General features: G+C 33.9%; 1 protein-coding gene and 2 long non-coding RNA genes across 4 annotated transcripts; 1 reads left to right on the plus strand and 2 right to left on the minus strand.

The window, feature by feature from the left end:
* Positions 1-22266: 22266 nt before the first annotated feature.
* On the minus strand, positions 22267-41038 carry LOC132722101 (uncharacterized). Of its 2 annotated transcripts, none has more exons than XM_060706527.1 (3): positions 40881-41038; positions 28004-28234; positions 22267-22594 (listed from the first exon to the last, which is right to left on the minus strand). In XM_060706527.1, exons 1-3 carry the CDS (start codon positions 40895-40897, stop codon positions 22405-22407), a joined length of 438 nt encoding a protein of 145 aa, XP_060562510.1. In that variant the 5' UTR covers positions 40898-41038; the 3' UTR covers positions 22267-22404. The 2 variants fall into 2 exon arrangements, with proteins under 2 accessions (XP_060562510.1, XP_060562511.1); XM_060706528.1 differs by lacking the exon at positions 40881-41038 and adding an exon at positions 40610-40761.
* LOC132722102 (uncharacterized) lies at positions 34626-40346 on the minus strand. Its single transcript, XR_009624577.1, has 3 exons — positions 40052-40346; positions 39618-39790; positions 34626-39433 (listed from the first exon to the last, which is right to left on the minus strand). It is a non-coding gene; the product is annotated as an uncharacterized LOC132722102 (long non-coding RNA).
* A 17594-nt stretch (positions 41039-58632) lies between the features above and the next one.
* LOC132722099 (uncharacterized) lies at positions 58633-63306 on the plus strand. The gene is made up of 3 exons (XR_009624576.1): positions 58633-59894; positions 60633-60701; positions 60889-63306. It is a non-coding gene; the product is annotated as an uncharacterized LOC132722099 (long non-coding RNA).
* The last annotated feature ends 8783 nt before the right edge of the window (positions 63307-72089 follow it).

Consider the following 72089-nt stretch of genomic DNA (forward strand, 5'->3'; position numbering starts at 1 on the left):
ACAGGTACAATCTAATATTTTTTCTAGGAGAAGTTAGTACTAAAATTTATATTCTATTGATCTTTAGAGGTAATTGAAGTTACTTTCAGGTTTAAGCAGTAGAAATCAGTCCAAACTATCGATAGTGTTACCGGTAGATTTTCCGTGCGTAAAAATGACAGTTAAAATTAGGCGTAACGGTTTCACCGTAGGGAACGTGTTACAGTATCGCGTTTTTCGGTTACAGTATAGAATTTTCAAGATGGAGAATTATTTATGGGAAGAGATGTAGGCGATTTTTATTCAGGTCCATACTACTAGTAGTTTAGTTTCTAAAAGATGTTTTTGTGCTTTGCTTGTAAGGAACAGAATCCGGTATCTAGTCATATATTTCTTCAGACCCTGCACCGCAGATTTATCTCTATATTGTCTCATAAATGTGGATATATGAAGGTTTAAAAATTTGAATCGAGAGACCAACGCATTTTTTCCCATTCCGACATTATTTAAGCATGCCTAGAAAAAGTAAATCTACAAAACGTTAGTCCTTTGTGTTTAGAAACATTTATATAAATAAATGACCAGTTGAACCTATTTTCCTGTTGGTAAAATGCGTTTGAAACAATAAACAATGTTACAGTATAGAGCGAGGTTAATTTTGAAAGGCTACAGCATAGACCTAGCGACTTTGATCCAATTTTGTTACAGTTTATACTTAGATTTCGGTTACAGTTTAGATACTTGCCAAATTTCAAACAAAGTTCGTGTTTCCATTATTTTTATGAAATAACTCTTGAAAGGTTGTATTACTGTTTTCTTCAGCAGAAAAGTTATAGTTTGCTATATTTGTTACTTTAAGTTTCAGATTGAGACTTTTTGCAGAATAAGCAATGTCCTTAGTAAGGACTGTTTTCACGACAACAACAGTAACTTTTATCGAATTGTATTGAGAGAAGAAAGATTATTGCTTGATTTCATTACACATTATAATAATGCCTATTAGTAATAAAAGAGAAAAAAGAATCCTTAACAGAAGTCCAACACGGAAAATATGAAAATATTGCAGAAACCTGTTCATGGACGGTAGTGGTAACTGCATGCTACCGTCCACTAGCTAGCACCGGCTTCAGCAGAATTCAAATTAAACATGAAATGGTACACTTGAGATTTTTTAACATCTGTGGATATGTTCATATGGCGGTTATCATGGAACCTTCAATGTGACACGTTATTTCCATTCAATGAAAAGCGGCATATTAACCCTAAGTAAAATTTCGTGCGCCCTAAACGAGAATACAATGAGTGAAACTAAATAAAATGAAACTTTGAGAGGGGATCGGTGGTTATGAAGCCTGCATACCATAGATAAGCTGTCAAAAGACACAATTAACAAGCAGGCAATAACCTAAGAATGATTAAACAGTATTTAAGTGAGCAATATTTTAACCTTAAATTTTTATTTTAAGTTGGAATTTCCATCTACACTAATGTATTTTGTAAGTATTTAAAAGGGTTTGTTACGTTTGGCTTTCTTGGATTTAAGTTTCAACGACACTGAGGTCATGTGAAAACCTTCAACTTTAGTGTAAAGAAAGACCCCAGATACCCTTTGTGAAACATTTCAGACACGAGCGGGCACCTGACTAGAACCACCGACCTGCCATAAATTAGCTTGATAGATTCCTCACATACAAAGAATCCAAAGTCATGATTGGATTTCAACTACAGCAGTAAATGAAAGATAATTTGAAGTCGACGGCCTTATCCCGACTCTGCCACTTTTATGTACCTCCATCAGCCTCACTAGAGAAGATAATGTAATTGTCTGACCTTAATTTATACTCTATAACTTTCAATACTTTTTTTTTCAGAAACATGAAAACTGCTATACAGAATGTCTGAAAATAAGAAAAAACGAGTTTTAATTTTAATAATGACAAAATAATCGTAAATTCAACAAAGAAGCATTCGAAATGACGCCATGATCATGATTTGAATGCTTTTGGTTCGAGACAAGATGGGTCTTTAAACATTTGCCTTTTTTCAAAATCTATGTTTTGGGTTTTCGTATCCCCGATTGCAACCGAAACCATTTGAACAAACTAATTGGTAGAAAGTCATGTAAATTTCATCACATTTAGTCAAGTAGTTACTGCATGAGCGGATGAGATGAACACACATGTGTATGACAGACGGACGAATAACCATCGGGCCAATAAGCTCACAGCGATTTAAAAGTCTATGTAACATTCATATACATTTTACCTAGTATATATATAAATAATATCGAAGTCTAAACTGTAACCGAAATCTGAGTATAAACTGTAACAAAATCGGTTAAAAATCGCTAGGTCTATGCTGTAACCTTGCACAAATCACCTCGCTCTATACTGTAACATTGTTTATTTTTTCAAACGCATTTAATGAACAGGGAAAATAAGGTTCAACTGGTTCATTTACTTTTATAAACGTTTCCTAGCATAAAGGACTAACGTTTTGCAGATTTACTTTTTCTAGGCATGCATAAATAATGTCGAAATAGGAGAAAAAGGCATTGGTGTCTCGATTCAAATTTGCATATTTATTGAGACAATATAACGATAAATCTGCGGTGCAGAGTCTGAAGAAATATATGACTAGATACCGGATTCTGTTCCTTACAAGCAAAGCACAAAAACATCTTTAAGAAACTAAACTACTTGTAGTATGGACCGGAATAAAAGTCACCTACCTGTCCTCCCAACAAATAATCCTCCATCTTTAAAATTCTATACTGTAACCGAAAAACGCGATACTGTAACACGTTCCCTACAGTGGGTTTGACAGTAAGAAAAATAAAGTCTGTAAAATGGGTCAAACCGTTCACGCCAAATTAATTAGGCTAATTGGACACCGACATAAACTATAACAAGCCTGTAACGTCTAATATATTGGACTAGCAGGGACTAAGAGTGAGGTTTTGCGCGCCTAAAACTCAAAGGGACCCGGCACAGTGTTGGGATAGTGTAAAAAAAGTAATTCTAGAAGAAAAAAATACCAACACTGTGCCGGGTCCCTTTGGTTTACATGTTTTGTGATGTCTGCCTTGTTGGATTGTCGTTTACGGTAGGTATTTTCTCACACCCCTCCCATTTTTTTAACCCCCTCCCCTTTTTACCCTTACAGCCCTTGTCCTTTTGGTTCCCGTGTGGGCCCGTTTTGGTTTATATTATTTCACACATTACATGTCCCTCTCCTTTCGCCGCCCTTATGTCCACTCCAGGTTTTGGTTTGGTGCCTTCTGGGTGCCCTACTAGGGTGTGTCGGGGGCTGCGTCCTGCGAACGTTGCCTTTGCCTTGTTGATCTTCATTCTTGTCTTTTAATAGGAATTTATCTTTCAAAAATTACAGAGACTGGGGAGGGCAGATTGCTTCCAGGCCCAGACCATCCCGTGCCCCGCTTACCCGAACTGGTATCACAAACCTTTACCTTTTTTTGTTCGGCGGTGACATTCATCCAAGAAAAAGATAGAAACGGTTACACTGCGATATTTCAGCGCAAAAAAGAACGGTGCCATGGTTCTGCACGATGCGGTACAATGTACATATATATCAAAGTTTTCATGATTTTACAACATTATTTCGCATTATTTGTAAAATATGTTTATGTTATCAGCTCGTGTCAATGCTTTTTGTGATCATTTGACATCTAATTTTATGATTCTTCTTGCGACAATTTTTTTCGGAAAAGTCGCATCAAGAACACAAATGTGTCACATGTATTAAAGTGTTTCATTAGTTCCAAATAGTGTTGAAAATTGTTTTGTACACATAAATGAAACATTACAAATTTCCGTGATGTATGCCAACTCTCTGAATAAAATCCATTTTAATAAGAAAATTTCGCATTTCTGAACTTACCAGAATGATACGGTAAATTGTTATTGTGTGTTTATCAAAAGATAACAACGCAGACGGCGGTGAATTCGATTGCAACGCAGTGCGGTGGGCCCGCTACAATTTATTCAATTTTAAGGGTTTAAATTGACATATAACGCAATTTTCATTTGACTACAACCTTTTACTTACTTTGACCTCAGAAAAAAGTGTTTATTTGTGTTTAAAACAATAATATTATATATACAAATTCATTTCTGAGTTCCGCTTCAATTTTTCTTCCTTTGAAAACTCATTTGGCAGGTATTATCATAAAATAGAGAAAAACAGAATGCCTAAAGAAATTAAGCCCAACACGGCAAAATGATAGCCGAGGTCAATATTAATTTTTCAATACATATCACATCATATTCACCAGCTAAATAGTCCATATCTGTTTTATTATATAATTTATAAATATCTTTTATATGGCTTATCTTATCTGTCATTGCATAGGCCTACGACGGAAATAGAAAATTTTAAATTTCAGCTTGACTATATTTTCCATAATTTGGCCCTGTCTTTTAAATGAGCGTATTTGCACGCTAATTCCAACGTTCTTAAAAATTTAAAGACGGTTACTAAAATAGACTAATTTGACTCTTATTTACGAGTCACCCTACGTTTTTTTAAAAGAATAAAAACGAACTTGGCGTGACGTCGCGTCATAGTCTCGCGTCTTTCGGGGATTTCCAGAAAATCTATTTTTAGAAGAAAACCCGGTGAATATACTCTGAAAATCTATTTTTAGGAAGCAAAACAGTGAATATACTCTGATATTGACCTGTTATTTTTTACCAAAAGTTGCTTGTTAGCCAATCAGGGAAAGGCATTTCAAAGCTATTTATAGATTATATAATAAACAGTAATATTGTTTTAAACACCAAATAAACACGTTTCTCTGACGTCAAAGTAAGTTAGAGGTTGTACTCAATTAAAGATCCTGTATGTTTTGTGATTGATATTGTTACTGTGTGTATACCACACTTGCAAAAAATTATACAAATGTATATCTATATAATTATGCAAATAAAACAATTTTCAAACATCGAAGAATATGGTAAATGTGTACTGCAAATATTTGTGCACATTATATTTAATCAATAAATTACATGCATTCATTTCTTATTGGAAAATTTGACTTAGAATTTATAGTAAATAAATTTCTAATTACCTCCCTTAATTTACATGAAATGTTAAATTGGGTAATATCTTTATAAATAATGCTTATTGGAACTTACAATATTGACAAATCTTAATTTGAGCATCATATTTATGAAATAAAACCATGAAAAAATTGTGTTACAGGATATTTCAAAATGCTTTATGTCATTTATGTTATCTGGTCCACTGCACTGCGTTGCAATCGAATCCACTGCCGTCTGCGTTGTATTTTTTTGTCATTTATTTTATAAACAGGCAATAACAATTTCCAAACTTTCCTAATCATAGTTGTTTTGTGCAAGTATCATACATACGATGTGATACCGTTGTATTATGGGATCGTTTTGCACACATTTTTACGTGTTTTAACCAAAATTGTGCAAAAATGATGTCCTCTCGTCAAACTGTACAGAAGTGTTTGCATACATGGCAATGAATTACATTGTGTGCGTGTAATAAGTTGGAAGGCTCCAGTCTCACTAGGTGTTTCTCGTATAACATTAAATCATGATGTAAAATATAATAATATTCAGTCATAAACCAAACCACCGCTTCTGCGACGAATACTGCACCGCCGTTGCCATGGATCCGCCGCGTGATTATTGTATAACATTAAATATCATCATTGACTACGATTGTATAATTTATAATATAAAATACAAGTTAAATGTTAAGGCTGCACATCAAAGACGCCGCCAAATGATGAACAGTCAATCAGCATTGAAAATCGTTCTCTATTACAGTTGAATATCCGCAGCACAAATCAATTTTTTCTCCATGTTCTTGGTATGTTTTCGTTGTTTAATAATAAAGTTGCATATTTTTGTGAAAAAGAAGAACCTAATGCATAAATTGACAAAATAATGCCAGGTCTGAAATTCTTAAATGTTTGTCTGTTGCGACAAAGACTGAAACGTCTGGACAAATCAAAATAAATTGGATAACAAATAAAATTGAAATGATTAGTATACTTAAAACAAATTCAAGACAACATGTGCCGAGAATATACCCATTTAAATATTGGTACGAATTGCATAATGTTCGAATGATTTTGAAGTGATCTCCCCTTACAGGCCGTTTGTTGGTTGAGTGAGAACCGCCTCTCTGATAGTGGGCGTGGTTTAGGCTTTGTAACTTGTAATTTATTGATTCGACAAGTGATATTGATCAAAGTTGTCCTGGTTCCCTTCTACCCCGTCAACGAAGACTAAATGCCAGCATATGGAACATAATATCAAATTTAATATGACAATTTAAGGCGGAGCCGAACTTCAACAGAGGCGAAGAAATTGAAATAAGTGACACTGCCTCAGTTGTCACCTCTTTTAAGAACGATCGACTATAGACTGGCTCATTGGCACGTTATTTATTATGTAGATAAAATTAGATAATGATAAAAAAGAATATGATATTCAAACATGGCACTATCACTTCAGTTAAACGTTTATTCTAATCCCTTAAGCTCTGTGACATGTTGTACATCATAAAAGCTTTTTTTATTAGAACATTTAAAAACAGTGTGATTTTGTAAAAAAAAATACACAAAATCAAGTCTAAAATTTTCCCCATTGCTGTATGGACAAATGCATATCTACTAGACGCCTGAACCAAAAACGTTTTTTTTTAATGCGTTTATTTAAGGTCGCCGCCGGAAAGTCCGACCGTACACTCAAGTCGGGCCATCCTAGAGCGTCCCGCCGAGATTTTTTCGTCGATTTTTTTCCAGCTTTATTGGTGGAGGAAGACCCCAGGTGCTCCTTCGGGCATTATTTCAGGCACGAGCGGGCACCTGGGTAGAACAAAAGTTCTAACCGATCACTCTGAGTTTTCGCTCATATATGAAAAAGAATAATACCAATAGATCCGACTTTTATTTTATTTCGAAGAGAATGAACACATTGAGAATAATAAAATTATAACATCTTTCTATTTAAATAATACTTTATCGATATTTTTAAGAAAATATTTTTATGAACAGCCACTCACCTGTCTGATAGAGGCTCCAGCATTCAACATTCCAACTGCTACGGCACGATCCTGCATCGACATTCGTGCCATGTTTTATGTTTTTTCACTTATAAAGTAAACAAGGATTTATGCAATGTAAAATTTAATACTCACCATGCTCTGCACGAACATTTCGTGCCAAAATGTGTAAACCGCGCCCTGTCTCTCGCGTGTGTGCATGGAACCGTATTAAATTATTTTTCATTCCACAAATCGGTAGAAAATGACACAAAAATCACCTCTGCAAAATTTTATAAGGATCTATTGACCCGTTATAAAATAATCAAAATTTAAAAAGTGATCGGTTAGAACTTTTGTTAAGTGTATATCATTTCAAAGGTGATAGTAAATGTTATATAGGACTTGCAATTAACATACATTTTTTTTTACTGAAGATGCTTCGAACGACCTTTTTTGTATGTAATATATCACATGTATATGCTTGCTACGTTTAATTTTTTTAGAGACACTTTCGATTTTACAATATATTGTCATTAATCGCCCAGGGTGTTTGTGTACGGGGGAATAATATCTGGATGGGCAAGCCATATTCATGATATCCACTCCTGTTTTGATGCATACACATCTTCGCCATGGCATATTAGCCTGTATACATTACCTTACGACACGGTATCACCGTAGGGAACGTGTTACAGTATCGCGTTTTTCGGTTACAGTATAGAATTTTCAAGATGGAGGATTATTTATGGAAAGAGAGGTAGGCGATTTTTATTCAGGTCCATACTAGTAGTAGTTAAGTTTCTAAAATATGTTTTTGTACTTTTCTTGTAAGGAACAGAATCTGGTATCTAGTCATATATTTCTTCAGACCCTGCACCGCAGATTTATCTCTATATTGTTTCATAAATGTGCAGATTTGACGGTTTTAAAATTTGAATCGAGAGACCAACGCATTTTTCTCCCATTCAGACATTATTTAAGCATGCCTAGATAAAGTAAATCTACAAAACGTTAGTCCTTTGTGTTTAGAAACGTTTATAAAAGTAAATGACCAGTTGAATCTATTTTCATGTTGATAAAATGCGTTTGAAAAAATAATCAATGTTACAGTATAGAGCGATGTTAATTTTGAAGGGTTACAGCATAGACCTAGCGACTTTGATACAATTTTGTTACAGTTTATACCCAGATTTCGGTTACAGTTTAGATACTTGCCAAATTTCAAACAAAGTTCGTGTATCAATTGTTTTTATGAAATAACTTATACCTTTCAATTTAATACATTCTTGAAAGGTTGTATTACTTTTTTTCTTCAGCAGAAAAGTTATAGTTTGTTATTTTTCTTACTTTAAGTTTCAGATTGAGACTTTTTGCAGAATAAGTAATTATAATGTCCTAAGTAAGGACTGTGTTCACGACAACAACAGTAACTTTTATCGAATTGTATTGAGAGACGAAAGATTATTGCTTGATTTCATTACACATTATAATAATGCCTATTAGTAATAAAATAGAGAAAAAAGAATCCTTAACAGAAGTCCAACACGGAAAACATGAAAATGTTGCAGGCTCAGTTTGATTAAACTTGTTCATGGACGGTAGTGGTAACTGCAAGCTACCATCCACGCCTCCTAGCACCGGCTTCAGCAGAATTCACATTAAACATGAACTGGTACACTTTAGATTTTTTAACATCTGTGGATGTGTTCATATGGCGGTATCATGGAACCTTCAATAGGACACGTTATTGGCATTTTATGAAAAGCGGCATATTACCCCCAGGTTAAAAATTACGTGTGCCCTAAACGAGAATACAATGAGTGAAACTAAATAAAATGAAATTTTGAGAGGGGATCGGAGGTTATGAAGCCTGCATACCATAGATAAGCTGTCAAAAGACACCATTAACAAGCAGGCAATAACCTAAGAATGATTAAACAGTATTTAAGTGAGCAATACTGCAACCTTAAATTTTATTTTAAGTTGGTATTTGCATCTACCATAGTGTATTTTGTATAAGTATTTAAAAGGGCTTGTTACGTTTGGCTTTCTTGGATTTTAAGTTTCAACGACACTGAGGTCATGTGTCCTGCTTTAGTGTAAAGAAAGACCCCAGATACCCTTTGTGAAACACTTCAGACACGAGCGGGCACCTGACTAGAACCACAGACCTTCCGTAAATTAGCTTGATAGATTCCTCACATACAAAGAATCCAAAGTCATGATTGGATTTCAACTACAGCAGTAAACAAGTAGAGATTTTGATGCTAAAGCATCAAGTCGCCGGATAGAAATATGATTGTATTATCATAAATATAAGTTAATATCAGTTTAATGGTTCGAGTATAAAGAAAAGAGGAACAATAAGTTGAGTCATGTTTATTCATTAACACGTTTTTATTTACATGCCACAATTATATCTTTCTTGCTGAGAGTTTTATGCAAAAAAAATATCTTATGTTATAATAAAATATCATATTTGAATCAAACTTGCTTAGCAATTTTGTCAAGAAACTGTTATCATTATTAAATAAGCAAGTATTGTTTGGCAATATTTACCCGAGACTCAATAATTTTCGGGAGTTGTTTCGTTTGCTTACATAACTTATTATGATTAATGTTAACGATTTTATCGTAAGTATAATTACATGTATAATTATATCAATTAATACTGCTCGATGGCCTAGTGGTAAGTATGACAAAGTTGTAACCTACATGTAGTAGGCGCAAGTTCGAATCTCGGACAAATCCTGTGTGTAGTTTTCATAAATTGATTTTTATCATATCTTTTAACTTTTGAAACATAAGTTGATAAATCTTGTGTTTCATTTCTAGCACTTTTTTATTTCATAATTTTGATAAACGGTCAAGTTTTGCAAAATACAAAAAGTATTATAAAAGAAAACATAAAAAAATCACTTTATCGAACCTACAGTCTTCAATTTGAAACTAACTTTAAATCTAACACCTTGTCATCGAGGCTTGTAAAGCAAGTGATATGATTATGATTCTATTTGTAATTCTACTTTATACATATACCGTTGTACGTATGGTTTTCTTCAGCATCCGATAATTACCGACAAATTATTACCGATCATCGAATATTTGCAAAGTGACTATGAAAATATATATGCTTAATTATTGCATAAACAATGCAATTCTACTGTAAAAGTGGTGTCTGCATAAACAAATTATTCTTATGCACTATCGAAAAAATATATCATTTAGCTGAAATCAATATTCCTGTCGTTACATACGATAAAGTTAATGTTTAAATAATTGCCTTTCAGTGCGATAAACTATCAACACAAAGATAGTTTATTCGTTTTCTTCGATTCCGACCCCTACCGTCATACCGAGATTTTTCATACAAAATTAATTTGATTTGCACTTTACCATTCACATGTTACCTGTATATCTATCTTATCAGCCATTTAATTGTTACTATTAATAGATTCCATAACAATAACATACAACGTGTACTAGTAGTCACGTGATTCTGGGAGAAACTGTTTATAATAAATAAGATAAAAAATAGAAAAGGTCTCATAAGATACAAACAACCAGATAATTTAAAAGTGTCATTTCAAATATCATGCATGATTTATTTATCATAAAATAGCAACGCTTGACACTTTAAACAAGAGCTGTCGGTAGGACAGCAACGCTCGACTATTCTTAGTGCTTGATAGTAAAAAAAATGCCTGATACAGTTACCTCCTCCTGTTTACAGGTTGGGGTCATGATGTTGAACAAGTGTGCAAAGTTTCAAAGCCATATGTCAATGGACTTTGAAAATATTTGAACTATTACAAAAACTTTAACGTAAATTCTAAGTCGAAAAAGGGGCATAATTCTGTCAAAATGCTTGATAGAGTTACCTCCTCCTGTCTACAGGTTAAGGTCATGATGGTGAACAAGTGTGCAAAGTTTCAAAGCCATATGTCAATGGACTTTGAAAATATTTGAACTATTACAAAAACTTTAACGTAAATTCTAAGTCAAAAAAGGGGCATAATTCTTTCAAAATGCTTGATAGAGTTACGTCCTCCTGTCTGCAGGTTGGGGTCATGATGGTGAACAAGTGTGCAAAGTTTCAAAGCCATATGTCAATGGACTTTGAAAATATTTGAACTATTACAAAAACTTTAACGTAAATTCTAAGTCGAAAAAGGGGCATAATTCTGTCAAAATGCTTGATAGAGTTACCTCCTCCTGTCTACAGGTTGGGGTCATGATGGTGAACAAGTGTGCAAAGTTTCAAAGCCATATGTCAATGGACTTTGAAAATATTTGAACTATTACAAAAACTTTAACATAAGTGGTTACGCCGACGCCGACGCCGACGCTCGGGTGACTGCAATAGCTCTACTTATTCTTATCGAAAAGTCGAGCTAAAAAGTAAAAGCATCCCTAAATTCAATGACTGGTCCATAGGGATACGTCATTAATTCATTTTATAAATATTGTAATGTTGCTTTTTACGATGTCAGTATTTGAATATTTCATTTCATTTGGCAACATTATTGTATGTTTGAATTTTTGAGATTACTGAAAACAATTGTAGTCTTTAATTGCTCAGTAATTGTTATGCTTTTATTTACAGAAATTAATGCCTTCTCCTACCATAGGTATACATGTAATATTAAACTGTTACAAATATAGTCGCCGGTTTCTACCGGCGACTAATGAAAGATGATTTGAAGTCGACGGCCTTAATTATCCCGACTCTGCCACTATATTATGTACCTCCATCAGCCTCACTGGAGAAGATATTGTAATTGTCTGACCTTAATTTATAAATGTACTCTATAACTTTCAATATTATTTTCTTTTTCAGAAACATGAAAACTGCTATATAGGATGTCTGAAATAAAAAAAAACGACTTTTAATTTAATAATGACAAAATAATGGTAACTTCAACAAAGAATCATTCGAAATGACGCCATGATCATGATTTGATTTGAATGCTTTTGGTTCGAGATGAGAAGGGTCTTTAAACATTGCCTTTTTTTAAATCTATGTTTTGGGTTTTCGTATCCCCGATTGCAACCGAAACCCTTTGAACAACTTAATTGGTAGAAAGTCATATAAATTTCATCACATTTACTCAAGTTGTTACTGAGCGGATGAGATTGCACACACATGTGTACGACAGACGGTCGAATAGCCATAGGGCCAATAAGCTCACAGAGATTTAAAAGTCTATGTCACATTCATACATTTTACCTAGTATATATTGAAATTATCGAAGTCTAAACTGTAACCGAAATCTGGGTATAAACTGTAACAAAATCGGATAAAAATCGCTAGGTCTATGCTGTAACCCTGCACAAATCACAACGCTCTATACTGTAACATTGTTTATTTTTTCAAACGCATTTAACGAACAGGAAAATAGGTTCAACTGGTCATTTACTTTTATAATCGTTTCCTTACATAAAGGACTAACGTTTTGCAGATTTACTTTTTCTAGGCATGCATAAATAATGTCGAAATTGGAGAAAAATGCGTTGGTCTCTCCATTCAAATTTTCAAACTGTCAAATCTGCATATTTATGAGACAATATAGCGATAAATCTGCGTTGCAGAGTCTGAAGAAATATATGACTAGATACCGGATTCTGTTCCTTACAAGCAAAGCACAAAAACATATTTTAGAAACTAAACTACTAGTAGTATGGACCGGAATAAAAATCTCCTACCTGTCCTCTCAACAAATAATCCTCCATCTTTAAAATTCTATACTGTAACCGAAAAACGCGATACTGTAACACGTTCCCTACGGTGGGTATGGGTGTGCCGAACCAGTCACGAAAATCACGAAATATTCGTGTCAGTATTTCAGTCATGTGGAAAGTTGTTAACATGTGTACTTGAATTACTAGACAAAAACGGTATTTGCGTTACAAAGTTTTATATATTGTACAACAACATTGACCTGGCACTCTTGCATTTGACCCTGCTGTCGGTATATTCCGTAAACGTTACGATCTACCTGTATATCAATATGAATTGATAAAATTGTGTAAATTAAAAATCAATCTTAGCGCAGTTGGTAAAGGAGGTTTCACTTGACTTGAAGAATTTAGACGAATTCTGGTAGGTTTGAATCCTATTACTGCAACTTATTTTTTATATTTAAAATTGCCATTCTGTCAAAACTATTGCAAATCTTTTATTTGTGTGTACCAACAGTGTAGTATTTATAATAATTGCCTTTATAGCGCGTATGCGCTAAAGCATAAACGATTTCATAATGTCACAAAAAGAACCATTGAAAGATACTGTTATAAAAAAATATAATTGTGTATAAAAACACCACTTAAAAGGTTTTCTTAAACTATGTGTAGTAAAACTATTTCAAATTAATTCTTGCGAGTAAATTAAAAAAAAATCATAATGGGGTGTTGGTAAAGGATCGAACCATAGACCTTCAGATCGGTAGTCCGACATCTATACCAATACACCACACGTACCTCACTGACGAGTGAAGTTAGCAAATATATTGATATATTCGATAGATACTGGTCAGTGTTTATTCAAATGACCTTTACGAAAGTTAATGAAGTGCCAGGTCAATGTTGTTGGACAATACATATCTGTCTATAATGCCTTGTTTGCCTTCTATAGAAAAGGCAAACATGATTTTGATGATATTTAAGGTGATTCCGCTTTGTCAGCCATGTTTGTTTTCACAAAGTCTGTCCAAAGTGAAAGTAGGCCAAAATTCATATAACAAAAAAGCTCACATTGCTATATGATGAGCCATTTGCAAGTACATTTCCAGTTCTAAGTTTTAAAGACTATTTTAAACAAAAATAAAAATGATAACAATAAGAAAATTTACCTTGAATGGGCTAAATTTCTGAAGACCAAAAACATTCTGTTGCAAATTTTTATGCACATTTCATAAATGGCAAAATCCTTTTAAAAGTCTGTTTTAGTGCCTACAAAAGCTATTTTTTGCAGAAAATACAAGAAAACTTTAAAAACATTATTCTTAGTGTCGCAGCTCAAACGAAACAAAGGGGTCGTTGACTCTGCTGTGAGTTCTGGACCTGGTGTAGAGGGGTCTGTAAAAAGACAAGTATGCGCTACTCAAAATATTTATTCTTCCCTACAACAAAAACGTGGCCTGCGCCAACAATTTCTCAATTCAAGTGCAAAATAAGAAAATCACAAAAATCGATGAATGGCAAAATATATATGAATAATAATAGCATCATCTGCAAAAGTCTATTTACCTGTAAAAAGACAAGTATGCGCTACTCAAAATATTTATTCTTCCCTACAACAAAACCGTGGCCTGCGCCAACAATTTCTCAATTCAAGTGCGCATGCGTTGTGCAGATTAGCGGGGAAATTGAAATATTAGCGAGAAAAGTTAATCGAAGATATTGAAAAGGTTATAAAGTACTATTATGTATAGGTAACGGCTATTGGATATGAGATATGAGCTATGAGTATATGAATTAAAGAAATAACTACGGAAAACAATAAGGGACATGGACATTAACATATAAATATACAGAGACAGGCATGGTCACGAACAGACCAAAAATATACAGCCCTTGGCAAGACGGATAATGTATACTTGACCCTGTGACATTAGGAAAGTAGTTTATCTGACCTTGAAAAAACATGGCCACCATGACATATGCAAAAAAGTAGTACCATGAAAATAAACATCATTTAGCTATTTCTTGTGTAAAGTACATGACAAACAGACACACTTCACTGTTACAAATAAAAAAGGTTAGATTTTAAAGTTTGATTGTGTTTACATTTTAATTGTAGTTCATAAGGCTATAAATAATGATTGTTTTCTTGCACTACTTTTTTACAAAAAATAATGGAGGCCATAGGCTACAATATTTCTGACTGCCATAGGCTATAATATTTCTGACTGCCATAGGCTACAATATTTCTGACGGCCATAGGCTACAATATTTCTGACTGCCATAGGCTACCAAGGGGGAGAATCACGCCGTTCGTTACCATAACAAACAAGATGGCGGATGCAGCCAAAAAGTAGGGTTTTCCCTTTTTTCTCTGAAATTCGTGATGTTCTAATGTAAATGTACATATAACAACCTTCTATACAATTTTTGCCAGAATTGGCATGATTGCTTACTTGACAACATATAACAACTTTTTTAAGTCAGTGGTTTCAGTTAATATACATATATGTAAAAGAAACAGTGAATTTGAGAGAAAAAGCCGTACGTCACCACGATCAAACTGGTGGAAAATTCTCTCGCTTCGAATCTGGTGACGCGCATTTCAGATGAAGTACGGGACGAAACATCATGAAATAAAATCCTGTGTGCCAGGAAAATTGTGTAGAAGGTTGTAATATGTACTTTAACATCAGAACATCACGAATTTCAGAGAAAAAAGGGAAAACCCTACTTTTTGGCTCAACCGCCATCTTGTTTGTTTGGGTAACGAACGGCGTGATTCTCCCCCGTGGGCTACAATATTTCTGACTGCCATAGGCTATAATATTTCTGACGGCCATAGGCTACAATATTTCTGATGGCCATAGGCTACAATATTTCTGATGGCCATAGGCTGTAATATTTCTGATGACCGTAGTGTACAATATTTCTGACGGCCGTAGGGAACAATATTTCTGATGGCCATAGGCTAAAATATTTCTGACGGCCATAGGCTACAATATTTATGACGGCCATAGGATATAATATTTCTGATGGCCATAGGCTAAAATATTTCTGACTGCCATAGGCTACAATATTCTGACGGCCATAGGCTAAAATATTTCTGACGGCCATAGGCTATAATATTTCTGACGGCCATAGGCTACAATATTTCTGACGGCCATAGGCTACAATATTTCTGACGGCCATATATGGCTGTAATTTTTCTGATGGCTAAAGGCTGTAATATTTCTGACGGCAATAGGCTGTAATATTTCTGACGGCCATAGGCTGTAATATTTCTGACGGCCATAGGCTACAATATTTCTGACGGCCATAGGCTACAATATTTCTGACGGCCATAGGCTACAATATTTCTGACTGCCATAGGCTGTAATATTTCTGACGGCCATAGGCTACAATATTTCTGACGGCCATAGGCTACAATATTTCTGACGGCCATAGGCTACAATATTTCTGACGGCCATAGGCTACAATATTTCTGACTGCCATAGGCTGTAATATTTCTGACGGCCATAGGCTGTAATATTTCTGACGGCCATAGGCTACAATATTTCTGACGGCCATAGGCTACAATATTTTCTGACGGCCATAGGCTACAATATTTCTGACTGCCATAGGCTGTAATATTTCTGACGGCCATAGGCTACAATATTTCTGACGGCCATAGGCTACAATATTTCTGACGGCCATAGGCTATAATATTTCTGACGGCCATAGGCTACAATATTTCTGACGGCCATAGGCTATAATATTTCTGACGGCCATAGGATATAATATTTCTGACGGCCATAGGCTATAATATTTCTGACGGCCATAGGCTGTAATATTTCTGACGGCCATAGGCTACAATATTTCTGACGGCCATAGGCTACAATATTTCTGACGGCCATAGGCTATAATATTTCTGACGGCCATAGGCTGTAATATTTCTGACGGCCATAGGCTACAATATTTCTGACGGCCATAGGCTATAATATTTCTGACGGCCATAGGCTATAATATTTCTGACGGCCATAGGCTATAATATTTCTGACGGCCATAGGCTGTAATATTTCTGACGGCCATAGGCTATAATATTTCTGACGGCCATAGGCTACAATATTTCTGACGGCCATAGCTAGCTACAATATTTCTGACGGCCATAGGCTACAATATTTCTGACGGCCATATATGGCTGTAATTTTTCTGATGGCTAAAGGCTGTAATATTTCTGACTGCCATAGGCTGTAATATTTCTGACGGCCATAGGCTGTAATATTTCTGACGGCCATAGGCTACAATATTTCTGACGGCCATAGGCTATAATATTTCTGACGGCCATAGGCTACAATATTTCTGACGGCCATAGGCTACAATATTTCTGACGGCCATATATGGCTGTAATTTTTCTGATGGCTAAAGGCTGTAATATTTCTGACTGCCATAGGCTGTAATATTTCTGACGGCCATAGGCTGTAATATTTCTGACGGCCATAGGCTACAAATATTTCTGACGGCCATAGGCTATAATATTTCTGACGGCCATAGGCTACAATATTTCTGACGGCCATAGGCTACAATATTTCTGACGGCCATATATGGCTGTAATTTTTCTGATGGCTAAAGGCTGTAATATTTCTGACTGCCATAGGCTGTAATATTTCTGACGGCCATAGGCTGTAATATTTCTGACGGCCATAGGCTACAATATTTCTGACGGCCATAGGCTACAATACATATATGGCTGTATTTTTTTGATGGCTAAAGGCTGTAATATTTCTGACTGCCATAGGCTACAATATTTCTGACTGCCATAGGCTGTAATATTTCTGACGACCATAGGCTGTAATATTTCTGACTGCCATAGGCTACAATATTTCTGACTGCCATAGGCTACAATATTTCTGACTGCCATAGGCTGTAATATTTCTGACGACCATAGGCTGTAATATTTCTGACGACCATAGGCTGTAATATTTCTGATGACCATAGGCTGTAATATTTCTAATGACCGTAGGGTACAATATTTCTGACGGCCGTAGGGTATAATATTTCTCTCGGCCATAGGCTATAATATTTCTGACGAGCATAGGCTACAATATTTCTGACGGCCATAGGCTACAATATTTCTGACGGCAGTAGGGTACAATATTTCTGACGGTCGTAGGGTACAATATTTCTGACGGCCGTAGGGTACAATATTTCTGACGGCCATAGGCTACAATATTTCTGACGGCCAAAGGCTGTAATATTTCTGACGGCCATAGGATATAATATTTCTGACGGCCAAAGTCTGTAATATTTCTGACTGCCATATGCTGTAATATTTCCTGACTGCTGGGTTTTTGTCAAAATTACCCGACTAAACGTCAGTTTATTCGAAATGAATGAATATTTTTTTGTATTGCACATATAAATATGATCAAATTATATTATTACATGTATTTGTAAAAACTGTTCAATCAAAACATCATAGAACTACTGTCAACTGCATTGAAACTGAGGGGCGCGGGTTAAAGCCCCGGAAGAGGCAACTTTTTTTTCTTTCTTTTTTCTTTTCTTTGAACATTATTTGTGTCTCTCAGATCACTCTTGATAAGAAAAAAGTGTTTCAATTTAATTATAAAATTATTATTGGTATTTATTGGCTAAATTGTACCAAATTTATTATCAAATACGGTACCTTGTATTTTCAAAGTCTAATAAAATAAAAACTAGACGGTAAAAGTATTTTATATTTAACAAGCCCAACCAATATACCTTTAAGAAAATTTATGCAAACTTTGAAAACAGCCCCTGATTTGAGTAAATTTTAGGGATATTGTGAATAAGGCCCTCCAAGTAGAATCAAAGTGCTACAGCACTGAATGCGACGGACATGCAACCGGAGAGACATTAAGGCTTTTTTTAGAAAAAAATAAAACAACACAAAAGATATAACAGAGAAAATTTGTTCCATACAAGTTCGAGATTTGTAGAGCAATATAATTTATGTGTCCCAATCTGATATAATTCAGATTTTCTACTTTCAAGCAGAACAAGTCCAAATTTTTAAATACAGAATGACATTTATGCCTAAAAACTTTGGTCAAACTTGTAAATCAGTGTCCTTATCGATTTATTCCAATAAATGATATGTAAATAGAAACAAACTGTCAACGAAATATTTCTAAAATAAAACCATGCAAATAAACTTCAATCATAATACATAATACATGTGAGAATGTTAATTAATTAGAATTGCTTCGTGTTATATCATGGTGGGCATATAGACAATAAAATATAAGTCACTTGTATTTTTATTTCTCTTGGATATGTCTCATTAAAAAATATTTTTGGTTAAAATCATCAGCAATTAATGGTGTATTTTTTAGATTTTTTTTTTTCATTTACGTCACTTAAGCACTACAGTGTTTAGTTGTCACTTTCAATTTCACACTAAATTCCATTTTCATTTTTTTTGCTTCTTACAATTGTATAGAATTTCTTAAAGTATTGCATGTAAACAAAATAAGTATCCGCTGGTTTATTACATGTATAATGTGTACTCGTCCGAAAGTCAGCACAGATGATGCAGAATCTATTTTTAGAATAGTGTTATCTTCTGGTCGAAGGCTATTATAATCTCATTGCAGGTTAACTCATATCGTGACCTAGAAAACTATGTAAACAAAACACAAGAATCGGAAGTAGAACTGATATTATAACTTCCTTCAATAAAGATTACCATGAAAGACTACATGCATGGTGGTAAAGTGTTGAAAAACTCCCTTGTTACATGCATTATTTATAATACTAACCATTGTACTGTAGTCTAATTTATTAATAACTGCTGGATATTCAGCTAAACCCGCGGTATGAGTCACGAAAAGAGTTCTTCTTTTATTAATGCGCAAGTTAATCTAAAGTCACGAAAAAATTTTGATCTGTTAATAAAAATGTTTTTTTTTAATGGGGAAATATTTATTTCCTGCTTATAATTTCTATGAATTATTGAGCTTACTCCTTAATTATAGCATAATTAATTTGCTGTCCTACTTTTTCGACAGCGGTAAATCGTTTCAGCAGTTATTTGCATAATTGCGCAATAATACTACGGGGCTACAGCGTTTTTATCAATCAAATACGTTTATATTTTTACTTGGATAACTTAATTTGAAATTGAAAAGGCTAAATATGGAAGTTTTAAAGATATCCCGACCAAGTATGGGAGTTTCATAGGATCAAATTCATGTACTATTTCGTGGGCTGTTATTCGGTTGAGGACACATTGCGCGATTGTAGCCGACGAAATCCCATGTATAGATGACATAGCTCCGAACGCGCCTGAGGGCGCGTCCGTCGCAAAAATGATCAAACAACTACTTAAAATGGGTGGGGTAGGGTAAACATTTATATACCTATTTCAAAAATTTTGAGTAGAAACAATAATTTTGCTGGGTCATTTGTTAGCTGAATGCTATTATTTGTTTCTTAAAAAAATTCTATAGAAAAACATTAGTTCATAATGATTATATGATAGAATAATTAGAGTTTCCCATTTCTGAAAAATAGCCTGTCTAATAGCCAAGTTTTACTTTAGAAAAATCTCCATAGCTCGTAAACCATACGGTAAACTTTGTTTAAATTTTGCGTTCTTGTGTCTTTTAAGGTATATTACTGACCTATGTTGTCAATTTTATAGTTCCTTATAGTGCCCATTATGGGGCTAATACCTTAATATGAGCAAACTTGATAAAAGACTACACAAGAATGCTACAGACAAAGTTTGGTGATCATCCATCAATAAGTTCTGTAGTAGAAGATGTTTAGAGGTTTTTCTATCTTTATATATACTCCTCAAAGGGAGAGCATATAGTCGCCACCTTGTCCGTCTGTCCGTCCGTTGTCTTGTCCGGAGCATAACTTGAAAACCCTTGGAGATAATTTGTTTAAACTCTGAAATGAGTATACAATTTATATGAAGGAAAAACGATAGATAAAGCAATATGAACTGCGTCGTATCCACACATTTTCACAAAAATTCTGCTCCGCTTCGAGTTGCAAGTTCAGTATAACTTTTGTTTTACAAAATAGTTGTGCAAGCAACATATACCGAACGAAGCGGAAAATAGTGTAGCGTGTTAATACATATATCTGGTTTTCAGTCATTTCCAATAAAAGTAGTTATAATCAAAAACATATGTTTTTTGTTCCAAGATGGCGGCGTTTGTTTACATTTTGAAGGATACCACGCAGTTTACGGACAGGGCGGACCGTGAGACAGGGCGGACCGTGACACGAGACTAGGCGGACCATATTTTGGGACACGGCGGACCGTGACTCGAGACGAGGCGGACCGTGATTTAAAAAAGTATTTATATGTGGACTAATGTAATAAAAGTATTAAATTATTGATGTTTTTGTTCTTCGTATTAATATTTCAATGCAAATATTAAAGTAAAAATATAAAATACAGTAAGTTTAAAAGTTCTTTGATGTGTCTTATTGTTTAATAAATTCTATTTCAGTGTTCTTTTTATTTCATGTGTCTGTGCTTATTATGTAAATTTTAATAAAATAGTTTTGTTCTTTAAATATGTCACTTCATTTTTTGTTATTGTGTTGTATTGCAAATAATTTTAATGTGATGTAATTCGTTATCATTGTTATAACGTGTATTGTACAACAAAATATATGTTTTTATGTGTCTTATTGTTTAATAAAGTTTATCAATTTTAGCAGCGTTAGCGCCTTATACAAACAATGACATTGTAATATCCCGATAATTGGTCAATTATCACCTGCGTAAGTCGACGCAGTTACAAATAATTTCTTGAAAAAAAAAGTATTAAACTACTCTAATATATATGTTACAAAGAAAGGTTTAGATTGAAATATTGTAAAGAATACCAAAATAATCCCAATTAAATACTTTAAATACTTTTTAAATCACGGTCCGCCTCGTCTCGAGTGACATCGTCCATTCAGCAAATTAATATACAATTACACATGAATTTTAAAACTTATTTTATATTTTTACTTTTATATTTGCATTGAAATGTTAATACGAAGAACAAACACATCAATAATTTAATACTTTTATTACATTAACCCACATTAAAAACCTTTTTTAAATCAAGGTCTCGAGTGACGGTCCGCCGTGTCCCAAAATATGGTCCGCCTAGTCTCGAGTCACGGTCCGCCCTGGTACGGTCCGCCCTGTCTCACGGTCCGCCCTGTCCTGCAGGCGCAGTTTTGATTCCCAGCCCTGGTTTCAGAGAAGAAGACAATTGTTGACACATGACGACAGAAAACGGAGCATCCCCTTTGATACTAATAGCTCACCCTGAACATTCCGTTCTGGTGAGCTAACAAAGCCAATGTTTCGATGTACAAACCCTTTCAAACACTAATGCCCCCCCCCCTCAACTGAATAAATAGTTGTAATTGATTGTAACACTTATACAAAAATATTACATGACATTTCCACTTTCTTAAACTATCAAAGCACCCTTCTTCTAAATAATAAGCAACATAATTTACATTATAAAGACAATATAAACAAGTATACAATAAAAACTGAACACAGTGTATTTTTTTAAATGGCACTGTAACATCTTTCTTTCATTCAGTATACAAAGAACTGGTTTCAACAACTGAATTTAGCTGCTCCCTGATTGTTAATGTCCTTAATCACTAGAACTGCATGGAGTAGGAATGGTTAATCGTTCATTTGAAGTAGACAAATGATAAGCAGGCGATGACATAAACAAGCGTGTTGTAAAGATGGTCTATAACAAATCCCGCCAAAGGTCTTCTGCTGAAAGCGCAGTGAGGAACGTCAATCAGTGCGGCTAAAAGGGACATACCAAGACCGACTTTTACTGCCATTTCTAACGTCTTTACGCCAAGGTAGGGCCTGACGATAAATAAATAAATAAATAAATAAATAAATAAAGGAGAATATATCTTCAATAGAACAGATAGATATTTATACATCAGGCCAGTATAAAGACCAGGAATAAAGGCGACTTATTTCCGGATTTTGAAACCCTGGTAACCCCCTATCATGCACAACCTGTCAGGCGGAGCCAAATCAAATGGACCACAATAACACAAACATGAGCCACCGCCTGGCGGGGGCAACGCTCGACTTTTTACTTTTTCTAAACGCAAACATAGAAAGGTTTGAACATATATTAGCGTTTCCTTTTTATAAATTTAGTTGGTCTGTCTTGTCACATTAGTTTTGTTTATATATTTTGTATATATATATATGAATAGAAACATTACGCAATTTCTAAAAATAGCAACATTACGCAATTTCTAAAAATAGCAACATGACGCAATTTCTAAACTAGAAACAATGACGCAATTTCTAACAAGAGGGCCATGATGGCCCAAAGTCGCTCACCTGTATATAGGCCCCCGGAGCGGGGCCAGTTTAAACCCCAGGGCTTTTATTTGAACAAAGTAGGTTGACACCCATTAGAAGATGTTTCATGCTAAACATCTAAGGTCTAGCTTATTGGGTTTTTTAAAAGAAGATTTTTTATGTATTTATATATATATACATATATATATATATATATATATATATATATATATATATATATATATATATATATATATATATATATATATATATATATATATATATATATATACATATTATGTTTATAATATATATACATAATATGTGTATATATATATATACATATATATATATACATACATATATATAAGATATATATATACAATATAGATACATACATATATATATATTTCATATATACACACACACACCAAAAAATGCAATACATATATATATATATATATATATATATATATATATATATATATATATATATATGTATGTATGTATATTGTATATATATATATATATATATATATATATATATATAAATTGCATATGTATATATATATATATATATATATATATATATATATATATATATATATATATATATATAATATGTATATATATATATATATGTATGTATATATATATATATATGTATGTATATATCTATAAAAAAAAAAGTCTAGCTAATGAATGACCCCCGGGGCAGGGCCAATTTTGACCCCAGGGCTCTTATTTGAACGAACATGGTAGACATCCATTAGAACACTTTTCGTGCTAAATATCTTAGCTCTAGCTCTTTGCATTCTTTAAAAGAAAATTTTTTAAGTTTTTACTATATGCATATAGGGAAAATCAATGACCCCCTGGGGCGGGGCCAATTTTGACCCCAGGGCTTTTATTTGAACAAACTTGGTAGACACCCATTAGAAGATGTTTCATGCTAAATATCTTAGCTCTAGCTCTTTGGGTTCTTTAAAAAGAAGATTTTTTAAGTTTTTACTATATACATATAGGGAAAATCAATGACCCCCAGGGCGGGGCCGATTTTAATTCTAGGAACAAAATTTGAACAACTTTGGTTTTGGACCTATAGATGATACCATAGACCAAATATCAAAGCTCTAGGCCATTTACTTTCAGACCAGAAGATTTTTCAAGTTTTCACTATATGTATATAATGAAAATCAATGACCCCCGAGGGCGGGGCCAATTTTGACCCAAGGGCAATTATTTGAACAATCTTGGTAGAGGTCTACCACACAATGCTTCATGCCAAATATCTTACCTGTAGCCTTTGCCAATTCAGAGAAGAAGATTTTTTATGTTTTACTATATACATATAAGGAAAAACCTATGACCCCCCGGGGCGGGGCCAATTTTGACACTAGGGACAAAATTTGTACAACTTTGGTATTGGACCTTCAGATGATACCATAGACCAAATATCAAAAGCTCTAGGCCATTTACTTTCAGACCAGAAGATTTTTCAAGTTTTCACCATATGTATGTAATGAAAATCAATGACCCCCCGGGGCGGGCCAATTTTGACCCTAGGGCCATTATTTGAACAATCTTGATAGAGGTCTACTACACAATGTTTCATGCCAAATATCTAATCTGTAGCCTTTGCCAATTCAGAGAAGAAGATTTTTTTATGTTTTACTATATACATATAAGGAAAAACCTATGACCCCCCCGGGCGGGGTCAATTTTGACACTAGGGACAAAATTTGAACAACTTTGGTAGAGGACCCATAGATGATACCATATACCAAAAAGCAAAGCTCTAGGCCATTTAGTTTCAGACCAGAAGATTTTTCAAGTTTTCACTATATGTATGTAATGAAAATCAATGACCCCCCAGGGCGGGGCCAATTTTGACCCTAGGGCCATTATTTGAACAATCTTGATAGAGGTCTACTACACAATGTTTCATGCCAAAATATCTAATCTGTAGCCTTTGCCAATTCAGAGAAGAAGATTTTTTTAGATTTACCTATAGACATATAAGGAAAAACCTATGACCCCCGGGGCGGGGCCAATTTTTGACACTAGGGACAAAATTTGAACAACTTTGGTAGAGGACCCATAGATGATACCATATACCAAAAATCAAAGCTCTGGCCCATGTACTTTCAGACAAGAAGATTTTTTAATTTTGTGTTTTTTGAAATCCTTTTCTGGCCCTGTGACCTACATATGCAACAGACCGGAACCATTTGAACAACTTTGAAAGGGGACCACCCAAGGATCATTTCTGTAAAGTTTGGTTGATGTGCAGTCATTGGTTTCAGAGGAGATGTTGTTTATGTGAAAAGTTGACGACGCACGACGCACGACGACGGACACAGGGCGATCACAATAGCTCACCCTGAGCATTGCTCAGGTGAGCTAAAAATAGAAACAATGACGCAATTTCTAAAAATAGAAACAATGACGCAATTTCTTAAAATAGAACCAATGACGCAATTTCTAAAAATAGCAACAATGACGAAGTTTTTAAAAATAGCAACAATGACGCAATTTCTAAAAATAGAAACAATGACGCAATTTCTAAAAAAAGCACCAATGACGCAATTCCTAAAAATAGAAACAATGACGCAATTTCTATAAATAGCAACAATGACGCAATTTCTAAAAATAGAAACAATGACGCAATTTCTATAAATAGCACCAATGACGCAATTTCTAAAAATAGAAACAATGACGCAATTCTATGAATAGAAACAATGACGCAATTGTTGTTGTTGTTGTTGTTGTTGTAAATATATAAATATACACACACACACACACACACACCAATAAATATATAATTATGGTCATTTAATGCACAAATCTGAGAAAATTCAGTAAATTAACCTTCAAGGTCAAGGTCATTAAAGAGCCCAAGCAAATTTGGGTTTGATAAACAACGAGGTCTGGTCCTTAAGAATGTCCTGTTATAATATGAAGTTGATCCCTTCAATAATAGCAAAGTTACAGTCAGTTACCGCCAAAACAATGAAAATTTCAATAATTTGACCTTCAAAGACAATGTCATTATGAGTGAAGGTCAAGGTCTTTCGGTATATTTTTAACAGTTATCATTGAAGATTATTATGTTTAAGTTTCAAGACAATGCATTCAAAAATAACAAAGTTACAGCCAATAATAGCCAAAAAAATGAAAATTTCAATAATTTGACCTTCAAAGTCAAGGTCATTTATGAGTGAAGGTCAAGGTCTGTCTAGTTATTTTTAAGGGATATCCCTGAAGATAATTATGTTCAAGTTTGAAGACAATCCATTCAAAAATAACAAAGTTACAGCCAATAATAGCCAAAAAAATGAAAATTTCAATAATTTGACCTTCAAAGTCAAGGTCATTTATGAGTAAAGGTCAAGGTCTGGCGGGTTATTTTTAAGGGATATCCATGAAGATTATTATGTTCAAGTTTGAAGACAATCCATTAAAAAATAACAAAGTTACAGGCTTACAGCCAATAACAGCATGAACAAGCAACTAGAACTCCGCGAGTCGGATGTGTCGCCTTGTGAACAATGTAGTTTAGGGGAAATGGCCAGGACAAAAATGAAAAAAGAAAAAAACAAAGGGCAATAACTCAAAAAATAATAAGTGCAGAGCAGCAGTTTCTGTTCACTGCACTTCTTATCAATAAGATCTATTATTCTATGATGTTTCAAGTCCATAGCTTTCATACTTGAGGAAAAATGACCAGGACAAAAATAAAGTAAGAAAAGCAACAAAGGGCAATAACTCAAAAATAAGAAATGCTGAGTATCAGTTCTTATGCACTGCACTTCTTTTTAATGAGATCTATCATCCTATGAAGTTTCAAGTCAATAATTTTTATACTTTCAGAGAAATGGCCTGGACAAAAATTAAGTATGAAAACAAACAAAGGGCAATAACTCAAAAAATAAGAAATGCAGAGTACCAGTTCTTGTGCACTGCACTTCTTCTTAATGAGACCTATCATCTTATGAAGTTTCAAGTCCATGGCTTTTATACATTAGGAGAAATGGCCCGGACAAAAATAAAGTATGAAAATTAACACAGGGCAATAACTCAAAAATTAGGAAGTGCAGAGTACTGGTTCTTGTGCACTGCATTTCTTCTTAATGAGATCTATCATCCTATGAAGTTTCAAGTCCATAGCTTTTTTAGTTGAAGAGAAATGGCCCGGACAAAATTAAAGTATGAAAATTAACAAAGGGCAATAACTCAAAAAATAAGAACTGCAGAGTACTGGTCCTTGTGCACTGCACTTCGGGTTATTGAAAGAAGCATGCATACCAAGTTTGAAGTCAATCAGACTTATAGTGACTGAGTTATGCTCCGGACAAGCTTTAGCAGACGCCGACGCCGACAACGACAACGACGCCGACACAGACCCCGCTGCCGACACCGCCGACAAAAGTAACCCCTATATGTCACCTTTTCAAGGCGACACAAAAATTGGACTTTTAACCTTGGAGGTCAAGGTCATTTATGGATGAAGGAAAAGGTTAGTGTGGTCTACTGAGAGGTCTTGTCCCAAGGGTTGTTGTGGCCAAGTATGAAGACAATACACCAAGAAATAAAAAAGTTATGATCCAGGTACAAGTTTGCGGACGGCAACGCCGACCTGACTATAACAATACCTCTACTTTTTTTCTCAAAAAAAAAAAAGTCGAGCTAATAACGGGTTAAGGTGGAAGGTAACAATCCAGCTCATGTTCCCGCTACCATCCGCAGTGCTCCAGTGATTGGGCAGGTCTACAAATGGTGCATTACACAAGCAGGGGACATAAAACAGTCAAAGATTATGTTAAAATCACATAGAAATAAACAGATAAACAACAATCATAGACCATGCTAGTTATTAAAGCAAATATGAACATTTGTTATCTTGGATACACATCTAAGTGAATTTGGTTAAGATTGACATTGAATTATTACCCAATGACATAATTTATCGCCATCATAAGTGCCACCTGGGATATAAGGCAGACGATAATTTCAGAGTGCATCGATTCTTTCTGCAACTGTGCAATTTGTTCGTAAGTTTTCCCTGGAAATGTTGCCTTCATCCACGGTTTACCGAGGACAACTTTGGAGTACCAGATCATACCTATGACCTGAGCGGCCGCCATTCCAACAACTGCTCCCCAAACCATTGTTCTTATTATTCTAAAAATAAAAAGGATAATTAGAGAAAACTTAATAGCTGACTTAACAGGATAAACTATAACAATATTATATGATATCTCTGATTTAAACATAATGATCATAATAGAATTTCAGATAAGTCATAAATATTTCATATCATTGTTCATAAACCCGACAGTTTTTATGCTATTACTGTGTGGCCATCTCTTGCGGAAACTTTTTACTAAATCTATCTAGATGCGATGGTTATCAGAAAAGTCAAAATATCTTGTAAAAGAGACAATTAATGTTGTTATTGAAACAAGGAAACTGCCAAAATACAGTAAATATGAGTTAAGCATATTCACTATTCTAAAGAAATATATAAACTCTCTTAGTCTGGCAACTTTTCTAGTAATGAACAGTAATGTTCCCTCATTAATCAGTTTTTCAATAATGAGGTACAATGTACTTGTTAAAGATTTCATGTCTACAAAACATTCCGCAGTTCAACACTTGTTCTAAAGAATATTTGTTTAATTTCTTCTACAGGTAACCAGAGGGGTTATGTTGCCAACAACGTTTCATGACATTTACACATAGTGTACAGTTATAACAAAACTGATTTGTCATTTGAAGCATAATTATGCCAAAGCTTTAATTCTTCATTTTACATATTTTAATCCAAAACAAGAGCCATGTTAACATGGCCATCCCCTGCCGAAAGTGTTTGCTCATTGAAAGAATGTATATGTAGTAAAGCAGAATAATTCAATTTTAAGAGGTCTGATGGATGAAAATAACAAAGGGCAATAACTGAAAAATAATGCAGGGTATGTTATCATTCTTGTGTGCTCACTCCTCCTCAATGAGATCTATTCACCTATGAAGTTTCAAGTTGATACCTTTGACACTTTTAGAGATAAGTTCCAGGCAAAAAGTATGAAAAATAACAGGCAAAAAGTATGAAAAATAACAAAGGACAATAACTCAAAAATTATAAAGGGTAGAGTTATCATCATTCTTGCGCACAGCACTCCTCATCAATAAGATTAATCCACCTATGAAGTTTCATGTTAACATCTTAAAGACTTTTTAAATTATGCTCTGGACAAAAATTAAGTTTGAAAAATAACAAAGGGCAATCACTGAAAAATTAAGCAGGGTAGTGTTATCATTCTTGTGCACTGCACTCCTCAATATGATCTATCCACCTATGAAGTTTCAAGTTGATACCTCAAATACTTTTGAGACATGCTCCGGACAGAAATGTTGGACGGAAGGATGGGCCGGCGGGCGGACAGACAGACAGATACTATTTCTATATCTTGCTACCTTTTCGGCGGGGGATAACAAGCAGTGGCGTAGCTTCCTATAGGCACTGTAGGCATGCGCCTACACTTTTTCCTCAGAAATGAAAAATTAAATGATTACAAAAATGCGATAAAAATTTAAGGGTAAGGGCGGTAGATATGTAGGTCCATATATTAGAAAATGACCTGTCACCATATTTGAAAATATATCGAGTTTATTTCATAATGAAACATTGCCGTGTTAAAAAGTTGTTCTGTGGTTAAACCTTTCAGAGATGGATGAAGTTTTTGACAATATAAAAGTTTTTGAGCGCTTCAATTCAAACTAGAACTATCACTAAATGTGATTAATACCCCCACAAGACTGCTTCGGAAATGAGGATGTTACTAGTAACAGAATACCTTGTAAAAGAATTGAAATATAGAGTTATGGTTGTGGGCAATTAAAGATAGTTGTGGTTCTTGTATGTTGCATTTCCTTTCAATGTGGTTGGCCATTGATGAAGTTTTATTGAATTACTCTGTTATAAGTCCAGAGAGACAAAGAAAAGGAACAAAGGGCAATAACTCTATAAAAACTGAAGATGGAGTTATAGTTCTTGTGCACTGCACTTCCTCTTATTGTGCTTGACTATTGTATGAAGTTGTTTTGAATTCCAACCAGTACGTTTTAAGTTATGCTCCGGACAAGGAAAAGTATCAAAGGGCAGTAACTCTGTATTTTGTCAAAATGGAGTTATGGCTCTTGTGCACTGCACTTCCTTTTTATGTCCTTGACAACTGTATGAAGTTGTATTGAATTCCAAACAGTAGTTTTCAATTTATGCTCTGGACAAGGAAAAGTAACAAAGGGCAATAACTCTGTAATTAGTCAAGATGGAGTTATGGTTCTTGTGCACTGCACTTCCTCTCAATGTGCTTGACCATTGTATGAAGTTATATTGAATTCCAACCATTAGTCTTCAAGTTATGCTCCGGACAAAAAAAGCAATGGAAAAGTAACAAAGGGCAATAACTCTGTAATAAGTCAAGATGGAGTTATGGTTCTTGTGCACTGCACTTCCCTTTATTGTGCTTGACCATTGTATGAAGTTGTTTTGAATTCCACTCAGTAGTTTTCAAGTCATGCTCTGGACAAGGAAAAGTAACAAAGGGCAGTAACTATGTAATAAGTCAAGATGGAGTTATGGTTCTTGTGCACTGCACTTCCTATCAATGTGCTTGACCATTGTATGAAGTTATAATGAATTCCAACAATTAGTCTTCAAGTTATGGTCCAGACAAAAGAAAGCAATGGAAAAGTAACAAAGGGCAATAACTCTTTAATTACTTTAGATAGAGTTATGGTTCTTGTGCACTGCACTTCCCCTTATTGTGCTTGACCATTGTATGAGGTTGTTTTGAATTCCAACCAGTAGTTTTCAAGTTATGCCTTGGACAAGGAAAAGAAACAAAGGGCAATAACTCTGTAATTAGTCAAGATAGAGTTATGGTTCTTGTGCACTGCACTTCCTCTCAATGTGCTCGACAATTGTATGTAGTTATATTGAATTCCAACCATTAGTCTTCAAGTTATGGTCCGGAAAAAAGAAAGCAATGGAAAAGTAACAAATGGCAATAATTCTGTAATTACTTTAGATAGAGTTATGGTTCTTGTGCACTGCACTTCCCCTTATTGTGTTTGACAATTATATGAAGTTGTTTTGAATTCCAACCAGTAGTTTTAAAGTTATGCCCCGGACAAGGAAAAGTAACAAAGGACAATAACTCTGTAATTAGTCAATGTAGAGTTATGGTTCTTGTGCACTGCACTTCCTCTCAATGTGCTTGACCATTGTATGTAGTTATATTGAATTCCAACCATTAGTCTTCAAGTTATGCTCCGGACAAGGAAAATGCAAACCAACCAACCGACCACCGGGTGACTCCTATATACCCCCCAAACTTCGTTTTTGGGGGTATAAATATGAATATTACAAGTATGCACGACCAGGATAGGCCATATCCAGATTTCCGTAGTGCTAGCTTTATACAACTGACGAGGAGGCTAAGCGATATCTTTCGAATGAAGCCTTGACATCTTGTTTTTCATATTATCTTCCCTTCTTAAGGGATTCATGATTTAATTATTTGTACGTTATTCTGTTCAAACTGCATCTCCGTAAAATATTGAGCACAAAACATAACGTAGAATCGAAATCTGGCAAGTTCATAGTCGATTTGAAGTAAACGTGAAACATAATCTATGTTACTATACAAATTTTAAATGTATTTTCATTATATATAACATATACAAGTAATGTGTTCGAATGCACATCAAAGTCTGCAATATTTAGTGTAGTAGTGGAGAGTCTGCTTTTAAAGCTAGTGATGCATTTTTTTTAATTTACACCTAAATGTAACTTTATTTATTCATTAAATTGCATATAAAGTAACATTTTCAAACATTTCACAACAATGTATTTCAGGTTGGATTGGAAAACAAGTAAAACAATACCTCTCCAGTTAAAGTAATTTTCAAAATAAAGATACAAAAATGTTGCGGATAGATGTAAGCTCTTTGAAGGTACAACGAAAAATATGAGAATAATTGATTGTTGAATTATCACAATAGAGTGACTTGGGTAACTTATGGAGAAATATTAGAAGAAAAGAAGAACGTAAAGAAAAACATGACTGAAAATATCGGCCTTTTAAGTTCTTAAAATAAACATGTAAATGAACATGAGCGTTCTGAAACGCAAAGTTCATTCACTTTGATAGTAGTTCTTGTGAAATAGATGAAACTACTTCGTGTGAAATAGTTCATTCAAATTGTTTGATAATAAAAGTTCTTCTTACATTACTGTAGGTAACGTACTTATTGAATTACTGAAGGGGTAAGGTTGCTTTGTCTTTACTTTGACTTCACGTAACCAGTCTATTCTATGTTCTATATATGTGTCACCATAAACAATAAAAAGAGGCTTTTATTTATGAATTATGGGAGCATAAAATCTTATTGAGACGCTGTTTGTGTGACATTAGATATTTCATCATCATAGTTCGGTGTAGCAAGGTGTTATTAGGGGAGTGTTTATAGTTCATGGCGTTCGATTTGTTGACCTTTGTTTTCATTATTTTCTAATTATATATTTAGACAACCCTTATTTCGAATTTTTAGATTTTAATGTTTGCTTAAAAATTTTCATTTTTTTTTCTCTTTAAATATATAGTCTTGGATTCATATATCATTACCCCAAAGTTATATACGGAAAAAAGCTTTTCGCCAAAATGTCTTTGCTTTGCGTTATTTAGTTAGTGATATAAGTATGGTCATCATTATATTGATGAAAAAAAATGTAACCAAAATGCAGCAAAATTATGAATTCTCTTCCTTCAGAACATGCCTTGACCTACCCCAAAATGCAGCTATGGCAATGTAGATTTTCAAAAAATTTAGGGGGAGCATGCCCCCGGACCCCCCTAACACAAGTGCCTACACATTGGTTTCTTTCAAGCTACGCCCTTCACAAGCAGAGTGACCATGCACTCGTAACAAGTCATTTCAAAGTGAAGTGAATAAGACATTAACGATTGTATTACTGTCCGAATATTATCGTCATCAGGCATATTGTTTTTGAATTTTTTTATATTTTTATGACTCTCTGTTCTTTGTTGGGATTTTTATAAAGAAATACAGCATCATTGGCTACTTTAATTTCAAAGGGGCACAGTATTTTCATTCAGTAAACTGCCTATATACAAGCATATCATGAAGGATAGTGTCGAAAAATGGCACGCCGCGAGGTTTATGCGACATAATATGCATCAAAGGCGACGCCAAAAAGAATTTGATCAAGTTTTGCACCTAAATACTTAAGAAAAGATGTGTAATTCATAACAGTGCCATTACATGTGTCCTGGAGGCTAGGCCCAGTTTAAGTTGAAACTTAAACAAAAAAGAATAGACTCTGTTTTGCCAAGATGAAATGACAATTTATAGTCAATTAACCAATCACTTATAGGACTCATGCCATAAGAGATAATTTCTTCAGATTTATTATGCTCCCCGAAAAATTTCGGGGGAGCATATAGTCGTCGGGTTGTCCGTCCGTCCGTCAGTCCATCCGTCCCAACTCGTGTCCGGCCCATAACTTAGTTATTTGAAGTCGGATTTTAAAACTATTTCACAGAAATGATCACCATATTGAGACGACGTGTCGCGCGCAACATTTGGGTCGCTACCTTGAAGTCAAGGTCACAGCAAGACCTAGCATCAAAATCGTGTCCGGTCCATAACTTCTTTATTTGAAGTTGGATTTTAAAACTATTTCACAGAAATGATCACCATATTGAGACGACGTGTCGCGCCCACGTTTGGGTCGCTACCTTGAAGGTCAAGGTCACAGCATGACCTTGCATCAAAATCGTGTCCGGTCCATAACTTCTTTATTTGAAGTCGGATTTTAAAATTATTTCACAGAAATGATCACCATATTGAGACGACATGTCGCGCGCAACATTTGGGTCGCTACCTTGAAGGTCAAGGTCACAGCATGACCTTGCAGCAAAATCGTGTCCGGCCCATAACTTCGTTATTTGAAGTCGGATTTTAAAACTATTTCACAGAAATGATCACCATATTGAGACGACGTGTCGTGCGCAACATTTGGGTCGCTACCTTGAAGGTCAAGGTCACAGCATGACCTTGCAGCAAAATCCTGTCCAGCCCATAACTTCGTTATTTGAAGTCGGATTTTACAACTATTTCACAGAAATGATCACCATATTGAGACGACGTGTCGCGCGCAACATTTGGGTCGCTACCTTGAAGTCAAGGTCACAGCATGACCTAGCATCAAAATCGTGTCCGGTCCATAACTTCGTTATTTGAAGTCGGATTTTAAAACTAGTTCACAGAAATGATCACCATATTGAGACGACGTGTTGCGCCCAACATTTGGGTCGCTACCTTGAAGGTCAAGGTCACAGCATGACCTTGCAGCAAAATCCTGTCCAGCCCATAACTTCGTTATTTGAAGTCAGATTTTAAAACTATTTCACAGAAATGATCACCATATTGAGACGACGTGTTGCGCCCAACATTTGGGTCGCTACCTTGAAGGTCAAGGTCACAGCATGACCTTGCAGCAAAATCCTGTCCAGCCCATAACTTCGTTATTTGAAGTCAGATTTTAAAACTATTTCACAGAAATGATCACCATATTAAGACTTTGTGTTGCACGCAACATTTGGGTCGCTACTTTGAAGGTCAAGGTCACAGCATGACCTTGCAGAAAAATCATGTCCAGCCCATAACTTCGTTATTTGAAGTCAGATTTTAAAACTATTTCACAGAAATGATCACCATATTGAGACAACGTGTTGCGCCCAACATTTGGGTCGCTACTTTGAAGGTCAAGGTCGCAGCATGACCTTGCAGCAAAATCTTGTCCGGCCCATAACTTCGTTATTTGAAGTCAGATTTTAAAAATATTTTACAGAAATTATCACAATATTGAGATGACGTGTCGCGCGCAACATTTGGGTCGCTATCTTGAAGGTCAAGGTCACAGCATGACCTTGCAGCAAATCGCGTTCGGCCAGTAACTTCGTTCCTTGAAGTCGGATTTAACAACTACTTCACAGGGATGATCACCACATTGAATCGACGTGTCACATGCAATATTTGGGGCGCTACCTTGAAGGTCAAGGTCACAGCATGACCTTGCAGCAAAATAACTTCCTTATTTGAAGTCTGATTTTACAACTATTTCACAGAAATGATCACCATATTGAGACAATGTGTCGTGCACAACATTTGGGTTGTTTTTACACTTTGAACTTTGCCTGTGACATAACTCTGACACTACAAGAGGTATACCCTTTTCGGGGAGCATCACCCGGTTCAACCGGGTACCAGATACAAGTATACCTGAGTCATCAGCATATAATAAAAGCTTATTGCTTAGGGTTGCAGACATGTCATTGACAAATATAAGACATAAAAGAGGACCTAAAATGAATCTCAGGGGGACACCATAGGTACTTGGAGCAGTAGTAGAATGAGTACAGCTGCTGTCCATCAGAAATAAGACTTGAACCATGTAAGAATGTCATTACCTATGGCAGATGCTCTTGAGGTTCCATGAAGAAGAAGAAGAAGAACTTCTTCATGTGCAGTATAGTGTTATCAACTGTATCATATGCCTTTTGTAGGTCTAAAAGTATCATGCATACAATACTGCCATTGTCCATTTCAAATTTAATACAATCTGTTAAATGAATCAAACATTTGTCAATTGAAAAACCATTTCCAACCCATGACTGTCAGAAGACCAACTTGGCTATCTGGCCGGCTACACATTTTCTCTTTAAATTAACAATGAACAGTTCTAAACCACAACATATTTCCCCACAATATTGATTTGTGTCCTTGAATTTCTGATGTTTACAGAGCATCGTGAATTAAACACAGGGTTATATGCAATCACAGGATGAGACAAACTTTCAGCTTGACCAGAACTCAAACCTGTGACCCACAGAATAATGTACTGCGGCTGTAGGGGTTGAGCTAACAAATAGATAAGGCAGAAGCTGTCCTTTTCAAACTATGCACATGTTAGAAAAAAATTCAAATAACAATTCAGAATACCATATGATTTTTATATGACTATAAATTATATTGCTTGATCCAAGTTTAAGGACATTTTCAATCAATACATGTATTATCATTTATAACTTTTAATCTTTAATAATAATGTCATAACTGTAACTCTTTAAATACAGAAATATTATAAGTCTCATCATATCCATATACTAAGATATACATGTATGCACATAACATTAATAATTTCCAGTTTCTATTAAATAAATATGAAATCCTAACATTACATTGGCACTAATGGATGGAATTCAAAATCTAGTAGAAAGAAAACTACATGTATAATGTATAAACTCTATTATAGATACTATTATTAGCCAGCAAACACTGGGTATAAACAGCTATAACCTGTAGACTAATCAATACATGTATTATCATTTATAAATTTAAATGCAAGTCTCATCCATCATAACTGTATTTCTTTAAATACAGAAATATTTCAAGTCACATTATATCCATATACCATGATATACATTTATGCACATTACATTAATAATTCCCAGTTTCCATTGAAAATAAATATAACATCCTATTAACATTGGTACTTGGATGGAATTTATAATCTTGTTGAAAGAAAACTATAATACTGTATAGTATAAAAGTTTTTAAAAAAATCTCAAATACTCTATATCATACATGTATAATAAAGATTTAGCTGTGTGAGTGTCTAAACATTAAATGCATATCTCTTACAGTAACAAATACTGTCCCTCTTTTAACCTTCCATTAGACTTTACTATATAACTAACTGCATATATATCAAGTGTTTAAAATTGATAACTTCAGTATGTTATCCTTTCTCTGTTTCAATATATGGACATGAGCACCTATATGCATTATAATTATTTCTTTATCATAAAGAGTTGATTTAGGAGGTTTTTTATAAAAAAAATCATTTTTAAAGGGATGGGATGATGGCACAACTGGGCAAGCCTTTCCTTTTAACCCATTACTTCATGAGCATTTTGTGAAAAATGGCTGTTTTCATTGAAAAGTCTCCCGTTACAAGTTCAAATTGCTATGATACTATAAAAACTGCTTCAACACTAATCAAACTTGGCACAAATGTTGACTGGACCATTGCCCTTGCAACAACATGATCAGGCTTAAATTTTCTGTTACCATGGCAATGAGGGGACATCTCAAAATTGCCAAAAATCACTATTTTGCGTTGATTTTTTCCATCAAAATTGATTTCAAAGTGCTGTAACTTTTCAATGGATTGAGATAGAGTCAAATGCTTTTCAACGTTGGTTACATGTTACCTTGTGATCAATCTGGGGTCATTTACAGCCTCTCACAAGTCCAAAATTTTCTTGGCGATGAGGGGGACTCCGCCCCCCTTCAAACCCCCCCCCAAACAGAAGGCAACTGGCAACCCCCTGATGTATCTTTTGGTTGGGGGGCCGCGCCGAAAAAGAGGTCACTTTTTTAACAACATTTCTCAAACAAAAACAAGTGTTTGGGGTAAATAAGGCATTTTTCATCATTTGAGACAACAAAAAAGGGGGGGGGGGGTGAAAAAGGCGTTAAAAGGCGTGTATATGAAGTAATGGGTTAAAAGGAAACTTTATTCTAGTCTCACTCATAAAGCTGTCTCAGGGACAAGCTGTTAAACTGAGCCTGCAATTTCATGAAAATAATATCACAATGCACATGCTTTTTACATAAAGTTATTAAATACAAATATAACAACATATTTGTTTACTTGATTTTTACAAATCAAAATAAAACTAATTAACAGAACATGACATTAACTGCTAATAATAACAGCTCCTTCCATAGGCCAAAATAAAAAGCATTCCATAAGAGATGACGCCGCTCACTGGCGTCGCCAACTATAAACTCTTACAAAATGATACTCCTAATGCTAAATTTTGATCTAACAAATATCACAGAGCATTCTCATTTTGATCATAAGATGTGTCTAAAATATAGATGTTTTATTTTGAATTAAAAAGGAACTTTAGGAAAAGTGAGCTTTTTGTACATTTGTAGCATCATACTTTCAATGTTTACCAAAATAAAAAAATAACTTTTGGTGTCATTTATCAGTTATGTTAGAAAATGTTTTTTTATTAAAGGTGAATTAATTTTAAGATATGTGTCAGTTAAAAAGAAAGAAAATTGAACTGTAATAATAAAAATAACATTTGAATAAATACATGCAATTCCAATTCTAATATGCCATTTGAAATTAATAAATCTTCTGTATCAAAAAATTCAAATCCAGAAATTTTCTATAAGGACTAACTTCTGATTAGACCATTCTTAATATTATACAGCTATTTTTAGAACATGAACCAGAACGAGGCATAACTGGCAAGCTGATAAGCCAGTATAAGCTGTGTATACAATGAAATCGACTTATCTTTGGCTCCTAAAATTAATTTCTCATTTATAGAGTTATATATTAATCAAGACAAAGTTAATTTCTCTATAAAGAATTCAATATATTTATGAGGTATCCATTTATGGTTTAAGAGGTGAGTAAGAGAAGAGATTTTTTTTTACTTTCGGTTTCAATTTTGCTGTCATAAAGATATTTCCTAACATAATATAAGGTTTATAGATATAAATCTGTGGTGTCTTGTATTATATAATCTTTGTTGTTCTGTTATTTATGGATTCTTGATGCCAACATAAAGGTAATTGCAAATTGAATCTTACAGATAAGCCCCTAATGACCTGTGGTAAATCTTTATCAGATGTGTATTGGGTGGATTATATCAAACATTTATTGACTCAGTTATAAAGACCGTTTACTATAGTTTCTGCCTAGCCAAATTCTATGTATACATGTACTTCATGAATTTTAATTTGTACTTCCAATACTACCATTGCGCAATATAATTAAGGGAAATGCCATAGATTACAGAGAAAGAATGAATTTTCTTATTTATTTCAAAATTTTAATAAAGATTAAACTTTAATACTCCCTAATATTATATTGTTTTTATTATCCTTTTTTTATTGAAAACCAATTTAAATATACATATAAAAACCATCACACCATCACCAGTTTCAAAAAGTTCAATTAGATCTCAACATCTGACATGCATCCATGTAACAATGACACAAATGCGAACGTGTGCATGTTCCTTTGTAATTTCAATACAAATGAGTTGCAGGGTCTTTACATCTTTTTGGTCTCCTCCAGTTCAAGCCTCATGAAGCATTTAAATATATATTTCTTCCTGTGTTTCTGTAGACCCATAAGATGTAGATGGTTGGCAATTGGTACTTGTTGCATTATCTTCTTCATCTTCATTATAGACAATGCTGAAAGATAATTATATATTTTACCAAAACATATTATTTATTCAATATCAGTGAGAATTTAAATGATTTTTTTCTATATTAAAAGCAAATACATTTATTAAACATAAATAAGCATTATATTATATGTTTTTAAATGAAATGATGAATATGTGTGTTAAATCAGTGACTTTATCATAAAAATTACCTATCAATGAGCATTTTCTTTGGTGAAAGAATTTTTCATATAAGTGGCCTTCTTAATTGGAGGTGTTTGTTCAACCAAATTAATCACTGGTGGAATAGAACCATTTTTAAGTGGAGTCCAGTTGTAATCCTCAGTTTAAAATGTTTGGAACACACCACAGTAGATTCAGTGACCTAAAATATACAACATATATTTATAATAAGGAGTGATATGGTAACTACATGTATTAGTCAGCTTCAATCCTCTATTTGTAACATAAATTTGAACTGATAATAATTTACAATTTACAAGTTTAAATTGTTATAACTGTTAGATTAAAAGCAAGCAGTTCTCCCATTATTTTATTCTAAATATACAAAATCTGTATTTTTACAAAAATATTATTCTGTTCATAAAGTGGTCAAAGTTTACAAAATATTATTTTAGGTGCTTACCTTTAACAATGACCTTTTATCCCTTCTTATCTTAGAAAGTTAAGTCATCCATAATTTGTTGTGTGTTTTTTTAATCTTTATCCTTTGGAATATGGTAAATTATATTTACCATCAGAATAGCACATTGGCACACAAAAATGATAATAAGAACTTTTCTTTATTAACACCCGACATCGTGGCTATATAGTGAGATAAGAGTGGTCAGTGTGTTTACATTCGTGCCATTTAAACCTCGTTCTGGTTCTGGAATTCCAGGTATGTATATATTAAATTTGAGAAGGGTCTCACCAGTCAAAAGCAGATATTGCTTTAAGTAGAGGCGAGATATTGCCCAGACACGAAAATAGCACAATATCTCGTCGCGCAGTACAATTAGTTGGACTAATCAGACGCTAAATTGATAAAGATTCTATTCCAATCCCCTTAATTTTGTGATACATACATGTATTCTTCAGATGATGAAAAAAAATCACACTATAATACACAAGAAAAAAATCTACGATAGTAAACACCATAAAATGGTAACAGACACACTATAAGGCAGAAAAAATATCTTACCGCTTTCTTTACACCACTATTAACTTCTACTTATAACTCAACGAATAACTCATCCAACAAAAATTTCAAAGCTATGATCTATAAAAGTGTAAAACCGTGGTGTATAAATGTGAGAAGTTAAACTTCAAAATAGGATCCGTTGCTATGATTACGCATAAAATATGCAATAAACTTAAAACTTTAGATACAATGCAATATGTACAACGCAGATGTTTTGGAATTTTATAAAAATAACAAAATTCGCGCATTGAAATTAAGAATCTAACCTTACCTGGTCAAATATTCCATGCAAAGTTGTAGCAAAGTGTATAGAAACTGGGTCAATTGTTTCGTGATTTGGTTGATGATCCTCACTGATAATGGCGGGTGCCATAAAAAGGCTAAACAAATGTGTCCGTTTGTTTCTTAAACTTGCGCTCTGCCAGAAATGTTGACATCATCATCATCATCATCATCAACAACAACAACAACAACAATATCATCATCATCAACAACAACAACACAATTAGCATCAATGAAAAAATGTTAAATAAAGACATTTTATAAGAATTAAAGAAAATGTTTAATGAGTTATATCAAAATCACTAAAAGTTAAAAGCTTGAAATAAAGTTAAAAATGAGTTAATATAGGGTTATTTTTTTAACAAAAATCTGGCTGAATTTATCAATTTGGTAATTAAACAGTTTGTATATCTTTTATGCATGCAATGCACTATTTAATGTGTAAAATGTGTCGAAATATTCATCTAATTAAATTTAAGTTAAGTTTAACCCAATACTGCGTGGGCATTTTTTGAAAAATGGCTGTTTTCATTGACACGGGGGAGGAAGTGTTACACGAAGGATGGAGTTCTTATGATAACTTGTTCAGGAGTTCTTGTGATAACTGTCACGGAGTTCGTCGGAAAACATCTGTATATACTACAAAACACTCGTCAAAAATGGTTATTTTCATCTTTCAAAAATGAGTTTTAGGTGCTAAATTAAACTTCAATAATTAAGCTTGTCTTACATCTTGTATTATGTGTCAAAGCCTAATTCACATGCCATTTTTAATCGCCTCTTGCTATAATTCTGGCAGTTTTCAGTAAAATTTCCAAATTATTTGCCAATTCACAAGTATTGACCTGTTTATTTCTGGTCTTCATCCTTGCCATACATAATTACCTAATTATAATGCAAAATTGCAAACATAAAGCACCGGCTAACAGATTTATACCCGATTTTTCAAATGTCCCGGAGTTCTTGTGATAACTCTGAAGATGTCACAGAGTTCTTATGATAACTTTTGTTATTGCCAGTGTGTTTCTTGCGCTAAATCACGGCACGTTTTAGCGTTTTTTATTATTCAATGAGATTGTAAATCATTATGAAATGTAGTACGCTCATCCTTTGCGCAAAAAATAGGATATATAATGTTGGTTTTGAGTGAATTTTAGTTCAAGAGATATTATTTCTTACCCCCGTTTCTTTTTCATAGTATTTTTTTTGTTTGACGCAGATTTCGTAGACTGGAAAAAGGATTTATGTACTGGTTTCCTAGCAGTTTCCGGCTCCTAGCAGTATTCTGGCCCTTTATCATTTTCATCCAGGCATACAGTCTATTTTTTCTCAGTTAAGCATCTATATATGTTACTGCATCAATCAGATAAACATATGTTTTCTATGTAATACAGTAGTTATAATAGTACAGCGATTAATATGTTTCAAAGTTTTGTCTGTTGTTTTAAGTTACATTAGAGAACTTGCGACACTTACAAATAAGCAACACCTGGGGAATTCTACTTTGAATGCCCATGCACAATAACTGAAATCTAATTCTAAGTAAATCACTACTTTTAAACAATATATACTTGCAGGCGACACGGAAAAGTTTGGGACATTGCTTATTGGTACTGATTTATATTCAAAATTAAAAGGTCCGAAAAACTGCTATGAAATTTTGAATAAATGTGAGAAAAGGTGTTACATCTCAGGCCTTTATTCCATTAAAATGTAAAATAAAAGAGCAACATTAAAACATGGTAATGCTGGACAGGTACCTTACTTTGTTCTGTCAAAGTTTGCTCTCTTCGGTAGACATATTTTTATTTTATTTGTTAAAAAGTGCGATTTGGGGCCGGGAACTGCTATGAAACCAGTAGGGCATTTATGTACGTGATAAAATGCGCTTTGAAATACTCAAATATGGTATTTTCATGTATATTTTTCTGTCGATGTTTGATGAGTATTTCCCCTATGTAATCTTAGTGGAGGAAACTCTACTTTTGCTGTAATTGATAACAAAAATGTATAGTCAAACTTAGTTCGCTTGAACCTGGTGGGACAGTTCAAATTTGTTCGAGAGATCGGTAGTTAGAGCCAACCGCAGTTGAGTTTTTATCATGTATCGTACTTTTTTAAGACATAGGTGTGGAAATTATCCTGGTTATATACTTATTTATTATGGTATAAAATGATACAAATTACTTAGCCCTTATGTAAGGTAAGCATGCCTATATATTGTCTGCCTAAGAAAGGTGGTGAAACTGAGAAAAACGTGTACGTTTTGAGACATTTTATTTTTGTTTTGTGGTTAACTGTAGTACGTTGATAGTTTATCACCTATTTATCCTTTGCAGACACTTAAGACACATGTTTGTGCAAAGGATGATCGTACTGCATTACATAATGATTTACGATCTTATTGAATGATAATAAACGGCAGAACGTGGCATGATTTAGCGCAAGAAACACACTGGCAATAACAAAAGTTATCATAAGAACTCTGTGACATTTTTAGAGTTATCACAAGAACTCCGGGACATTTGAAAAATCGTGTATAAATCTGTTAGCCGGTGCTTTATGTTTGCAATTTTGCATTATAATTAGGTAATTATGTATGGCAAGGATGAAAACCAGAAATAAACCGGTCAAAGCAAATAATTTGGAAATTTTACTCAAAACTACCAGATTTGAAGCAAGAAGCGATGAAAAATGGCCTGTGAATTAGGCTTTGACACATAATACAAGATGTAAGACAAGATAAATCATTAAAGTGTAATTTAGCACCTAAAACTCTTTTTAGAACGATGAAAATAACCATTTTTGACGAGTGTTTTTGTAGTATATACAGATGTTTTCCGACGAACTCCGTGACAGTTATCACAAGAACTCCTGAACAAGTTATCATAAGAACTCCATCCTTCGTGTAACACTTCCTCCCCCGTGATTGAAAAGTCTCCCGTTATAACTGGACAACTGTCTTTGTAACAACATGCTCAGTCTCAAATTTCCTGTAACCCTGGCAACGAGGGACATTTCAAAATGGCCAAAGAAAAACTCTATTTTGCGTTGATTTTTTTCATCAAAACTGATTTCGAAGTGCTGCAACTTCTCAATGGATTGAGATAGAGTCAAAGGCTTTTCAGCGTTGGTTACACGTTACCTTATGATCGACCTGGGGTCATTTTTAGCCTCTCACAAGTCCAAAATTTTCTTGGCGATGAGGGGGGGCTGCCGCCCCTTCAAACCCCCAAACACAAGGGGCACATCCACCTTCTGGCAACCCTCTGATGTATCTTTTGTATAGGGACGTCGCCGAAAAAGAGGTCACTTTTTTAAACAACATTTCTCAAACAAAAACAAGTGTTGGGGGTCTAACTAAGGCATTTTTTCATCATTTGGGACAACAAAAAAGGGGGGGGGGGGGGTGAAAAAGGCGTTGAAAGGCGTGTATATCTGCCAGGTAATGGGTTAAAAAGACATATTTAAACCCATCAATATGATATACGGGGGGCACTTTATACAAATATAATTGAATTGTATACAAGAAGATAACGAGTACTTGTTTGTAAATACCTATTTTTCTAATTAGTTATGACTGTTAGTATATATATTGTCTTTATGTTATAGAAATGCTAATAATTGACATAAAAACAAAACCACAAGCAATGTAAATTTGTTTCGTGTGTCAGCGGTTGATATAAAGACGATAATTTCGAACTAATACGAACAAGTATCCCTTGTGTTATGTTTTTTACGTTTTATCATTAATCAGGTTTTCAACTGATATTAATGAGCGGGCAGGCTGGCGCACGTCAACTTTGGTTTCCGCTCAATAACTTGAGTTTGCTCTGGCCTATTGACACCAAACTTGGTGTATGGGTAGATTATATCAAGACGCAGCTTGGTATTGCTACCCAGGTGCCTGTGATGAAGGTCAAGATCACTGTTACTAAAGTAGAAATTCATTCTCCGCTCAATAACTTTAGTTTGCTTAGGCCTTTTGACACCAAACTTGGTGTATGGGTAGCTTAATTATATTAAGAGGCAGCTTGGGATTGCTACCCATGTGTCTGTGATTAAGGTCAAGGTCACTGTTGCTAAAAATAGAAATTCGTTTTTTGCTCAATAACATTGGTTTGCTTAGGCCTTATGCACCAAACTTACTGTATGGGTAACTTATATCAAGACGCAGTTTGGGATTGCTACGTAGGTCTCCGTGATCAAGGTCAAGGTCACTGTTGCTAAAAATAGAAATTTAGTCAATAACTTGAGTTTGCTTTGGCCTATTGACGTCAAACATGGTGTTTGTTTTGATTTGTTTTGATTTAAAAACTACGTCACACCGGCACAATATAGGTCATATGGCGACGTTCCAGCTTTACTGACGGAGGAAGACCTCAGGCGCCCTTCCGTGCATCCAAACATGGTGTATGGGTACTTATATCAAGACGCAGCTTGGGATTGCTACCCAGGTGTATGTGATCAAGGTCAATGTCACTGTGGCTAAAAATAGAAATTTAGTTTTCGCTCAATAACTTCAGTTTGCTAAGGCCTATTGACACCAAACTTGGTGTATGGGTAGCTTATATCCAGAGGCAGCTTGGGATTACTAATCAGATTGATCAAGGTCAAGCTCACTGTTGCTAAAATTATAAATTAAGTTTCTGTCGTAGGGTAAAAATATCATAAATGTATTCCGTTGTTTTTGTTTATTTGTAAATCATGACCCGACTTGTACTCCGTAGATTTTCCCGATATTTTCAATAACTAATCTTTGATCTGTTTATACACGTGACACTTTTCAACCAATCATAATTTACTTTTCTAGTCAAACCCGTTTTTCAAATTGTATACGCTTTTTATAGTGCAAATTAAAACACCAATATCTCTGGATATATTAAATATTTATTCAGGTAAATTAGATTTTTGTATTTTATAAACATATCTCTAAATATACTGTAAGTCTTAAGTTTGATAATTATATAATGTAATAGTATTAACGAAATCAATTTTGTGTTTTGTTAGCGGACTGTAACGCGCCGTCACACCTACATGTATATTGTTTCGTTTGTTTACATTTTTGACAGCTGTCATCTGTCAAATGATAATTCTATATGTTACGTTTGTATAATGTTATTTTCTTTATATTTTCAGATTTGTTTTATTCTTTATCATATTTATTGATAAAGTGATTATATTAAACCCCAATTATAAACTTTTGAAATAGTTTTGTCATTACTCAAACCTACAAACCTTATACTGTTATACGGAAGCTAAAAGGCCGGTGACATTTCCGCTCCATAACTTCAGTTTGCTCTGACCTATTGACACAAAACTTAGTATTTGGGAAGCCACTACTTCGGCGGGCGTCAACTGTTGCTAAAAAAGTAAAAATAGAAATTAGGTCTCCGCATAATAACTTTAGTTTGCTTTGACCTATTGACACCAAATTTAGTATGTGGGTAGCTTATATCAAGAGGCATTTTGGGATTGCTACCCAGGTGTCTGTGAACAAGGTCAAGGTCACTGTTTCTTAAAAAGAAATTCAGTTTCAACGTAATAACTTGTTTGCTGTGACCTATTGACACCAAACTTGGTTTGTTGGCAGCTTATATTAAGATGCAACTTGGGATTGCTACTTAGATATATGGGAGCAAGGACCTTTGATACTTAACTTGGCATGTGTGTAGCTTACATGAAAATACAGCCTGGCAGTGATACTCAGGTATCTGGTGTATTTTTATTTTGAACTAGTGAAACCAATAATTTCTGTGTTGTTACGAAAAAAGCATCATTTTTTCTTCACTGTCATATATCATTCTTAATTCCTGTCATATCAATACTTGCTGGTTAAAAACCTGGTTTTCGTCGCATTGCGGCGCTTAATTCTTGTTTCTTAATTCTTTTGTGTCTTTTTGACGTTTTGCAAAGGGAAGATTTTAAATACAAATTAACTTGTCGTTATCAATTGATTTTTAGCTTTATTATTATTTTTAACTTTTCTAACATTATTATTATTATTATTATTAAATACCAAACTTCTTAAGCACTTTTTTCATGCACATTGACACGTTCAAAATTACTGTACAGTATAACCAAATAAATGATACAATATTTAAAAGAAAAAACAACATCAATATTGCTCAAGTCACAAATTCAAATCAAATGTAGTTTAAAAAGTTAAAAAGACCCACATAAATAATAAAATACAGGTAAGAACCTAAAAAATAATCAGTCCAAATAAAACCTCTTAAATAGGTGAATTTGAAGTGCTCTCTTAAACACTGTTAGAGTTTTACAGCTTTTAAGTGTTCTAGGAAGGGCATTCCAGAGTTTAGGGGCTGCCGTCATAAAAGCACGATCACCATCACAGTCCTACTACGCGGTACAACAAGTGCTAAGCAATCATTCTGGGAACTAATTAAGTTGTCTGGATGGGATATAAATGTCTATATAGCATGTTTCGTATGTACATGTACGTAGGTGCCTGTCCATGAAGCGCCTTAAACACATATGTAAGGAGTTTGTACTCGACTCTGATGTGCACAGGAAGCCAATGTAGTTCATTTAAAACTGGGGTTATGTGGCAGTTCCGCGGTGTAATAACACAAGCAACCGTATTTTGAACATTTTGGAGCTTGTTGAGAACGTACTTTAGAGATCCATATAGCAACGAATTACAGTAATCTAATTTTGATGTCACTAACGAGTTTATCAACGTTCTGGTTGAATCAACAGTCAAGTATTTCCGAATTTGACCTATTTGTCGTATTTTCATGAAGCATGAACGAGAAACTGAGTTCACATGTTGTTCCATGACTAAATGACAGTCCAATACGGCGCCAAGGTTTCTAACTGTTGTTGATGGTTTTATTACAGAATCACCGACTCTTACAGTAAGATCTTCAACATCACTTCGTTTTGGTACAAAGACGATCACCTCTGTTTTGTCCGCATTGAGTTTCAGAAAGTTATTATTCATCCATAGTATGATGTCATTCAGGCATGCTTCAATCCGTCGCAAGGTCTCATTGCGTGAAATGGCTTCCTTTGGTTTAAATGCCATGTACAATTGCGAATCGTCAGCGTAGAAATGATGTTGAAGTTTATGCTTCCGACAGATCGCGCCCACAGGTTTGGTGTACATGATGTAATTCTTCGGACCAAGAACGGACCCTTGTGGCACAGAAAATGTCATACGTACAGGTCTTGATAGTTCACCATTGACGCAGACAGTTTGATGACGCTCACACAGATATGATTTCATCCATTGTAAAGGTTTGCCTACTATTCCGAAGTGTTGTTCGAGTCGGCAAAGGAGGGTATATATACTATGGTCGATCGTATCAAAAGCAGCAGATAAGTCCAACATTACTAGAACAGTAGCTTCATTCTGATCAAGAGAACGGAGAATGTCATTTTGTACACATAATAGAGCTGATTCTGTTGAATGAAACTGCCTATAAGCAGACTAACGCTCTTCATGAAGTTTATGTGCAGATAGGTGTCTTTCAAGTTGGGAATCGACAACTTTCTCAAAAATTTTGGAGACAAACGGTAAATTAGATACAGGCCGGTAGTTTTTCATAACCTCTTGATCCAACCCTGACTTTTTGCTCTAGAACTTTTAAAAGCGGGTGGTACATAGGCCCTCTCAAGTGAAGTGTTTATGATTTTTGTGATCAATGGTAATAGTTCATTTAAACAATCTTTCATCAGCCATGTTGGAATGGGGTCAAGTTCACAGGATTTGTTTGGAGAATTGCGAATATTTTTTGAAATTTCCATATCAGAAACTACTGAAAAGTTTGAAAATTGCTCTCCATTAAAAGGTGCTTCAGGGACAACATTGTCTGTTTGTTGGTGAGACTTGGTCCTGGCTATACCATTACATATGCCTTCAACCTTATCCACAAAGAAGTCACTATAAAGTTTTATGCTAGAACGTTTGCAGGTTTACCAGATGGCATCACAACATCTCTGTTTGCACCCATTAAATGCCGGGTCCGGGTCACTTTGGTAAGGTTCTTCATATCACGACCACATGACTCTACTTTCTCAGTGTAGTATTTGACTTTGGCTTATTCGTAACAGCGCATTGGTTTCTATAAATTAAGTGATCAATTTTCAGTCCAGTCAAGCGCCACTTTAATTCGCTCTTACTGACGTCTTAAATGTTTTGCTTCATGTAGTTCTTGGGAATACCACGGATCTTGGCTTAGAACAATGCTCTTGGACTTAAGGGATGCGTGTTTGTCAAGAAGGAGAGAAAGGCCGTTGTTGTAGGCATCAACTAGTTCATCAACATTGGAGCTTTCTTGAACACTTTTAAAATATCTGATGTCAAAATATCTGTTTTAAACTCTTTAACATCTATTGATTTTAATTTTCTGTAAGTCACAGTTTTTCGTACTGGTGGTGGTTTTGACACACTAGCATTAAATACAACAGCGAAGTGATCACGAGACGTGTTTCCATTATTGGGCGTCCAGAATCAGATATTTCTACATTTGATACCGTTGAGTCTGTATCACTGGTAATGAGGAAATCTAGTATGTGACCTGCTACATGAGTTTGTTCAGTGACGTGTTGTCGCATGCCGCACGCTTCCAAGACACTTTTGAAATTTGCGGTGTTAGGGTTTGAAAGATTGTCAAGGTGAAAATTAACATCGCCCACCACAATAATATCGGTCTCAGCAGTTGTAAATTTTGCAAGAAATGTTGGCTATTCATCATCAAGAAATGTACTAGTCTTAAAGCCGTTGGGTTCCGGGGCGGCCTATATACCACAGCTAATCGTAGAGAAACGTTTTTTACAGTGTTGTTGCAGTCCATATATTCAAACGAGGTAACATTAGTATTGCGACTGGATGCAAGCATAGTAAGTTTTAGGGGTACCTTGTAAATAACCGCTACTCCACCACCAAGACCTTGGCAAGTAACATGGGCAATTTTGTATCCACTAGGTTCTAATTCGGCAATACACGCTGTGTCATTCATGGAATTTCCTTTAAACACCTACCAGAATCTACAAAGGATTACTATCTTGAAGTCCATTTGACAGTCGATAAGAGTTATATTGAAAAAAAAACTGTATCAAAGGACAGATTGTGCCCCCAGTACAAGATTTATTTTAGATATAGTGAAAAAACAACAAATGGACATAATTATTATTTCGTCCCTGGCAAATACATTTCCTTATACAATCTAACATTAAGTTGTACAAATTTCCGGAAGTTAAAGCAAAATCTCCATACTAAAGATTTGGTTCAACAAAATTTCTTAAAAAAAATAAGATATTATGAAAAAGTACAACAAAAGGCTTATAAGTCTGGGAAAAATTGGATTCGCACAAAAATTCATTTCTTATACTACCATCTACACATTGAAGGAGGTTCACCCTTTTAAAAATTAACCAAAAAATATGATTCTGGTTTAAGAGAGAAATTTGCTTCACAAATTTCTAAAAGATTGATAAGGAAAAAATTTTAAAAGAGCCCATAATTTATGTTAAATTTGGTCGCAGCAAAAATTCCTTCCTTCACTACCATCTACACATTAAGGTTGTTCATCCTTGGAAGTTTAAGCAAAATCTGCCATCCGGTTTAAGAGGAGTTGCGTTCACAAAATTTCTATATGGTATATAGTGAAAAAATCAACAAAGGGCCATAATTCTGTTAAATTTGGTCGCAGCAAAAATTCCTTCCTTTACTGCCATCTACACATTAAGGTTGTTCATCCCTAAAAGTTTAAGCAAAATCTGCCATCCGGTTTAAGAGGAGTTGCGTTCACAAAATTTCTATATAGTATATAGTGAAAAAATCAACAAAGGGCCATAATTTTGTTAAATTTGGTCGCAGCAAAAATTCCTTCCTTCACTACCATCTACACATTAAGGTTGTTCATCCTTGGAAGTTTAAGCAAAATCTGCCATCCGGTTTAAGAGGAGTTGCGTTCACAAAATTTCTATATGGTATATAGTGAAAAAATCAACAAAGGGCCATAATTCTGTTAAATTTGGTCGCAGCAAAAATTCCTTCCTTTACTACCATCTACACATTAAGGTTGTTCATCCCTGGAAGTTTAAGCAAAATCTGCCATCCGGTTTAAGAGGAGTTGCGTTCACAAAATTTCTACAAAGTATATAGTGAAACAATCAACAAAGGGCCATAATTCTGTTAAATTTGGTCGCAGCAAAAATTCCTTCCTTCACTACCATCTACACATTAAGGTTGTTCATCCCTGAAAGTTTAAGCAAAATCTGCCATCCGGTTTAAGAGGAGTTGCGTTCACAAAATTTCGGGACGTACGGACAGACGGACGGACAGACGGACGGACAAGTGCAACGCTATATGCTCCCACTCTGTGGGGGCATAAAAATCATATATTAATAGCTGACATATTCGTTGCACAGTTTACTAAGAATATATTATTAGACAATACCGAATAGAATAGAAAAGAATAGAATGGAACAAATTATATTTCCAGTCATGGGCATTTATATACATGTACAAGCATATAATCACATAATATAATGATATTGTACAAGATGTACGGAACTAAAACATAACGTACATAACTAAAGATTTATTATGATTAGCAAACAAAAGATTTTGTAACAATACGAAACTAACGCATATTATGACAACAGTAAACAAGAAAGGCATTGATGCAAAGCATCATAGGCGACGCCAAAAAAAAAATTGATCAAGATTTGCACCTAAATACTTAAAAAAAAATGTTACTTTTTATAGCATATCATTACATTACCTGAAGTTAACCCGTTTTTAAATGAAACTTAAACCCAAAAAAGAAATTTCTGTCTTTCCCAAAAATGCTAAGACTTTTTTATCAATTAACCCAAAACACTTAAAAGACCCTCATTTAAAAAAATTTTTTCAGATTTTTTTGCAAATACCCGACCATATTATAATATAATAAAAACTTACTGCTTAGGGTTGCTGACATGTCATTGACAATTATTATATTATATAGATATAAAAGAGGACCTAAAATGAATCTCAGGGGAACACCATAGGTACTCGGAGCAGTAGGAGAATGAGTACCAGCTACATCCACCAGCTGCTGTCCATCAGAGATAAGACTTGAACCATGTAAGAATGTCATTACCTATAGCAGATGCTTGAAGTTTCATGAAGAAGAAGAAGACGAAGAAGAAGAAAAACTTCTTCATGTGCAGAATAGTATGATCAACTAATCAAATGCCTTTTGTAGATCTAAAAGTATCATGCATACAATACTGCCTTTGTCCCTTTCAAATTTAATAGAACCAAACATGTGTCAGTTGAAAAACCACTTCTAAACCCTGACTGAAACTACCTGACCATGACTCGAACCCATGACTGTCAGAAGACCCATTGAGTGACGAGGCAAATTTGTCAAATCTATAATAAAAAAATTAACATTTCCCAGTTCAGAAACTAAAAGATGCTGCAATTTTTAATGCAGAATTGCAAGAAATGTGGATAAATATTGATATGAGGTCTTTCTAGAATAGTTAACACTGATATTGATTTTAAACCAGTTTTTTATGATAAGATTAGAAAATTCCACTTCAAAGACAATAATGACAATAATATCTAACATGCGTTTATGCCATTATGATTATTTTTTACATTTGATTATACAAAAATTATAGTCATTTATCTATGTCTTACATGTATTTTGGAGAAAAAAAACAGGAAATTTTAAATAAATATTGCATACATCTGCATTTTTGTTATTTACCCTGAGGCCCTCTTATCAGCAGGAGACCAGTGTAATGAAAACAGTCGCTCTCAGAAAAATACCAATACACAGCATGACTTGAGACTTTCCTCTTGTATAAAAGCATTCCCTTTATACATTAAATTTTTAATATAGAAATCTTGAATAACGTTATCAATTTTATTTATTTCATAGAAAATTTTTAATTATTTATATCTTTAAAAAGTATGCAAGCATTTCATGGTTGAAAAACATAATATCACAGTGTATTGATTGTTTTAAAATCAATGAATTTATTTTCTCTTTCAATCTTGAACATGAGGAATTGCCTCTTAAGTTATATATTATTATGCAGAATGGCAAGAAATGTGGATAAATGGATAAATATAGAAAAATCCTCTTTAGATCCAATAATATCTTATATGCATTTATGCCTTTATGATTTTTTATTTGTTTGGGTCGTCAGACCAAACAAATAATGGTAGCGAAATTTCAGACTCTAATGCTGTTAATTGCAAATGCCGAAAGTAGTCCGCTTTTTTGAAGCGGTTACTTCCCTTTATATGTAACACTAAGGCCGAAAAATTCAGGGGAGATCACTGCGTAAATATGGTCACATGACAGGCGCATTAATTTTCAAGCAAAATAATTCCCGAATGGTCGAAGATTTCTAATATTGTTTTATTCTTTATAGATATACATGCTTATAGTAAGCGTCATGATTATTTACAACAGTAAGCGTCGTTACAAACCCAAATTTAGAATAATATGGTTTTCTTCAGGCCGTTAACATATAAATTCACCGTGGCCGAGGGGTTTGCGCGCTCGCTTAGGAAGCGAGAGGTCTGGAGTTCAAATCCCAGTTAAGACACCTCATATTTTTTTTAATTGTTTAAGTCAAATAAACATTGGATTGAATATCAGTGTTGCAATTAGTCTTATAGCCTATCTACTACAATTAAAACGCTGGAAAGCATTGGTGGCACTATACAAAAACAAATTGTTTTATAATCTCACAACCTTCACATTTCTGACATTCTGAGACCCAAACAAATTCAGCGCCTTCTGTGCTTTGATTTGTATATTTGATTATACAAAAATTATGGTCATTTATCTATATGACTAACTAGCCTGAGTGCTAACGCCTGATGAATCCCAGGCTTATATCTAATATGCATTTTGAGAAAACCAGGGAGTTTCAATGCATACTTATAATCTGCAAAATTGACTGTTCTTTGATATTTACCCTGAGGCCCTCTTATCAGCATTAGAGTGGTATAATGAAAACAGTCCCTCTCAGAAAATACCAATACACAGCATGACTTGAGATTTTCCTCTTCACCTTTATACATTAAATTTTTAAATATTGAAATCATGAATAAAGTTATCAAATTTATTTATTTTATGGATAATATTTTAATTATTTATATCTTTAAAACATATGCAAACATTACATAGTTGAATACTAAATTATCACAGTATATTGATTGTTTTAAAATCAATGTATTAATATTCTCTTTCAATATTGAACATAAGGAATTGTCTCCAAGTTATATATTATAGAAATAATAGTTTAGCTTAAATATAAACCTTTCCTTGACGCGAGCTGCATTAGTGATACAAGTAAAAAACAAAAAGAACTCGATTCTTTAATGTCAAAATTCAAAAAGTTAGAAAATGAACAGTGTAAAAGGGAGCAGGATATGAACTGAAGGGGAGGAGCATGCGCGATAACTTGCTCTTCTTTGGCATTGAAGAAGAGAAAGGTGAGAAGGACTCTGATTGTGTGCAGAAGGTTTTGACATTTATCGAGGTCATGAAAATGCAACTACAGACGTCAAACTCCACCGTGCAGACAGAATAGGAAAGTACAAGCCAACGGGCACTAGGCCTATTGTAGCAAAGTTTGCTTATTTCCCTGACAGAGAAAAGGTGCGATTGGACGCTAGAAAATTAAGTAGGCCTTTTGGCATCAGTCAGCAATTTCCGGTAGAAGTCATGGAACGCCGACGAAAACTAGTTCCGGTCATGCTCGACGCACGGAAGGCCGGGAAGGAAGCGTATCTCGCAGCAGACAAGCTGTACATTGACTGACATTTGTACAGGGATGGGGCGACTTCCGGTTCCGGCTAGGATCCTCACAGAGCAGAGATACGGTGTGTAACGTGGAATATTGAAGGACTTTCTCAATTAAAGAAAAATAACACTGACTTTACAAACTTTATTGGTAATTATGACATCATATTTTTAAGTGAAACCTGGACTAATAAAACATCAAAAATAGAACTAAATGGGTATAAACTTTTCACTCTTATATAAACGAGCCAGACGGAGCAGTGGGGGCATTTTATTATTAAGTTAAAAGCTCGATCATAAAAGGTGTTTAACTAGTCAGAAATGACATTGATTGTATTATGTGGTTGAAACTGGATAAATATTTTTTCCAGGTACCAGAAGATATCTATCTATGTTCCATATATATTGCCCCAGAAAGTTCACCTGTTCATAATCTATATGATACTGATATATTGAAGCCGAAGCGCGGCGCCTCTTATGGAATGAAATCAGATTTTGTGAAAGGGCGACAGCAACTTCTCGAGCCTTTTAGTCGGTCATAATAAAAGCCGATCATTCCGATCGGTATGAGGGTGCTTGATTATTAGTCGCCGGTAGAAACCGGCGACTATATTTGTAACAGTTTAATATTATACCTATGGTAGGAGAAGGCATTAATTTCGGTAAATAAAAGCATAACAATTACTGAACAATTAAAGACTACAATTGTTATCAGAAATCTCAAAAATTCAAACATACAATAATGTTGCTAAATGAAATGAAATATTCAAATACTGACATCGTAAAAAGCAACATTACAATATTTATAAAATGAATTAATGACGTATCCCTATGGACCAGTCATTGAATTTAGGGATGCTTTTACTTTTTTTAAAGTGTCAAGCGTTGCTATTTTATGATAAATAAATTATGCATGATATTTGGAATGACACTTTTAAATTATCTGGTTGTTTGTATCTTATGAGACCTATTCTATTTTTTATCTTATTTATTATAAACAGTTTCTCCCAGAATCACGTGACTACACGTATGAAATCTATTAATAGTAACAAATGGCTGGCAAGATAGAAATACAGGTAACATGTGAATGATAAAGCTGATAAAGTGCAAATCAAAGTAATTTTTGTATGAAAAATCTCGGTATGACAGTAGGGGTCGGAATCGTATTGGATACACAGAGAAAACTAATAAACCTACTTTGTGTTGATAGTTTATCGCACTGAAAGGCAATTAAACATTAACTTTATCGTAATGTATAGTCTGATTTTATTAACCTGTCAATTATGAATACATTATAGGACTCATTTAAATAATCGATCCCACTTCGGTTTGGTCAGTGTAGTTTACGAGAATTAATGTGGAGTATATTAGTCATGGATTGAAAGTCACGCCAACTTTATGCACGGATTTATATTTTATTTATGTAATATAAATCCGTGCTTTATGTGAAGGTTTTTCGTTAATTCACAATAGGACAGTCGTGATAATTGAGAGGTCTGTGGTTCGATCCTCACTGTTGCCATTGTTTTAGTACTCTTTCTTTATTTTTGCAGTGTATTTTTAATGGAAACAGATTTGTAGTGTGTTTTACGGCATTGAAAAGACATTTATTGATTTTAATCCGTTTTAATTTTAAATATGAATTCTTAAAAAACATGTTAATTAAAAAGAGTATATACATAACAAAATTAAGTAAAACATAAAAATACGAACAACATATATTAATCATATAATTATAGATTCGATAATGTTGAAAGTATTAATAAGAAAAAAAACATGGACCAACGCGGCCTCGAACTTAAAACACGTTTGGCACTTAGATTATAAACTCGTGATTTACCTCATTGCGCTATAACGCTGAGTACTCTTATTTTAGAGATACAAATTAAATTTAATTCCATCGTACAGCGTAAATCTCACGGAACTTACCGAACACCTACCGAAGATTAATATACTGTGTGCATCGACCGTGTAATCAGTATATATATATATATATGTAATTGACAGGCAATAACGACAGGAATATTGATTTCAGCTAAATAATATATTTTTTCGATAGTGCATAAGAATAATTTGTTTATGCAGACACCACTTTTACAGTAGAATTGCATTGTTTTATGCAATAATTAAGCATATATATTTTCATAGCCACTTAATTTGCAAATATTCGATGATCGGTAATAATTTGTCGGTAATTATCGGATGCTGAAGAAAACCATACGTACAACGGTATATGTATAAAGTAGAATTACAAGTAGCATTATAATCATATCAATTGCTTTACAAGCCTTGATGACAAGGTGTTAGATTTTAAGTTAGTTTCAAATTGAAGACTGTAGGTTCGATAAAGTGATTTTTTATGTTTTCTTTTATAATACTTTTTGTATTTTGCAAAACTTGACCGTTTATCAAAATTATGAAATAAAAAGTGCTAGAAATGAAACACACGATTTATCAACTTATGTTTCATAAAGTTAAAAGATATAATAAAAATCAATTTATGAAAACTACACACAGGATTTGTCCGAGATTCGAACTTGCGCCTACTTCATGTAGGTTACAACTTCGTCATACTTACCACTAGGCCATCGAGCAGTATTAATTGATATAATTATATATGTAATTATACTTATAATAAAATCGTTAACATTAATCATAATAAGTTATGTAAACAAACGAAACAGCTCCCGAAAATTATTGAGTCTCGGGTAAATATTGCCAAACAATACTTGCTTATTTAATTATGATAACAGTTTCTTGACAAAATTGCTAAGCAAGTTTGATTCAAATATGATGTTTTATTATAACATAAGATAATTTTTTTGCATAAAACTCTCATCAAGAAAAATATAATTGTGGCAAGTAAATGAAAACGTGTTTATGAATAAACATTACTCAACTTATTGTTCCTCTTTTCTTTTTACTCGAAGCATTAAACTGATATTTTCTTTTATTTATGATAATACAATCATATTTCTATCCGGCGACTTGATGCTTTAGCATCAAAATCTCTACTTGTTCGTATTGATACGCGTTTAACTTTTGAGGCATGGAGGAGCACGTGACCTGTTTTCGGTACATGGAGGAGCATGTGATTTGTAAACCGTACATGATTGGTTAATTGACCTTTTCGAAAACCTGGCTAAATACCGTTTGCCGGTACGTTACGGATTTACCTCTAGGGAATAAGTCAGAATAACACCTAATTAAGAACAAAAAACTATTACGTGATATTTCTAATTTTCTATAATTATTTTACCGTTTAAGGTGGAACACTTGAATGATGTGTTTGAAAATTATCAATGTTTCTTTAATATGTATCTCAAATTTTACAATAAATTGTTTATACTTCGACCTTCTTCGGTCATCAACGGTCACCAGTTTCCAAAGACCTTCTTCTATATTGATCGATTATTGTTAACTATATTCCTGAAACAAACGTTTATTTATCCCCCCCCCAGAAAAAAAACAAAACAAAAAAACAACAACAAAAAAAAAACAATGTTGAAAATAGTTAAATGAAATATCTTTATATCATTAAAAATGTTCCCCGCAGGAAACCATTTTACTTGTTAATTAAATGTCGCGATATGTTACAATGAATAGCGAACTGGAAAATTTCGCAATGCAAACATTTTCAAATGAAATAACCTTTTCCGTCAATAAATCGCGCTCTTCGGTGATTTTTATTTATCATTTTGTAGTACACAGTGGGTTATCATGGTATGTTATTGTTGTACATGTATCCTACAATGATCAGTTGATGACCTAAATATTCCGAAAATCTATTTATAGATATATCTATTTATCACTCCTATCGGTAATTCCCGGTCTATTTTGACCGGGATTTACTAGTACCACACGTTTATTGTCCGGTCTCTCCCGGTTTTGGAATAGATGTGAGATAGCGTTACAATTCGAACCCCCCCCCCCCCCCCCCCCCAAAAAAAAACAACAACAACAACAATAGCATGTTTCATTTTATCTATATGAGATAAAAACAATAAATATGTACAATAATTGAGAAAAAGGTACATTTTTATGGTATTAATATGACATTATCAACTTTGAAACATTTTATTTAATTTGTTATCCGTGTTTAGTAAAGATGCCGAGGAATTATTCAAAGTTTCAAATTAGATTTTATGAATTATTCAATTGATTGATAATTTAAAAAATGATAAAGAAAGATACAAATGTACATGTACATGGTTTAAGAATAAACAATATTATATATTGAAAGATTAACCATAATTTACTGACTTTTTCCAGTTAAGTTTTGACTTATAATCGTCGGTCAATATGACAATTGAATTCTTAAAATTTATTTTACAATTTTAATAAAAAAAAGAGTAGTAAACATAAATACTCAGTATTAAAATAGCACATAAAACACAAAAAAGAAAAGAAAACAATATTCATAAAATTTGTATATTTTTATTAAAATTAATAGATATTAATTATTGTATAATAAAAAATTATGCTCAACATGATCAACATGGTAATATAACCAGTGTCATATTTTTACTAAGTGTGAACAGGTACCTTAAGAGGGGGTCTTCGCTAATAGCGGACAATTACACAAGTGTGGTACGTGTTGATCATGCGTTACACATGGATTATAAATGATTGTATACATGTATATTAGCTATAACAAGTCTCTTGTAATTCTTTCGAGAATGGCTATATACAAATTTAATGTTTTAAATGTTTTATATGTATATATGTTTATAGATGAGACTATAATAAAGAATAAAATGTATATCCGTTGCTATTAATAACCACGATCATAAAGAAATAACAAGTAATATTCTAATCTCTAGCATGCCAATCAAAGTTCATAATGAACAATGTCTTTCGTCCGCTCATTCATAAGTGATATACAATTCTGGTAGTTTATAAGAATATCTTGTCATCAGTGAGTTAGCCAATAGCGGATCATAGCCAATAACGGGTCAGTCAGTTATTTAATAAATTATTTTACTAAATGTTTTGAACTTAAAAGTGTTATAACCTAACAGTCATGTGCATTAGGATGTAAGCTCCTCGACAGCGAAAAAAGAAATGTAAACATCCGGATAATTCTAATCAGATTCATTCAGATGCTTTACCAAGCGTTTCCGTTTGTCGCGAAATATTGCGCCAGTAACAACACAAATTTGCAGTCGCTGCTTTATTGCTGAAAAACCCCAAAAGATATTAGATCAAAGCTGGTAGGTATTTGATGCCCAATATGTTAACTATCTGCAGCAGCAGCCGTTTAAGAAATGCATGAGGAATTATAGTGATAGCGCTGGTCAATCAAATTGCATCACGTTGTCCAATAGCGGGTCATGCAATTTTCCAGGAAGGGACCGCCTCAAAGTTATTCAACAGATTGTAGAAACTATTTTTTTAAAGCAAATTTTGGTTTGTATACAAAGAAATATAAAATTTGATTTATTTATGTTATAATTGCAAGTCAATTATGCTGTCCCTGCTAAAATATGGTGTTTTATGTAGTATAAACTGCTGTAACATTGAAATATTATTGTTCTAGATTCTAAAATATTATTTTTAACTGTACAGTAACTTCTTTATTTTTAAGTTATCAACTTTAAACTTCAAATACATGGTTTTTCATCACCCACAGGATTTGTGACAAAATTTATTACTTTAGCACACATTTGTTTTACAGAATTATTTCCCCATTGAACTTAGAATTTTGTTTAAAGTTTAATAAAAAATTTTTTTATTATTATTATAACTTCTTCATTTCTTGAGGTATCTCCTTTTATCTTCAAATGTTTGTTACTTATTATCACACACATCACATGTGATAGATTTATCACTCTAGCATGAACATTTTTGTAATCAACCCCCCCCCCCCCGGGACTTTTGGTTATTGTTCTTTGTCATTACTCACATCATGACATGACCAGCTCATTTGTTTACTTGTTTTATTGTTTCAGATTCTAATACCTAAGGGAAAGAGAAAAAGTGTTCAATGTAGTCCAGCCCAGAATGCAGCCTCCTCAGTGGTAAAAAATAAAGAATAATAGTTTTAAACATGGCTAGCCCATAAAACATAAATAAATGCTTTAATGTTGTGCTGTTATTTTTATTCTTTTTTCCTTACTTACTCTCATTAAGATTACTTTTTTATATAAATAAAGCTATTGTTAAATCTAATTTTCCTTTATGAATGAAATAATTTTTATTTTTCAGGAAACTTCAGAACAATCCATGGTCCTTAGAAAGTCAGTTATCAAAGGGTATCACGCTTTTCAAATAAGACCACCATCAACTACACCCCCAACACGTCTAACTGTAGAGCCTGAATATACAAATACTCATGATACTGATGCCTGCTTGGTGTGGTTGCCGCCACTTGAGTCATTCCAAACATTGTTACAGGATAGTGTCACTGACCAAAAACGCCAGCTTCGGTTGCGAGATGTAGCAGGACTTCCAATTAGCCATGTTCGACGAGGGATAGCTGGCTTTTTTCGTACCATTATGGACAAAGGACATATCGAAGCTGAGGTTACTGGTGAGCCCACTCAGAGTTTCCCACCATGGCCAGCTCCAAGTTCTGAAGGTGGTGGGGTTGTGTTGCCATGCAACTATATTATATTTCACCCAGATATTGAGAGTAATTTTCAAAAAAACTTTCTGTAATATTAGATAAAATCCCAGAAGGCCCTGCCATGACACTGAACAAGGAATAAACATATGTTAATTTTCAACTCTGTAAAAGCCAATTAAGCCTAACAATGCTATTATTATTTTTTTCAGTCTTGTTATTTTAAGGCTATCACTTTATTTTTTCAAAGCTTTGTTATTTTTAATGTCCATTTTACAGCTTCCAGAAGTTACTTATTGGTCATATTTCTGAACCATTTTTAGTTTCCTTTGTGCTTAGGTTTAGTACAGTTAAAGTTAATTAGTATTTTGTATTAATTTACTTGCTTTATCACAAATGATTTTATATTCAAAGGTATTTTCATCAGATGATAAGCATCTCACATGATATAAATCCATATTACAACATATTTAAACTCATTTTTGCACTTTCGACAGAATTATTAATTTTTCTTACACATAATGTGCTTAAAGTGACTGAAAATTTAGAATTTTTTTAACCAAGCAAGTATTGTTTAATGATCTAGTCAATATTGTTTTACATAATTAAATGTATTTTTTTAGGTTTGACTTGAACCAAGTCAATTTTGTTTAATGATAATAAGTCAATATTGTTTTACATAATTAAAATGTTGTTTTTTTTAGGTTTGATGTTGAACCAAGTCAGTATTGTTTAATGATCGAGTCAATTTTGTTTTACATAATTAAATGGGTTTTTCTTTAGGTTTGACGTCGAACCAAGTCAGTATTGTTAAATGATGTAGTCAATATTGTTTTACATCATTACATGTATTTTGTTATGATTTTGTTTGTTTATATCACAGTTTACTCAATAAGAGAAAATCAGTTGACAATTTTGTTTGTTATTCTTATAAAGTGTATCCTCATAATGACCACATAGAAGAACATGCAAATTTCTTGAGACTGCATTTTAAGCTTTTGATTCACAACAAGACACTTGTGTTACAGTTAATTTAATTTTACGTAGAATGTGCAAAAAATTGCTTCAATGAGCTGCCTTGTCCCCTGTAACCCTGAAAATAAAATAAATATGTTATCTACACAATTTACAATTCATTGAGCAGATATCTAGATCAGCATTATTACAATCATTATTTTTACCACAATCATGCAGCTGCCACTTGGATTCTTGACTTATTGGTACCCTTTTCACTTTAATACTCAACGGTAACACATAGCTGTGTAATATTTTCCTGGTTAAGGAAGAATTTGACAGATAATTAATGTTTTGAGAAAACCGTATATCACGTGACCCGCTAATGGCCGATTTGACCCGCTATTGGCATGTTTACAAGAAGTTTGGAAACGGTAAATACACCACGATGCATTCAAAATATGAATCACAAGAAGTATACAGTAAAAGGGGAATAAAAATACTTCTAATCATCATACATTTATATATGAATCAAAAATCGTTCGTTCATAAACACTAAAAGTTTCGCTAGTGATCCGTTATTGGCCAACTCACTGTCTGTCTACTAGTTCATCTTCACTTGCTGCATTTCTTGATTGGACGCCCTTTGATGCTTTGCATCAATGCTTTTCTTGTATAAATTGTAACGAAAATAGAGGAATGGTATATGTGTGCGGAGATACAAACTCGAGAATTGGTTCAAACTCTGACTGTATAAATTATGATAATAATTATATTGTTATATGAGCATGCTTATTTAGCTATGGATTCATTTATTCCGCGGACAACGACTGATCGTGGTACAAACCGGTTTGGGGAACAATTACTTGATCTTTGTAAATCTACAGATATACGCATTGTAAACGGACGGTTGGATATAGCGACGCGAATCTCGGGAAACCTACTTGTTATACGTATAACGGGAACAGTGTAGTGGATTATTTGTTAACAAAAGCATGCAATTTTGAAAATATTTCAGAGTTTCGTGTTCATGATTTGCAGGGGGTCGAACGTATAGCGGTGCGATACTCCTTTAAGCGAGGTGATTTCATGCGATACGCCCTAATGGCGGATTTACCCGTGTAAACACACGTCAGAGTGAGTGTTTTTTATTAAGTATTTCATAAATTTTCGATAACAATTGCATATTTTGTATTGAGGATGTGAAGATATGACCGACACACATTTCATCAAAATTACAGAGGCCTAAATTCATAATTAAAAAAGTTATTGAAGGTAAACTGACGGCAACTAATTTTGGGTCGGTGAATAAAATCGCTTAATGCAAGCTTATATTAATATAGTTAATTTCTTTTTCTTCTTTATTCTATAAGAGTAATCATAATTGAGTTGCATAGCAAGTACCTTTGTGCTCCGATATACATAGACGCTTACTGGTCAAAATATTTAAGTGTACGCTGGATTTTGGTGCGATAAAATAACTGTACGCTGTTAAAGGTTCGATATTTTTCATTATCACATCTGCTGTACATGTTTTCCTTTGATTATACTAAGATATCTACCATATATGTGCCCGTTTCCGGAATTCTAAAATCTTCTTCTTTCTTTCTTAAAGATTAAGATCTTAGATAAAAAGTAGGAATTTGACCAAAATATGTAAGAATGAATTTAAGAAACAAATTAAGAAATTTTGTATAAATTAATTCACTTTCAAAGCAGAACATTTCAGAAAAATAGCTGTTAATATGTGATATAAGGGCTGTTTTAGTTCATGAGGTTCTAAGATCTTTTGTACATGCTGCTGTCAAAATGATATTTTTTCATATTATAAATAGAATTAAACATTTCAAACAACCTATAAAATACAGTGAAAGTACATTTCACTGCTGTTCTAGAGATAGAGACTGAGAACCAGGTGGTAAAAATCTTTAGGTGGTAAAATTCTTCTTTAAAATGTTGCTTAGAACAGGCTATTTTTGTAGTGCACATACTTGTGGCCTGTCAGGAAAAACACAAAACTACAATTTCAAAATTCAGTCAGTCATTGGACACCAAACAGCTCAGTGTCTTTCTTAGGTCACATGTGCAAATACACAGTTGTAAATGTTGCAGAGCAATTAAAACATTACAAATTGATTAACAAACAAAACTACAGCCAGATAGGTAAAGTACCACACGTACAAATGTTGACACATGTGCAAATAAACAAAAAACTATTGAGTATATAATATTAGATTGAGTCACACTGCTTATGGAGTAGTATATAAATAACACATGGGTTTGTGGGTAACAGTTAAAATATCATCCCAAGGAAAATACTGTTAGCCAAGGTGTTAGCCGAGGGAAACAGTATTTTTTAGGAGGGTTGATATTTTTACTGTCACAAACGCTTGTGTGTTATTTATTTTATTTTCCGAACAGATACTGTAATCTATAATACTTTTATTTACATAAAAAAACACTTGCCCAGATTTTATACTGTTAAAAAGTGCTGCTGGCCTGTAACAGTACAAATCTCTTGGTACACTTGCTTTAACAATAAGAGTAACTCCTAATGGAAATGAATATTTACAAAAAAGTGATGGGTAATACTATACATTCAATGTTGCAGAAAAAGCCTTGTTTTAAAAGTAAAACTACTGGCAGATATGTTAAATCACTAAAAGTATGAATCCTTTCATAAGCATATACACAAAGCTGTTTGGTATACACTGGTTATGGAGTAGTATAGTTATATATTCAAAGCGACAGAGCTAATGACAAACATCAGTCTTACTGAAATACAATGATGTGCTCTGTATATAATATATAACATCCAATCCATAGGGGAAATCAAACCAGTATTTTTTTTGTTCCATTGCAAAAAAAAATAAATGGAAGAAACAAAACGGATATTATCGTGACTATTGATTATTTGATAGAATTTCAAATTTCTGTGCATAACTTATCTCATTTTAATGATTAAACTTTGTGAGAAAAGAATATTTAAATTAACTATATCATAGTATAATACATTAATTGACACTGTTGTTTTAATTGACACTGTGGTTTACATAATTATGATTAACATACAAACTCAAAACTTGATATTTCATCAAAATTGAATAAGAATGTACTGTAATGAGGAAGTTGCTACAGAAAAACATACCAACATTTAAGCGTACAGTTGGTTTATCGGAACAAATATTAGGCGTACAGTAAGAAAACTGGAAATATTTTATATATTTTCGGATAGATATGGAAAACTACTCTTGTATATCGTTTTGTTTTCAAAAGTAAACAAGTTGGGACTTAAACTAATCGAATATCTCGTTTTAAAACGACTGATACATTATTCGTTTGCATGTGCATATCAGGTTGACGGTTGAATTTGCAGCAACAAATACCTCAATAACTTCCTCAATTCCATAAAATTTAGTATTTTATTTTGACAATCATGCACAATTATAAATTCTGATCAGCATGCAGAATGCTATTCTTCAAAACATTACAATAGACAACAAATATTTGGGGAAAAACATGCTCATACCCACTTTCGTTTTCGATCCCGTCCGCCATTAGGGCGTATCGTATGAATTCACCTCGCTTAAAGGAGTATCGCACCGCTATACGTTCGACCCCCTGATTTGACCGCCCACTCAAATCACGCCCCGATTTCATTCTCGTTGAAAGTAAGGACCGTGCCAGTCGTAACGAATCCGCGTTAACGCACGATTTATAAATGGAATCCCGAATATAGGACGGAATTTGTAAACGATATTTCGCGAGACATAGAAATGCTTTGTCAAAACTTAAATGAATCCAAGCAAAATAACCAGGATCCAGATGAAATGGTTAATATTTTACAACATATTTATCTGAAAGAGGTAATGCGTATTTTGAAACTTGTTAACGCATGTTTCAGCGATAATAAAACGAATAAATGGTTCGATGAAAGCTGTAAACAAAAGTATACTGTATATAAAAATGCTGTATTAGAATTTAATGCTAACAAATCTGTAGAAAATAGAGAATTATTATATTTAAAAAAGATGGATTATAAATATCATTGTAGAAAAGTAAAACGGAACTTTGACAGAAAACAAGCTGCAAAAATGAATGAATTGAGAAACAAAAAGCCAAAAGAATTTTGGAGGATGTTTCGTCAAAGTAAATCAACCCACGGTGCATATCCATATCGGTACCCTCTTTGCGAAATCTGCTCAAACGGTACCCTCTTTGAACATGCACAGGTCATTCTCTGCTAAAAACAAACCAGCGATGGATAACAATCCAGTAAAATTTCATTGTAATAAGGAAAGGGGGTATGACACGTAGAAAAGATGTATACCACGGAACACTAGAATGTTTTATTTATGTGATGATTTGTCATGTGCCCGATTTTCATGTACAGCAACTTCACAATATGCTACAAAAAATCGACATGTCTTGCCTCGCCCATCACCTCGACATATTTTTCGGGCTGAAATGAACCTATTGCTTGATTATATATGCATCATACATATTTAATATGTTCATATACATATCATCTTCGGACAAATGGCAGTATATTGTCAAAAATAAATGAAAAATTCATAAAAACACCATACTTTCCGTTTTGCAGCGGCACGGGCTACCTCTCTTCATTTGAATTTTTATATCACAGGTCCCTCACCGCTGTAGGTTCGATCCTCACTCGGGTCGAAATCTTTCATGTGAGGAAGCCATCCAGCTGGCTCTAAGGTCGGTGGTTCTACCCAGGTGCCCGCTCGTGCCTGAAATAATGCCCGGAGGGGCACAACCAATAAAGCTGGAAAAAAATCGACGAAAAATCTCGGCGGGACGCTCTAGGATTGCTCGACTTGAGCCCATATGGGCTTTCCGGCGGCGACCTTAAATAAACGCATTAAAAAAGCGTTATTGGTAGCAAAGGTTACAAAGCCAAGATACCGCCCCTTCCCCTATCTAAATTTATTAGGTATTCTTTTATTAAAAGTAAAAGTAAATTATTTCTTTATTGAAGTAAAAGTACATTATATCTCTCTTCAATTATTCTGCATTGAAAGTTCTTTCTTAAATTAAATTTGGTAGTTACATTTGTATTATAGAATTTAATGTACTATCAGACAGTTCATACTTGATAAATTAAAGTTTATATGTTTGAACAGAGACATAGATAACATAGATAGTTATCTATGTCTCTGGTTTGAATAAAGAACATTGTCGTATATGTATATAATTCTGTATTAAAAATCAGAACTGGAAACTTGGTGTTTTTGTCATTTCCTGCAGTAAATACTTGGAATTAAACAGACGAAGTGAGTCCAAGCTTCGGGCTATATAAATCAGTAGCAAGAAAAAGGGAGGGGAACTTGCGAAGCCAGGTTGTGATATTTTTGCAACCTGTCGCCTCGGAAGTAGCCTAGTCCTATAAATATGACGTCGCTTCGAGATATTTTGCTTCTGGGCAAAGCTTGCCCGACATAAACTATAATTTTTTGTTTGTTTTAGGTTTTATTTATACGGGGCGCCGGTTTCCCATATGTCTCAGACTAGTCGGCCTCTATTACGATTGCTGGTCGTAGAGTCTGCAACGGAGGACTTATTCGCCTGCAACGTCGTCGATGTCGTAGAGCCGCGACGGAGGTCTTTTCATGCTGTCGTTCGTCGTAGACCTTCTCTAGGACCCAATTCCTCGCTTCTTGAACAATGGTTGACAATAGAGGAAAGGCACCTCTTCCGGGAGCAGCAGCTCTCTTTAGGGCCACACCCCTCGCCGTTGGTTAGGTCACACCAGCTAAGTGACCTAACTAGGTCACCCATCTGGTGTGACCTATGCCTTCCGAACGACGTGCACGCCGCGAAGGGAAGTCGGAAGGTAAACTATAACAAGCCTGTAACGTCTAATATATTGGACTAGGAAGTAGCCCTCTCCTGCTACAAAAATAAAACTAATTAACACAACATGACATTAACCTGCTAATAATAATAATAATAATAATAATAGCTCCTTCCATAGGCCAAAATAAAAAGCATTCCATAAGAGACGACGCCGCTCACGGCGTCGCCAGTAATAGCAATCTCCTCGCGGTAATTACCTCCCTTGGCAGAATTGTACGCCAAAGAATTGACCTTTTCGAAAACCTAGCTAAACACCGTTTTCCGGTACGTTGCGGATTTAGCTCTGGGGAATTACACCAAATGAAGAACATAACACAGTTACATGATATTTCTATTTTTCTATCATTATTTTACCGATTAAGGTGGAAAAAAATTGATGTTTTTCAAAATTATCAATATTCCTTTAATATCTATTGCAAATTTTTGTAAAAAATAAATTGTTTATAATGAAAATCAATAAAATTTAAACTGACGTAGTGGAATCTTCCATAATTAATAAGGTTATTTTCTGCGTAAAGTTGTCTATTTAATTTATTTTTTTGTATGGAATTATTCATGCAATGATATTCAATTATTTTCTTATAAAGAAATAACTGTTTTATTTCAATTTAATTTTAAAAAAGACCGAAAACATCGAGTTCGCTATTATACTCCATTAGGTGAATTCCCCAGAGCTATGTACAGAAAGTACCGGAAAACGGCGTTTAGCTAGGTTTTCGAATCAATCGCAACTACTTGGCCCTTTCCGTCAGTCTTCGGATAAGGACCTCGAACACAATAGTATGAATACACAGAACGGATGCGGTATTTCGGTCTAACCTACGCTAAGAAACTAAACATGTAAACAAATAGTAATGTAATGCTGGGAGTTGTTGACAAGTTTATTTCCAATATATGTAGTAAAAGTACACCTTAAAATAAATGAATTCATAGGTACAAAAGCAAACAATACATTATTTATATATTTATTATTATGGTTGTAGAAACCGAAAGTACAAAAAACCAACCTGTTGACATTTAGTCGGATTTGTTTAAAATTGAACATCAGTGTTACAAATTGTTGTGCGACATATTTTCAAGCATTAAGAGTACCGAAACAGACATTACTTTTTTTGGGATGTCAAATATATACATTCATTTTACATTACCTCTGTTTCTGTTTACATCTGAAACCACGTGTCCGAGGTTATTATAGATAATAGCCGAGGCAGTTCCGAATGGTTTTCGAATTCGTGAATTAAGGGGAGATCACTGCGTGGAGATTGATATAATAGTGGTGTTCAACTTACAGCATGCGCATTATAAAATTTGTAATTTCAAGTGCATTTCCTAAATCAAATATATATCATCATTCACTGCGAGGAATGTCTTCAGCAAGTAAAAGACGTAAACGTTTACAAAGGAAAAGTGAAAGGATTGTTTGGGTTGACTTGGAGGTATAAACCGAATGTACATGTAACAATCACTGACAATTGGTAGTCAGACTTTTCTCTCCCTTAGCCTATACCAGTTCCTGCCCTGACTTTTCCTCCCTATTTTGGGGGAGAACCGTCTGCATATTTGCAAATAAGCAGACAGTTCCTCCCCATTCTTATTTTTATTATTACATTATTATTAAAGTATTTAGATGATAAATAAATGGGTACTGTACTGGTTTCCTAGCAGTTTCCGTCCCCTAGCAGTTTTCCGGCCATTTTATGATTTTCGTCCAGTACAGTCTATTTTTACCAGTAAGTGTACTGTATCCACATTACTTCATCATACAGAGAGACATTTGTTTTTTATGCTAAACAGCATTTAAAATAGTACAACAATTTATTTGTTATGAAGTTTTGCCTGTTATTTAAAGTTACATAAGAGAACTTGTGACTTTCAAAAATAAAACAACACCTGGGGAATTCTAGTTTGAATATCCATGCGCAATAACAAAGACCCCATTTTAGGTAAATCAATACTTCGGAACATATTTTTGTAGATGACACTGAAAAGGTTGGGAAGTTCTGTTTGTCTGATAAAACCATTTTAACATTGCTTTATGGTACTGAATTATACTCAAAATAAAAAGGTCCGGAAAACTGCTATGAATTTTTGTATAAATGTGAAAAAAGGTGTTACATTTCAGGCCTTTATTCAAATTAAAAAGTAAAGTAAAAAGGAGTTCTATACACACATGCGCTAATTATTAGTTTGCTGTCAGTGATAATTGAGGTGTTTATTAATGCATTACTCAAGAATCAAGGTGTTGATTAGATTAAAATAGCTGTGAAAAGGTGTTGATGAATAAGTATTAAGAAGCTAGACCTTACAATAATTACAGGTGTCCAATCACTGGTAGTCAGACTATTCTCTCCCTTACCAGTTCCTCCCCTGACGTTTCCTCCTTGACGGTTCTCTCCCTATTTTGGGGCAGAACCGTCTGCATATTTGCAAATAAGCAGACAGTTCCTCCCCATTCTTATTTTTATTATTACATTATTATTAAAGTATTTAGATGATAAATAAATGGGTAAGTTTATTATTAATTGATATAAATTAGGGAAAAAAAAGAAGATTTTATTGAAGTGTTTAGATGTTAAATAAATTGGTAACCTTATTATCAATTGATATAAATTAAATTAGAAAAACTTTTTTTAGCATATAAGTTAATTATTCTGATTTTTGTATTTTCTGATTGCAAGATCAGTAAATACATAGCTAACATCCACGGTCTAACACAAATTTTCCTAACAGACCTAACAACGCAAAGTAGTTCTCACTCAGAACTGCTTAAAAACCAGCAATTTAAAATAAAGAATAATTTTTAATGTATGCATTTAACGAATTACAGTGCATTAAAAGTTAAGAGTAGTCAATAGAAATATGAGGTTACAATCACAAATTTTGCGGATGAATATCTTTTTTACCCAATGAAAATGTTCGGCTATTTCCGTAAAGCTTAATCAATGAAATTGCTATTTTTAGCTATGTCGATTACCGAATACTCCAGAGCGTAGTACACATAAATCTGACTGTCGAGTAGTGGAATATATACATGTCATACTGTTTTGGCGAGAAGATTTTCGCTAAATTATTTTCATCAGTGTTAAACAACAGGTTTATAGTGAAGAAAATACCTCGAAATTAGTAAGGATTACAAACACGGAATGGAAATTCTCAATTTAGAATTACAATGTATTTGTTATTATTCAAGCTACATATGTATTACTTCACCGTGGTGCAGAGGTAGCGCGCTTGTTTAGGGTGTGAGAGGCCCAAGGTTCAAATCCTAGTCGAGGCAACTTTTTTTTTTTGAAGTGTCTTTTTTAAGGAAGTAGCCACGATATGCAAGGATAAAGTATGGCTGTCATAAAAAAGGAAAATGATTTTTTGATGCAACTCTAGTCATGCAAAATTCCATAATGTATCAATCTCAAACTGTTATAGACGCAGTCGCTGCGTAAGATTAATTATAGTATATAAAAATAAACTTATATAGGAAAATACATACAGATAGTCAGTATGATTTAGATTGCAAAGATCAGAAAATACCACAGAGGATGCAGCCCTTTGATTTAAATAAGATGTAATGTATACTTTTTAGTGTGTTTTTCCATTGAAAATAATTAATGAATAATTTACTTGATAAGGATAATCATAAGATATTATTATTATTATTTTAATAAATAAATATGAAATTTATAAGCAAAAAATGATTAATGAATTTTAATTGCTAAATTTCATACTTTTGTATAATGAAAAAAGGAGTTCAATACACACATGCGTTAAGTTTGCTGTCAGAGATAATTGAGGTGTTTATTAATTCATTACTCAAGAATCAAGTTGTTGATTAGATTAAAATAGCTGTGAAAAGGTATTGATGAATAAGTATTTACAAGCTAGACCTTAAAATAATAACAGGTGTCCAATCATTGTCCAATAATCTATATCTCTCACAATGAAGGTGTTGATAGGATTAAAATACCGAAAAAAGGTGTTAAATTTACAAACACTTTTCAGCTGATAAACATAA

This window comes from Ruditapes philippinarum, unplaced genomic scaffold (assembly GCF_026571515.1).
Source record: "Ruditapes philippinarum isolate M1 unplaced genomic scaffold, ASM2657151v2 ctg4043_1_1_1_1, whole genome shotgun sequence".
NCBI classification, from domain to species: domain Eukaryota; kingdom Metazoa; phylum Mollusca; class Bivalvia; order Venerida; family Veneridae; genus Ruditapes; species Ruditapes philippinarum.

Bases quoted from the DNA above. Each gene is read 5' to 3' on its own strand.
- LOC132722101 (XM_060706527.1), bottom strand. The intron at 22,595-28,003 runs GTAATAATTCAA...ATTTATCGTCAG, and splicing joins GCGATAAATTATGTCATTGG to GCCCTACCTTGGCGTAAAGA.